Source organism: Pelophylax lessonae (genome assembly GCF_965119305.1).
Source record: "Pelophylax lessonae genome assembly, chromosome: 6".
NCBI classification, from domain to species: Eukaryota; Metazoa; Chordata; class Amphibia; order Anura; family Ranidae; genus Pelophylax; species Pelophylax lessonae.
Genome location: NC_138773.1, coordinates 177,665,227 through 177,737,315, shown reverse-complemented (window position 1 = coordinate 177,737,315; position 72,089 = coordinate 177,665,227). Strand labels below are relative to the sequence as shown.

The 72,089-nt window shown below is 43.4% G+C and overlaps 1 protein-coding gene across 1 annotated transcript; it reads left to right on the top strand.

The window, feature by feature from the left end:
- Window positions 1–56,262: 56,262 nt before the first annotated feature.
- ACTB (actin beta) lies at window positions 56,263–60,225 on the top strand. The gene is made up of 5 exons (XM_082261889.1): window positions 56,263–56,422; window positions 58,188–58,427; window positions 58,800–59,238; window positions 59,316–59,497; window positions 59,661–60,225. Exons 1-5 carry the CDS (start codon window positions 56,300–56,302, stop codon window positions 59,802–59,804), a joined length of 1,128 nt encoding a protein of 375 aa, XP_082118015.1. The 5' UTR covers window positions 56,263–56,299; the 3' UTR covers window positions 59,805–60,225.
- Window positions 60,226–72,089: the final 11,864 nt, after the last annotated feature.

Genomic DNA, 72,089 nt, shown 5'->3' with positions numbered 1-72,089 from the left:
AGTGTGTGGACAGGCATAGAAGAAGAAGGCTGTAGGGGGCTAAAAATGATACGATGTATATATGTGTTAATCAATTGGTAAAAAATATATATGTGTTAATCAATTGGTAAAAAATATATAGGTAAATATAATAATGTCTGGTTAAAAAAAGGGGAAAAGGGGTTGTGTATGGCAAACTCATATCGTTCATGAACACAAAATCTATATATATTCTTTTACAAGTCCCATAAGCTGAATTCATATATAGGTTTTGAAGTGGGCAGCAGCCAGGTGTGGTGTTAATCCTTACATATATACCCATCCTAAGCGCGGAATTACATCCACCCTTTCTCTGTATATTTATTATGTTGTATCTCCTAGCTCCACGGAATCGACTGAAGAAGCTGCGATTCTCTGGTTACGCTTCCACCACAATTGAACCCTGCATACTTTAAAAACTGTTAAGTCTGACCTTTTTATGGTACGAATCCTATATATCTAATATGTTATGTCTGTTATGCATAAGGGTTCCCTTGATTTAGGAGCATACTGTTATATGACCATTTATGTATGTTTGTACAATGGTTTTTATGAATTTATTTGAATTTTTTTGTACAATAAACTTGTTTTTAAACATATTAATTTAGGTGTCAATTCCTCTTGAGATGAGTCGAATAGATGTCTTTAAAGTCCCATTGTTTTGTAAGGGGATAAAGAGTCCATCTCTTTCTCCCCTTCCAGTTTTTTTAGTATATACACTTTTTTGGGATGTGGCATCACTCTATTGAGATCGTGTCTCAAATACTTCTACTATCGGCTGATTTATGCCTTTCCTCCACTAAAACTCCTGCCAAGGCTTCTTTGCAGGATAGAGGTGGAAGGGATTCTAGTTATTCTGGTGGACCCAGACTGGCCTCGTCGGTCTTGGTACGCAGACCTAGTAAGGGTGGTCATCGATACTCCATTTATATTTCCTCTCAGGGAGGATCTGCTGTCTCAAGGGCCGATCTTCCATCCTGCTTTACAGTCGCTGGCTTTAACGGCTTGGCTGTTGAAAGCCAGGTGTTGAGAGATAGGGGTCTTTCTGACTCTGTGATTCCTACACTATTGATGGCCAGGAAGTTGACCCCCAGGAATATATATCATCGTACGTGGAAATCGTACATTTCATGGTGTGAATCACTGAAGGTGCACCCTCTCTTGTTTTCAGTAGCTAGGGTTTTGGCCTTTCTGCAAAAAGGGGTTGAACAGCGGTTGGCTTTGGGCACTATCAAAGGCCAAGTGTTGGCTTTGGCTATATATTTCCAACACCCTTTAGCTACGCATGCCTTGATTCGCACTTTCATTCTGGGAGTGCGCCATATGGCTCCCCCGAGATGTTCCCCACCACCTCCATGCGATCTGAATTTGGTATTGTCTGTTTTTCAAGATCCTCCTTTTGAGAACATTCAGGCGTTTTCTCTGCTTTCATTGTCTCAGAAGGTTGCCTTTTTGGTGGCTATCACTTCTGCCCGCAGAGTGTCTGAGTTGGCGGCGTTGTCCTGCCGCTCACCTTATTAGGTGGTCCACAGAGATAAGGTGGTACTCCAACCTAATCAGTCTTTTCTTCCTAAGTTGGTTTCTGATTTCATTTGAATGAAGACATTGTGCTGCCTTCACTTTGTCCCAAGCCCAAGCATCCCAAGGAAATTGCCTTGCATTCTTTGGATGTGGTTCAGGCGATCAGGGTTTACCTGGGGGCTACTGAGTCTTTCAGAAAATAAGATGCTCTTTTTGTCCTTACCGAGGGACCTCGTAAAGGATTGGCTGCGTCTGCTGTGACCATATCCAGATGGATCAGGCTTATTCAATGAAGGGTCAGGTTCCTCCTTTTCCTGTGAAGGCGCATTCTACTAGGGTGCTCTTGGGCTTTTCGCCATCAGGCGTCAGTGATGCAAGTTTGCAAGGTGGCAACTTGGTTGTCTGTGCATATGTTTACAAAATTGTACAAGGTAGATGTGTTGGCATCCTCGGAGGCCTCTTTTGGATGCCTTTTTTTTTTTTGTTTGATCTCTAGCTTTTCTAGGTGAGCTGCAGTTGTTCCTAGTTGGGCTCCATGTTACCTGGTTGGCTAATTTTAGCCTTTGGGGAATTATGTTCTTCTTTGCGTTGTTTTTCCCACCCCTCATGCATATACTGCTTTGGGACGTTCCAATTGATCCAGTGTTGTATCTGTCCCCCGCTGGCTCTGTACTGAAAACTGAGCGATCCAAGACCACTGATTGTTTGGTTCTCAGCATTCTGTAAGCAGACAACTGGGGACTGTCAAGCTCCGGCTCTCTGCACTGCCCCTCCAGCGCTCACAAGATCCCTGGGCTGTGGAGGGGGCAGGAGAGGCTGGTGGAAAATGGGTCGCTGAGAGCCTGAGCTAGCTGTTGGCCATATGGTTGGAATCTTTTCAGAGCCTGGACCGGCTCTGTGACATCACCCTTCAGACACTTCAAGACGAACTGCCCTCCTGTGATCGATAGGCGAAGTATAGCCAAAATAGCTTTGGCTATACTTCTCCTTTAAAACCTTAACCAATTTGTAAGAGAAACTTGGCAGCTTCCCATTCAACCTGTGGAATTACAATCCACTCCAATACTTTTTATGTCATGGCTTGAATTTGAGACACTGCGATAAGTTTAAATCCCACTCAAACATGCACTTTACCTTTAAAATGTTGTTAGAGAGGTATGCAAGCACTCTCCCCATCAAATTATAACAAAAAGGGTGAAACAGTAGTTATTTCACAAAAAAGATAATATTATAAAACTGATCCATGTCTCCTCCCCAGGCCAGTTCTATAGTTCAGTAGTCTTGATACATGCTTTCTAAAAGGGAATATTAAACTTCTCAAAGACTAGCACATTTGGGCCTCATGCCCCAACTTTGAGTTCAGAGAGGAGTTTTCCAGCGTAATTTACACCCATACATGTGTAAACACATGTAAACGCACATAATGCACCTAAACGTGTCCTTATGTGCGTACATTTATTGTAGTTGCTAGAATAAATGAATCTACTAGCCAATATAATCGGTTTACATTCCTACGCATCTAAGCACAATACACTTGTAAATGTGCATACTTACAGGCATTTGTTCTGCCAACATCTACCAGCATATTTAGGGCATTTTTTCATACGTCTGTGTGCATGAGGCCTTATACCATTTATGCAGATTAATGTGCTGAAGAGGAAGTGGCCAAGTTTTAGGGGAAGGGTGGAGGGTTAATTACAAATATAACTACAGAAAAGCTAGCCTTCACTAATCTTTCTTTTTTATTGTGATGCCGTAGGTAAATGTAAGCAACCATACCAGGGCCATACCTTTTGAAAGCATCAAAAGCCTTATCCAAATTAACTGGCGTAAAACTGAGCTTCTGTCACTCACAGCCTGGTTTACTATTCAGGAAACTAGAAAGCTAACATATGTGCTGAAAGATAAATATGGTAAGTAATATGTTATTTGGGCTGTGTGGAAAGATTTCAAAACGAAAACACTGTACAAGCATATTTTAACGTTAGATATCTCAGAGTAAGTGCCGGTTCACATTTGTGCGATTCGGGAACGCTGCGAATATGCAGCGTGATCCCGCATCGCATCCACACCTCTGTCAGTTCACACTGCCATATGCGATACGCAGGGGGTGTCAATTAAAAGTCAAAGGCACCCCCAGTTGCGATCGCATATCGCAGTGCGATCTGCAAGTTCGCACAGAATCGGATCGCACTAGTGTGAACCACTATGCGATCCGATTCTGCTGCGGATAAAAAAAAGCCTCATGTCCGAGTTTAGTGCGGATGCGATGCGAATTCAGCCATACAAAGTGTATGGCTGAAATTTGCACCGCACATGAGATCGCATGTAATTTAGTAGCAGTACGCTCCGAATTACATGCGATCTCCTCGATCGCACTAATGTGAACCGGGGAGATACTGTTGCACTCTCACAAAAATTAGGACAAGCACACAAAGAGACATACAGTCAGGTCCATAAATATTAGGACATTGACACAATTCTAATCTCTTTTACTCTATACACCACCACAATGGATTTGAAATGAAACAAACAAGCTGTACTTTAACTGCAGACTTTCAGCTTTAATTTGAGGGTATTTACATCCAAATTAGGTGAAAGGTGTAGGAATTACAACAGTTTGTATATTTGCCTCCCACTTTTTAAGGGACCAAAAGTAATGGGACAATTGGCTTCTCAGCTGTTCCATGGCCAGGTTCCCAATCACCTGATTGCAGTGATAGCCTCTGATACATTGTATTTATTTCTCCTGCTAGAGGAAAAAAATCTAAACAAAAACAAATGTGTGTAAAAATAAAATAGGTAGATCAAGGTTTAATCTAGGTCAGTGTAAGGGTAAGGGTCAGGATCGGGGTCAAAGGTCAGGGTCAGTGTATTTTAGGTAGGTTACCGTTAATCAATTTCAGTGTCTGTTAGTGACACTGTCAGTATGTTTAAGGTAGGATGAAAAAAATGCAAAATGCGCACCATTTTTTCTTTGGGTACAAACAGCATATAACATACACATGCGTCAAAGAAGGAAAGGGGGTGATCCCTGTAGCCACACATCCATATGCTCCTATGATCAGTGTGAGAGTGGCAACTTCAGCCTGGCCACGTCCCCCACGCATTTTGCTCCACTCCCCAGAGCTTAGTCAGGGGATGAGGATCCCATGTGTGTGGGGGAGTATTTAAGCATCATCGGCAGTCACTCAGGTGTGCAGCGGGCTGACAAGGGTGTGTGAAGGGTATAAATGTTGCCTTCATGTGTAAGGGACAACCTATGTGATTAAAATGAGTGGTGAAAGAGTGAAAGGTGGAGATAGTGAAAAATTTATGAACAAAGAATAAATAAAAAGTGTATTTCTATAAAAGGAACATTTTTTTAAAATAAAATCATATGGAAATAGAATTCAAAATAAGAAAGGTGAATGTCTAAAGGTGAAGTTGTCAGACCATCTAAGATCAAAAATGATATATGAAAATTAATTGTGTAATGTGATTAATTTAAATGTATCAAGAATGCTGATGTACCAGTATTAAACAACGTTTAACATTGTCAAAGAGCCAAAAGGCGAATACTCCCTCCTAAAACCCATTAGGAAAAAAAACCTGGGTGCGTGGTCTGGACACTAGAGACTCCTGTCCCCTGAGCTCCTGGCCATGTTCTATCTGCTCCAAATTTGACAGTATGCTCTCAACAAAGAAGCGTAAGGCGAAGACCACACAGAACAAGACCCATATGACCAGATCGAGACGCTTTTTTCCAGGCTTCCCCCGACCCCAAGATGGCGGAACCACGCAGCTCATTGCATGAGGCCTTGAACTCACGGGATCCTCCCGTCTCACCCGTTACCTTCTTAACACCTGAAGCTTATGCGGACACTCCAGCAGCTTTCCGTACTGAGGTACAGAGCCTCTCTCCACACCCTCTGACCCTCTGGGCAGACGCCGAGCTACGGTCGCTTCTCCAGGCCCTTCCGACTAAGGCAGACATAGAGGCGCTCTTTGGCTGTTTGGAGGAAACACATTGTCAGGAGATACAAGAGGTAAGAAAGTACGTACAATCCCTTTCTTCCCAGCTGACATCAGAGGAATCCTCATTACTAACCCTAGAAAAGAGGAGATCAACCCTGGAACATTTACAGAACTCTCATGTTGACACTCAAGTGGCTCTCCAGCTACATATGGAGGATCTGGAGGACCAGAGCCAGTGTAACAACCTGCAGCTCTGGGGGCTGCTGGAGGATACTGGTGCAGAGAATTTGCCAGAAACAGCAGTAGCAATTTTTCAAAAAATCATGGATGAATCCCTCCCTACACGACTGGAGTTTGACCGCATTCATAGGGCCCTGGGTCCCCGTTCCTCCGATCCGAATAGACCGAGGGATATCATATGCTGGTTACACCATTATGCCCATAAAGAAACTGATCTACGTAAGGCGTGGGAAGCTGGGGAAGTCAATTTTGCGAGTGCCCATCAAGATTCTTTCTGATCTTTCTAGAGTGCCATTACAGCAATGGGCTGTCCTTTGCCCCCTCCTGGACCTTGCTTGCCAGCTGGGCCTTACCTACTTATGGGGTTTACCCCTCTCTGCCACCTACCATGGGGACCAACAGTCATTCATCCTACACACACCAAAGGATCTTCCAGCGCTCTTTGCCTTCATGGAGACTGAACCCATTCAGGTCCCAAATTGATTGATGCTCCTCCAGAGGCCGGCTGGCCGGTCAAGTTTGTTAACATCATGGAGAAATACCCCGCCAAGACCACAGTACACTAGACGGAGATCTTGGATGTCATGACCAGAGGGTTCATGTGAGGCCGGAATGATACATGCAGTCGCTGTTCTCGATAGTTACATTGCCTGCGGGTGATTGCTCGGCTTAGATGTACCCATCTACTACCCATGACTGATATTCTTTCTTTTTTTGCCTCAATATTTTCCCATTAAGGAACCTTGGAGCTTACAAGTTCTCACAAATGGTTATGCTTATAAGAAATCAAGGTCTTAGTGCCTTAATGTTTTGTATACTGCATTTATAATACCATTAGATGCAGCTAGACTTTCCTGACATCTTGGTGTATCATATGCCGACTATTATATTTCTATACAACCTTGAAGGTATAGCTGACATGTTGAAGTGACATAATCACATAATTGCTCTTTGGTTCCGTGGCTTCCCCCTCCGCCCTCTGAATTCTGGGGGGGGGGGGGACGGGGACGGTATTCACCGTCACTGGAAGTTAAAAACAGATAATTAATGGTTTGAATTGCTTTGGATGGGACAGTCATGTTTGTCAGGAGTGTCTCCATATAGAAATGAAGATTTATTCCCATTGCCATGAAATCTGTAATTCCTAAATGATGTCTGTATTACATATCCCTCAATGTCCCTATTGTTTGTGGATTGGGAGGGAATGTGGAGTGTGCCTGTCTCATTGATGAATGTTAATGGCCTCGCATTGTTCTGTCTGTCTGCCTTAAGAGAAACTTATTATGGGATGTATATATGTATGTGGATTGGATGCTGGGGGAGGGGGGATTGTCCCACATTGTATACTTTTGTGTACAGTGTATGGAAGTGTAAAACCCTGTTTCTATTGGATTGTGAATGTCCCGTCCAGTCCTCAACAAGGTCCACCTGGGCGGTAACCTTGTGGGGAAGACTGTATATAAGTCTGTTTCTTGTTCAATAAAGATGTTCTAGAGTTAGTTCACCCTCAATCTTGAGTCCTGTCTCTTATTGGGGGAATATGCTACAAGGGATTGCTATGGTCTTCCATACTCCCTTGGATAAACACTAAGCTCTTGTAAGAGCTTGTGTAGAGCTTGTTCCTGCTGCCCTCTCTGGGGAAAGAGAGGTTCACCCATGGGAACCTGGAGCCTTGTCGTAGGTCCAGGGTGGGTAGGAGATGGCGAGACCCTAACCAAGCTGCGGCGGTTCGTGGGGTCTGAAGTGGTTATGATGTCTGGTGGAGTGCTTAGAGCCCTCGGGAAGCACAAGGAGCATCCGTTAGCGGAGGTGCCCGGTCAGGGTGCGGTTGATCCGTTACAGGGGGGCGGCGGAGTATTATGCAGTGGCTGTTTTCTTTCACTTTTCAATGGTATGGTTTATTTGCTGTCAGCTTCTCCCTATTGGGGACTCCCCCCTTGTTCCTATACTGGTGGAGGGGGGGCTCGCCACAGTGACAGGTGAACTTATGTGGCTTTTTGCCTATATACAGCATTATATTGTTAGATGTTTTTTTGTTTCTTCCCCCAGTTTGCTTCTCTACCTTAATGTTTTTAATCTTGGCTGGGTGGTTGGGGTGGGGTGGGCTGGGATGGCTACTTCTGGGCTTTTTCTAATCACTCCCCCACATCGGACAACACACACTAGGATTCCACTCTAGTCAAAGTTTGTCTTTTGCAAAGTCGATTTGCTACACTAAAGTGATTGGCTAAATTCATGTTTTTATTGTTTCCGATATCTGAAAAATGATCTGTCATTCTGCCACTGAATCGTCTGGAGGTTCTTCTTATATATTAGATGCTGCATATGGTACAAGTGGCCATATATATAACATATTTTGTGGGACAGTTTATCAGTTGTTTAATGGTTAAAAGACAAACCATTGGAGCAAGAGTTTAGGATATTAGGATCTCCTAGATGCTTGCAAGTAGAGCATCTATTAGCACCACATCTAAACAATCCTGTGGTATTTAACCATGTACGTGTAGTTTGATTGGAAGTGTACATACTGGGGGAAACCATGTTACCTAAGATGTGTGCTTTTCTCACAACGTATCGGACCCCTTGCCCCAAGATAGTCTTGTAGCTGTCATCACTGTATAAAGCAGGGAGATGTCTGGAAATTATGTTTTTTTATCTTGAAATTGTGAACTGTAATTGGTTGAAAACACAAGTGAATCACATGGTCTGATTTACTGTAGGTATTGGCTGGTTAAAAGATTAGTCCTATCTAGACCCCTGACTTGGGAACTGACTTTTTAAACTTGTGATTTGCAATGGCCACGTTTACAGAGTCTTTGTTCCAGTAGAGAAGATTCTTTGTCATAATCCATTAGGTGAGAGCAATGTTGTCTTATTCAAATAAATTGACCCCGAAGTATCACTTTGATAGTGTGGGAGGAGTGGCAACTTGATGCATGTAAAAGGGCATTTTTAAAGGTAGTTTTCCTGTATGCCTGTACGATGACTACTTTATGCCAGATAAAGTAAGATCAAGGAAGTTTGTCTCAGTTAGGTGTTCTTCTTTAGTGAACTTTAGATTTAATTAGTTCATGTTTAGATGATCCAGAAACTCAGTGACTGACAACTCCTGTTTGGGGATGAAAATCAAGTCATCAATGTATCGCAAATATGAGATAATGTGGCCTCTAGGGAGGTTATGTACATTGTAAATATGCTGTTGTTTCCACCAACCCATGTATAAATTAGCATAGGTGGGTGGGAATCTAGCTCCCATGGAGGCCCCCCGTCTCTGTATGTACCATAATTGTGATGTAGGCGATAGGAAACTGCCTCCAAGATAAAACATTTAAGTTCTGGGGAATATTCCGTATGCAAATCCTTATGGTGTTTGAGTGACTGTAGCCTAAATCTTGAGGTATACTATGATATATAGAGATCTTATATCGCACACAATCCACTTATTGCCTTTACTCCATGGGAGGCACTCTAGAACTTGTATGGTATGTTTTGTATTTTGCAGGTGGGATGTATTCTAGCAAACAAAGTTTGCAATTGAATGTCTTCTAGATTTCACAATGGTTCTCCTAGAGGGCCAATGCTAGTCAGAATAGATCTGCTCTGAATAGGGACATCATTTGTATGTGTTTTAGGTAAGAGATGGAATATTGGTGTCACTGGGTGAAGAGGAATTAGATTACTAGCTTGTGAGTTGTTCAAAATTCCAATGGAAACTGCTTCATCTACTATGCATTTTAGGTGTTGTTTGTATTGCTGAGTGGGGTCTGAAGGTATACAAGTATAGTGTTTATGTCTGAGAGTTGTAACTGCTTCACTGAGATAGCCCTGGGAGTCAAGTATCAACACTGCCCCTCTCTTATTAGAATGTTTTATGACGATGCTAGAGTCATCTTGTAGACTCTTCAGAAGTTCTTTCCTTTTTTTTTTTATAAGATTTTGACAGTGTTTAGGGGTATTGTTAATATACTTGGCAAGGGCCACGAGGTCATATTCCACCGACTTTTGGAAAGTATCTAGTTGTTTACCCCTAGTATGTATGGGGTAAAAGTCTGATTTTTAGTAAGAGGGAGTGGTGAGATGATCTGGTTGTTTAATTTTATCATCAATTTGAATTCCTGAGTATCCAAAGATATCCAATGTGCTCATATCGTGAATAAGACAAAAGTTTTGAAAGTCAAAATCAGTGGAGGGTAGTGAGCAGCTATGGGAAGAGGGTGTTACAGAAGAAGAGGAATCTGGGTCTGTATAAGGAAAATGTTTCTTGAGGTAAGTCGGCGAGCAAAGTTGTTAACATCTATTAAAGGTGGAAAATCAATCGATATTGGTGGTTGGTGCAAAATTGAGACCCCGGGATAGGACATCCAATGTTTATTTAGATAATATTCGCCTAGAAAGGTTCAGACTATTAGAACTGTCAGAACATCTGGTGAAATCAGGGGCTGTGTTTCTTACGTCTTGTTATTTATGTCTTTTGTTTAAATTGATGTGTCCCCCCTTTTCCTTGGGGGTCTCTGACTATTTTATTAGGCAGGGATCACTATCGTCAGAGAAGGTATCTTTAAGTTTTCTTTTTCTTTCTTGGAGGCTAGTCGTTATAGTTGAGGGAGCAGAATTTTCTGCCTCGGTGCTTTGGGTGAGCTGGTGACAGCTGATGGTGTCCTTAGGATGGTATGTCTTAACCCTCCTCGTCTATTTCTTTTAAAGTGTTGATTGTGAGTTTTTTCCATCTGTACACCATCCCTTCCTCATAATCAGTCGTGTCCCTTAGGAATTTTGATCTTTTAGTCTGTGTTATTTCATTTTCTAATGTATCCAGGGTATTGATAAGTCGCTCTTCTTTTGATTCACAACTCAACTCAAGTCCCAGGTCTAAAACAGTTCTTATTACGAGAAATATGTACATATATAAAATACCACAAGATAAAGGAAATGGTAATGAGTGTTGAGAAATAGTAAAAGGGATAGGAGCTAAAGATGTTTCTATTTAAAAGATATACTGTGTGTAGCACCCTCATAGATAGGTGGTAGGTACAGTAAAAGCATTTTTTCTCCATCTGCTTATCAGGGGAGCCTGATCAGTAGTTTTGCCTGTTACATGTGTCCATGTGTGATTCACTTGGTCTGAAGGAGTGTCCCCACTGTATCCAATAGGGGAGCCTGTTGGACAGTGGAGGAAACACAGCCAGTGACACACAGGCTTTTGTTGCTGTCCCAGTGGGAGGGCAAAACAGTGGTGCATCCTGGGATAGGTAATAAAAGCCAGGAGCACATGTGGCAGGGCATCTTTGGGTGGGAAGCCAGGTCCCAGGAGGAGGGTGATGGCTGTCTCTCCTCCTGTCAGTGTGGAAAGTGGTCACAGGCAGTCGGCCTAGTGGACCAGGAGTGTGGTGCTGAGCCAGGAAGTCCGGTGGTGTAATGTTCTGGTACCTTTGGGTACCCTAATTACTCTTTCATAAGTGTATGCGCCCCACCATTCTCTTTTGGTAAGGTGCGCATACACCTTTAAGGCTGATGCTGTCATCACTGAGCGCCGGACTGGATGGCTATTTAGATCGCCGGCTCTCACTCACATGTGTTCGTTCAAACTGCTTTGTGCCTTGATGCTAACCTGTCTTGAAGCTCTCATGCTTGCAAGCATACCTCGCTGTCGGAACCACGCTGCGCTGATCCCTGTATCCCGCTACCGGATCATCCGCTCTTGCCGAACCTCTCCTCTGCTACATTGCTATTAGTGATAAGTACCCCGCAGGGGAAACCTCTATAACCTTCATACTGAAGCTTACACTATCTAGCTCTGCATACTAAGGACTATTACTACATCTGCATTATCTAAGATTGCTAGCTCTTGAACCTACTACCACCTGTTCTTGCACTGGGTTGATCTCTCTTGTATGTCCACCTGCTACTCTGTCATCTGCTACCATACATGATTGCTAAACCTATCTGCATCCCATCTGCTACTATCTTACTTTCAAGAACATTTCCTTTCAAGTGTCTGTCATCTACCATCTCTACCCAACCTGTCTCTTCAGCCTATCATCACTGTGTTACTATATACATAAGTCACTCTAGGAAACATCTTATTGAGTGTGTGTATTTACTTGCTGAATTGAGATCCTCCACACATGATGAGTCATTGGGAGTTGGGATTGGTGTCTCAGCGTTTCTCTACATGACTACTGAAGTGGAATATTTCTGCAGCTGAAAATCCACACCATACATAAAACGCAGGAGCGTTACAGATTGAACGAACCTCCAAATGGATTCAGCAGAAATAACCACTCAGATGACACAATTAAAACAGCAAGTAACTGCGTTAATATACGCACTTGCTGAATTAAAAGAAGACAATCAGGCTCTGTCGCAGCAGGTAATTAGACTGACACAACTTACCACTGCTCAGTCCCCTGAACCCAAAATAAATCCTCCTTTGGTATTTACAGGCGATCGCAAAAAATTTCGCGAATTTAAAAACGCATGTGAGTTACTTTTCTTGCTAAAACCCCGTACCTACCTTACTGATCACATTAAGGTTTGTACTATTATTTCTTACCTAACAGGCGATCCTCGGGCCTGGGCAGACTCTCTTTTTGAGAAAAGCGACCAGCTTCTCAACTCCTATGCCTTGTTCCTAGCAGAACTCACTAGCCTATATGATGATCCCAATAGGCAGAGTACTGCCGATTTTCAATTAAGATCCTTGAAACAAGGTAGGAGACCTGTAGAAGACTTTGTCGCAGAATTCAAGAGATGGACCCTTGATTCAGAATGGAATGATGCATCTCTGAAAACCCAATTTAGGCTTGGCCTATCAGAGGCCGTTAAAGACGAGCTCGCCCGAGCGGATCTGCCAAAAACCCTGGATGCATTGATACAACTCAGTATCACCATAGATAGAAGACTACGAGAAAGAAAGGCTGAGAAAATGGGAATGCCATTATCCAGTTCTTCTCGGATTTCGGCCGTTGACCCCGTTCCTATGGAGGTAGAAACCATACGCCCACCTCTATCAACTATGGAAAGAGCCAAAAGACGATCTGGTAATCTCTGCTTGTACTGTGCATCCCCGGATCACAAGATAAACGTCTGTCCCCTAGTCTACAAAAAGAAGGGTGAGTGTTCACATGTCCTCCTAGGGGGATTGACAACTTCAATCACTAACCCTTACCTTTCTGTTTGCTTAACATTACAGTGGGACCAGAACAGGATTACTACTAAGGCCATGATTGACACAGGATCTTGTGGAAATTATATTGACATACGTTTTGCTGCTTTAAATAAAGTTCCTATTATTTCTAAACTTAAACCTGTCTCAGTGAGTCTTATTAACGGTGTTCCTTTATCCTCTGGTCCGATCACTGATCAGACACAGGCACTCCTAGTCACTACTAACGGGTCTCATATGGAGACCACTACCTTCGATCTAATACCTTCACCCCACTTTCCCATTGTGTTGGGACTTCCCTGGTTGCACACACATCAACCAACCATAGATTGGAAGGAACGGACCCTGGCCTTCCTCTCTTGCTATTGCGAAGGTACGTGTAACCTCCCGTCTTTCGGGAAGATCCTGTCTGTGGTGACAGATGAGATTGCACCACTATGTTATCAGGATCTCTCTGAGGTTTTTCTTGAGAAAAATGCTCAAGCACTACCTCCCCATCGAGACTATGATTGTAGCATTGATCTACTCCCAAATAGCAAATTGCCGTTCGGTCATGTTTATCCTCTTTCACAGGATGAACTTTCCCATCTCAAAGACTATTTGGATGAGAATTTGAAGAAAGGTTTTATTAGACCTTCCACTTCTTCCACAGCAGCAGGACTCTTTTTTGTCCGCAATAAGGACTCAAGTCTCAGGCCTATCATCGACTATAGGCAATTGAATGCTATTACAATAAAAGATCGCTATCCTCTACCGCTTATCCCTGTGCTCATTGAGCAGGTGCGTGGAGCTACCTATTTTTCAAAATTGGACCTGAAAGGAGCATACAATCTCATTAGAATCCGTGATGGACACGAGTGGAAGACTGCATTCAGAACCAGATACGGATTGTTCGAATATCTTGTAATGCCATTCGGGCTATGCAACGCACCTGCAGTTTTTCAACGATTTATAAACGATATTTTCAGAGACTTACTAGATGTCTGTGTTGTGGTATATCTGGACGATATACTTATATATTCACGATCCCTGTCTGAACACATAAGACATGTAAGACTAGTATTATCGAGATTGCTTGCACACAACCTTTATGTGAAACTGAAAAAATGCTTGTTTCATAAAGAAGAGGTACTGTTTCTAGGCTACATCATATCCAAAACAGGAATCGAGATGGACATGAGTAAGATATCCTGTATTCAGGATTGGCCTACACCAACCACACGCAAGGCGCTACAGCGATTCCTTGGATTTTCGAATTTCTACAGGAAGTTCATCAGAAACTTCTCTGCCATTGTGAGACCCCTCACACAGCTCACTAGCATTAAAAAACCATTCAAATGGTCAGATGAAGCAAATAAAGCTTTTCACCTGTTAAAGACAAGGTTTACTTCTGCTCCCATATTACGCCATCCAGACCCATCCCTCCAATACATTCTGGAAGTAGATGCGTCAAACATGGCAGTAGGAGCAATACTCTCCCAACGACCAACTCACACTTCACCACTTCATCCAGTCGCCTTTTTTTCTAAATCCCTAAGCAGTCCAGAGATAAATTACCCCGTGGGTGAAAAGGAACTGCTTGCTATAAAATTGGCTCTGGAGAATTGGCGACATCTACTCGAAGGCACCCAATTACCAATACTTATATACACGGACCATAAAAATCTCCAATATCTTCAGACTAACAAAACTCTCTCTCACCGACAGGTACGATGGTCACTATTCTTTCTAAGGTATAACTTCCTAGTGACCTACACACCTGCAGATAAGAACAAAAAGGCGGATGCACTATCACGACTAACTGAAGAGAACTACTTCGAAATCCCTTCCGTTCCTATAATACCTCACAAACGCATTATTGGAGTTGTCCGTTCCTTGAAGGAAGAGGTTTTGCATGGTATAAGTTTGGATTCACCCCCACCACAACTAAATACTGATGCAGAAGGCTTCCTCTACTACAACGACAAACTTTACATACCACCTACCATACGCACCAAGATCTTGGAATTATCGCATGATGTGCCTATGGCAGGACATATGGGTATGACAAAGACTCTTAATCTGATTACCAGGCAATTCTGGTGGCCTGACATGAAAACATCTATACAAAAATTCGTCTCTTCATGTAATGTCTGTGCCAGGTCCAAAATTGACACTACGAGACCATCCGGTCTACTATGCAGTCTACCAATACCCCAAACTCCATGGGAAGTTGTGTCCTTGGACTTTATAGTGGAATTGCCTCCTTCCAAAGGATTTAATACCATCTTAGTGTCAGTGGACCATCTGACAAAAATGGCACACTTCATTGCTATTCGCAGACTACCTTCGTCCAAACAAACGGCAGAACTCCTGATGAAACATGTTTTTAAGTTACATGGTATCCCAAAAACTCTTCTGTCTGACCGTGGATCACAATTTATTTCCAAGTTCTGGCAAGAACTATGTCACATACTAAGGATCGAGCGGAAGCTCACTTCTCCTTACCATCCGCAGACCAACGGACAGACTGAAAGAGTCAACCAATGCATCGAGCAATATTTACGTTGTTACACTTCTTACCAACAGGATGATTGGGTGGATCTTCTCCCTCTGGCAGAATTTGCCTACAACAACGCAACCCACAGTACGACCAAGCAGAGTCCGTTCTACTTGAACTATGGGTTTCATCCCTCTATTCTTCCACCACGCATCCTTCCTTCAAATAACCCAGTAGCCTCAGACTATCTTACCCAAATAAAGGACTCTCTGGGTTTGCTTAATACTACCATTGCACACGCTCATAGTCAACAAAAGAAGTACTATGATCTTCGCAGAAGACCTTCTCCTCAGTACACTATCGGGGACCTCGTTTGGCTCTCAACAAAGAATTTAAGACTGAAAATCCCTAGCAAAAAGCTTGGACCTCTGTTCTTGGGACCTTTCCCAATCAAGAAACTTATTGGAAAAGCTGCAGTACAGCTTACATTGCCAATAGACATCAAAATACATCCCATTTTCCATGTGTCGCTACTGAAGCCCCATGTTCTTGACCAAGGAATAAGGCCTACTATCCCACCTCCTCCTCCTGTACAAGTTGAAGGTGGAGAAGAATATGAGATAAAAGAGATTCTGGATTCTCGTATCCACAGAGGAAGACTTCAGTACTTGGTTCGATGGAAGAACTATGGGCCCCAAGACGACACCTGGCTAAACACCTCTGACATACATGCCTCTAGATTAATCCGCAATTTTCATGCGAAGTACCCAGACAAACCAGCTCCAGAGGCCTTCAGGAGCCGGCCTTAAGGGGGGGGGGGACTGTAATGTTCTGGTACCTTTGGGTACCCTAATTACTCTTTCATAAGTGTATGCGCCCCACCATTCTCTTTTGGTAAGGTGCGCATACACCTTTAAGGCTGATGCTGTCATCACTGAGCGCCGGACTGGATGGCTATTTAGATCGCCGGCTCTCACTCACATGTGTTCGTTCAAACTGCTTTGTGCCTTGATGCTAACCTGTCTTGAAGCTCTCATGCTTGCAAGCATACTTCGCTGTCGGAACCACGCTGCGCTGATCCCTGTATCCCGCTACCGGATCATCCGCTCTTGCCGAACCTCTCCTCTGCTACATTGCTATTAGTGATAAGTACCCCGCAGGGGAAACCTCTATAACCTTCATACTGAAGCTTACACTATCTAGCTCTGCATACTAAGGACTATTACTACATCTGCATTATCTAAGATTGCTAGCTCTTGAACCTACTACCACCTGTTCTTGCACTGGGTTGATCTCTCTTGTATGTCCACCTGCTACTCTGTCATCTGCTACCATACATGATTGCTAAACCTATCTGCATCCCATCTGCTACTATCTTACTTTCAAGAACATTTCCTTTCAAGTGTCTGTCATCTACCATCTCTACCCAACCTGTCTCTTCAGCCTATCATCACTGTGTTACTATATACATAAGTCACTCTAGGAAACATCTTATTGAGTGTGTGTATTTACTTGCTGAATTGAGATCCTCCACACATGATGAGTCATTGGGAGTTGGGATTGGTGTCTCAGCGTTTCTCTACATGACTACTGAAGTGGAATATTTCTGCAGCTGAAAATCCACACCATACATAAAACGCAGGAGCGTTACAGGTGGATGCTTACCAGTGGAGATCAAGGAAGAGTGATCCAGGAAAAAACAGTGTCTGTGAGTAACGGGAAGCTTGCCAGGGGTCTGCCCAGGAAGGGGACTGCTCCAGAGTCAGTGGACAGGGGCTAGCAAACACAGCAAGTGAGAAAGGGGGTGCCAAGTTGAGACCCTGAAGAGTAACTTTAATAGGAGTATATTCAGCTATCTTTACTTCTTTGGCAAAGGTGAAGCAGTGGCCTTGCCGCATACACTGCAGCTAGTTGTCCTCTATATTTTGCATAGTTCAAAATTGGAGTATTCCACTTATCCCTTCTCCCATCCAGGTTCTAAAATAAAACACAAAAACCAAATCCCCTGGACTGTTCATTGTCTGAGCCAAGCCTTAAAGTGATAAGTTTTACAGACTGTTGCTATGGGTAACCAAGGGGAATCCACACTCAGCAGCTCCCTAGGAGGCAGTGTTACATGTATAATATAGATAGATCTCAATTAGCTCCACTAATCCTCCAGGAAAGTTGAGATTGTCAATAAGAAAGTTCCCAATTTTTTGTCAATGTGTGTGAGTATTTGTTGCTGTGTATAATAAGCTGTGAGAAAAATCTAGTGAAAATAAAAATAAAAAGTGAAAAAAATTAAAAATGACAATGAGTGTTTAATATTAAAGTTAGAACTTGGAAGCAGGTATTCCATGTAAATATCTCAGATTCTGGATATAACGTGATTCAAAAGGACTGTTTTAGCTAAACCTGAGTGCAGCCTTTCTAGTAAATTTTTGAGAATGCTAATGTAAATGACCACTAAGTCGCATTCATTAAAATGCGGCTTCTCCTCTCAGTTTGTAAAGACGATGTTATGAATGGCCAATAAGTATTACATAAAGATAGAAAAAAAAAGCATATGTAGCACCCTACAGGTAAGTACTAGGTAAATGCATAGTGGGCCTTGCCTGCCTAACAGCAGGGCAGTGTTTCTTTTTGCTAGGTAGGTTGTAATGGTTTCCAAGTGTGTCTCCTGAGAGGGGAGTCTCCCCACTGGCTTTATTAGTGGTTTCTGATAGGGCAGTGGAGGAAACCCAATTAGGGGACTGGGGACACATCCAGGCCAACTACCTCAGAAGGCAGAATATGCTGCAAAGGATTCTGGGAGTGGGTATAGGTTTGGGGGAAGTGCGTGACACAGTGTCTTTGGTGGGAGCAGAGTCCCAGGAGGGAGAGAACGGATGTCTCTCCTCCTGTCTGAGGAAGTGGATGTTTTGGGGTGTCGTCTGAGAATCCAGAGAGAGAGCTGAGTTGAACTGAGGGGATCTGGTGTGCCGAGAACCAGCGGAGAGCGAGAGGGGTCCAGTCCCAGGAAAGCCTACACAGGTTGTGAGTACTGAGGATTGCCCCTGGGGGTCTGTTTGAAGAGTTAGAGGAGACCACTCCGGAGGAGGTTCTGGGATCCAGTGTCAGCTAGCTGTAAAGGGGGTACCTAGGTTGAGGACCCTGAAGTAGTAAAGGGGGTACATAGCCAATGGACCCTGAAGAGCTTAAAGTGTAAAGGGGGCGTCTGCGGTTTGGGTCCTGAATTGTACAGAGTACCAATTGAGAGTTGCAGCTATACAGAAATTCACAGCAAGCTACCTCCAGTCAGTGCCAGGTTGGAGAGAGTGATCAGACACTTTGCATTGCAGCAGTGTCAGTAGTTCTATGCTTCACAGTCCTGAGTCTTTTGGACCTAGAGTCGAGGATTCAGCACTTCTTTCAAGTTACAGTGTGTTCCAAACGTCAGTGAGCGCTGGCTAGCTTCGGCTGGCGTCAAGGCAGCGCTAACAGACATTTTTCCGGATAAAATCCCAAATTGTATCTAGTTAAGCCTAAAGGAGTATCCCACTCATTCCCTTCTCCCATTCCCTTTATCTACAATAAAACTACAAAACAAAGATGCTGGAGTTGTCAATGTCTCAGTTCTCACACCCAGGGTCGCAGCTCACATGGACTGGAGAGGTAACCGGTAACAATGGCAGACCCAGAGCCCTTACTATATATTTGAGTAGGATAGAGCTGGCAAGATGTGAAGGAAATTGTTTAATCGTGCTGTGGATGGGGTAGGGACTTCATCAGCGATTAATTCCCACAAACATACACATGTGTGGTATTGCTGTGATTGTCAGGGGCAGGATAATTTATTTTGGGTTGTTCTTGGGTTGTAGGTTATGGCAATAGCAAGAAATATACAGCTAAATTCTAAAAAAAAAAATTACATTTTTAGACTATTTTGTGCCAGTTTTACTTTGATAATAAAAAAAATCAGGAGATATCCATTACTATATATGATGAAAAAAAAGCCCAATTTGTCCTGAAAAAAAAACAAGGTATAATCCACCTGGATACACGAATTAGTTGATGATATGTACAGGTTTACTAACATATGTCAAAGTTGCAAAACTGTGTTCAGGCTTTTGTTTTGCCCTCATTATGAAGCGTTTAAGGGGCCTTAACAACCACCAAAAACATGTAAAAATTGCACGTATGTCTAAAATCGCACCAAAATTGCTCCACAAACGCACAGTGCTGTGCTGCATAGTGGTGACTAGGAACCATAGAGAATAATGTGATTTCCATTGTCATTAGATTCTGTGTTCAAGCTGCATCTGAAATCACACTAGTGTGAACCTTGCCTGCAATTTCAGATGCAACTTCGGTTGCACAGAATTGCATTACAATGGAAATCACACTATTTTCCACAGTGCCTATTCACATTCAATTCATTATCCATGGTAACGATGGTAAATGGCTCAATTGTGTAGTTTTACAGCCCCCTACCTCCCCAACATTATGTGTGAACAAGCCCTTGGTTACATCTGTGCTGCTGTGTGCAATGCAGGCCAGTCATTTCAATGGGCTTTTCCACTTCAGAAACTCAGGGAAAGAAGTCCCTGACCCTTTTGTCTAAATCACACCATACCGAAACTGCACTGTGTTTGCTAATGCGTGTGGGTACCTTTAAGAATTAATAATACCCCAGCATGCTAAATAGCAGCATGTTTGTCTCCATGTCAAGAACCCATGCAACTTTGCGCACATACCCCCACACACTGTAATGTGAACCAAGCCTTAGACTGGGGTACCTCAAGACTGAAAATACTTTTCAAGGGCGCCCTAAATGGACAAAGGTTGAGTGACACTGGTCTATACTTTATGTCAAATAATATTTATTCTCTTCTTATAACATTTTTTTTTAACCTTGCACCAATTCTAATAATTAATTAGCAGTGCATCTATTGCTGTGTTACACTTGTGCATGACCCCTTTTTTTATGGTTTTGAGCTTGGCCCAGGCACCAAAATAGACCAGAATATCCCCCGTTTTAAGTATCTGCAATTGGCACCAGAAATATTAAAAATAATAAAAAAAATGTTCTTCCCTATGAATCTGCTATTGATGGTTGTCAATAAGAGAATCCATCCTGTAAAGGGATGAGTGTGGTTAGAATGGATCCTGACTGCTCTCACCAAATCCAAAAAGTAAAGAAAGAGCTCTTTCAGGTGTGAAATTTATTGGAAAAAGGAGGTCATTAATGTGGCAAGAAAACACTACTTTGGGAGAAAAAGTGAGTCAAAGGACCATCTAGTCCTTGCAAAGCATCCGGGAGGGTGAATTGCAGGAGAGGGTTGCCGTTTTGCACATTTTCCTCACCAAGTTGATGGGGGTGGATCAGGGAAAGTACCTCAGGGTACCTCAAGGGAGGACGCAGAAAGGCCATCAGGACCAGACTGAGAGCCTGCTGAGCTGTAGGAGGATTAGGGGGTTGAGTAATTGACTCCATGTAAAATGGATGTATCAAGGAGTGGAATATCAACAGCCATTGGAAAAGAATGAACAGAGTAGAGATTTGTCTCTTGATGGTGTTCAGTACCAGTTTGAAGTCGAATACCTCATGCAAAAAGCATAGGGACCCCAGTGATAGAGAAGAACCACGGCAGCGCACAATTGAAACAAGAATGATGAAAAATTTGGTGAGTTGGGAGTTTGTTTGTGAAGCAGGTAAACTGGTATTAGGGTATCTACTTATCTTTGCGTTTATATTTTTTAAATGATCTTTTACATTTTTTTCTCTCTCAAATGTTACACAGTGCATTTGCACAGTGAAAGTTCTGAAGTAACATATGAACCTTTGGGTGGAACCACAGCAGCTGATGGAGAGCAAGTATTCTACACACTCAAATGTGTAGCATAAAGACAGCGGCTTGGGAGTGAAGAAGTCTCCACATATGGGTCCCAGAAAGGTACATACAGTATATTACTCCTTTTTTTACAGGTGGTCTATTGAGTAAAAGAAACCCTGTGGTGACAATGTAATTTTAAATACAGCTCTATACATTGCTCCCATCCTACCCAATCTCTACTCGCTACCATACGGTACCTACTGTTTTCATTCAAAAGTCAGACTAGACAAACATGGCTTGAATTTCAAATGATTCCTGCTGAATTGATAGAAATACTAGCTCTGAGTAGCTCTGTTGGCACCATCTGGTTAGACAAACTTCAAATGAAAAATTGTTGGCCCAGTAGTGACTGCATCCAATAAGATACAGTCACTGTTTGGGTATTAAGACAGCTGGCAAGGGTAGATTTCTCCATTCACACTAAATAGAATTGAGTGTTAAAACGCTAGCTTTAGGCTAACTATAAAAAACATAGATTTTTTTTATTGTTACCTGCTGAATCGGCCAAACTATGGTCTTTGACTGGCCTTTCTACCACCACCCAGCCCAACAAATATTATTCTGAAGATTAGAAGGGCCAGGCAGAAAATTGTGGGTCGAACAGGAACTGCAACCAATTAGCCTTATTGTAAAGAAACAGCGTGAATGGGGAAACTGAGTGACGTTTCTTGTTCAGCCCCTTTAGGCAAACCATACACACACAGGTTTCTTTTGTTCAGCCTGCAGGTGGCATGCTAAACAGCATGGATGAAGAAATCTATTACTGGCTGTTGTAATCTGACAGCTAGCACTAATGTAGCCATATTAGGTCATTGATGTCAAAAGTATCCCTGTATGTGCAGGCGTGGGGTGGAGAGTGCCTTGGTCACACAGTTGATTGAACGGGAGTGACACCTTCCTTCATGATCATAATGTTCAAACAATGAATTGGAAACAACTCGCCATCATAAAAGCCCTGTATAAAAATGTATTGTTTTTTCCAGGATGTAGGCTGTTCCACCTGCTCCTCTGCCCTCTAATGCATTTCACTCTATTAGGAGCTTAATCATAGAGTTAAGGATAGCAGGGTAAAAGGACACTGTTATTACAACCTGATGCCATACATTTGTGCATTGTAACAGGTAACTATTCTGCAGGCTCCAAGCTTTTACAGTTCAGGCTCCACAGATACTTACAAACACACCTACATTTGAGAAGGAGGTGATATGTAACATTATATTAAATCATTCAATTATATCAATCTTTCATCATCTACCAAAACTACATTAGGATATCACTTAAACCTAGAACACGCAATGAGAATATTGGATGAATGGTCGTCTGTTTTTTTTTTTTTTTTGCATGCTAGTCGTATGTCATAAACAAATAAGTTACAAAAATTCTCGTAAGACAGAATACAACTACAGAACTTATGTAATGTGTTCTATTGTAGTGTAATGTATTCTTTGGTTTTGGAGAATGCGTGGTCTTGTTTACACAATTTTTTTTTACGATGCTAATTACACGAAAATCGTTTGTTCTGTTATCTTACAAGAACAATTTCCGTGCTTGTCCCTTCTGATATTTTCCCATGAACTGTCGTGATCGGCTCTCAAAAGCTGTGTACTAACAAATAGATTATCGGACGATCGCTCCAAATGCGTTTTTTTGTCCGATATTCTCATTGTGTGTACTAGGCTTTATACTAAAGGGAGACCTAATATGGTGAGTATAGGATGCTTGTGTGAAGGGTTGGGTGATTAAATTATTTGTTACAACCGTTAGTACAAAGACTTCCTTCCTACCTCGGGCATACAAAACATTCAATGCAGAAATTGGAAGGAATGAGGTGACAAGGAAATGGGAAATTGACAATTTGTGATGTATCCTGCTTTATACTGTACTCTCTGATCACTCAAGCTTGGTATAAAATCATTTCAATATCATCTGGGTCAGTATTTGAAGAAAGTGATCAATGAGGGCATGCGTTTCCAGTTGACATATAGCTTTCAGTTTCATGAAGTGTTCTATCTCAAGAAAAGTGTCACCTTGATAGGCATAAAATATATGGCAACCTTTTTATAGGCTGGTGGAAGAAGTGTCATATCTCTGGGGATGAGAATCCATTAATCCATTCTTTATCTAAAAATATTACAGGTATATAACTGACATGATTTTTGTTGTGAATGTGGATCTTGATGTTCAGGATCTTGTGAAGTATTTGAACATACATTATATTACTTAAATTTGAACTTTACATGTGAAGAACACTTAAATACCATTAACTATCTGGACCTCATAATACAAGCAGATCTAAAGGAGGGTATCTCTTACAAAACATATATAAATCCCATAACCAGAAACACCTTGTTAACCACTTGCCGACCGCCGCACGACTATTTACTGCGGCGGTCAGCCCCTCACAGGCAGAGCGACGTAGTACTACGTCGCTAGCCTGTGAGGGTCTAGGGAGCGAGCGCGCGCCCCCGGAGGCGCGCTCCCGCGTGGTCACGGACCCCCCCGCGCGTGTGACCGGCGGACCCGATGTCCGCCGGTCACTCCGCGATCGTCGGTGCAGAGGGAGAAAGGCAGGCGGCTAATGTAAACAAGCCGCCTGTCATTCTCCCCTGTGTATGAATGGTGATCATACGGTTCTACTATGTAGGACCTTTGATCACTGTTCATACACCTCAAGCCACAGCCAATCACAGTTAGAATCACGCCCCTAGGGACACACATAACCCCTCCCTCTCAAAAAAAGTTAACCCCTTCACCGCCAGTGTAATTTTACAGTAACAGTGCATATGTATAGCACTGATTACTGTAGAAATGTCACTGGTAACCCCAAAAGTGTCAAAAATGTCAGTCAAGGGTCCGATCTGTCCGCCGCAATGTCGCAGTACCGCAAAAAAAATCGCAGATCGCCGCCATTACGCGTTTAAAAAAAAACAACAAAAATGACAAAAATCTTTCCCTTTGTTAGTAAACACGATAACTTTTGTGCAAACCAATCAAAATACCCTTTTTGCGATTTTTTTTACCAAACATATGTAGCATAAAACAAATTGGCTGAAAATGTTAAAAAATTTTTGATCTTTACATTTTTTTTGGGGGAATTTCATATAAAAAATGTGAAAAATATAGTTATTTTTGCAAAATTGACGCTCTTTTTTTGCTTATAGCGCATGATCAAAAAATCGCACAGGTGATCAAATACCACCAAAAGAAAGCTCTGTTTGTGGGAAAAAAAGGATGTCAAATTCGTTTGGGTACTGCGTCGCACGACCGCGCAATTGCCCGTTAAAGTCACACAGTGCCGAATCGCAAAATAGGCCCTGGTCAGGAAGGGGGTAAAACCTTCCGGGGCTTAAGTGGTTTTAAATGTGCATAGTTGTCACTCCCCGCATACTATTAGAGTAATTCCTAGGAGACAATATATTAGCTCAAGGAGGAATATATGGTTTTAAAGATTTTCTAAACTGAATCTGCTGACCTTAATATTAAGTTTTAAAAAAGGGGTTATAGCAAAAAAAACTATTACATCAACATATCATGTTGGGAATAAAAGCAGGAAAGACATTATTAAAGATAAGATAAGAAAGATAAGAGAGATGGGAACAAGAACCAACAAGAGCATTTAAAGAGGAATTCCAGGTATGACATTTTTTACATAGTTACACTTGTCCAGCTTGGAGCAATGTAACTATGCATATACCATACATTTGGGATCCCTCTAGAAGCTGGAAATCACTGTAGTAGACATGGCTACTCCAGGATCTCCATTAGCTTCCAGGTGCCCTGCTGCATTCTGAACACAGGAAGTTGGCCGCCTGGAACAAGCACCATTCAAAGAATGCTTTGCATTTTATCAATCAATACTAAACATTCTCTAATTGGACGAGGTGGATTGTGCTCTATGTGAGTGCATCAGGATAAAAGTGCAGCAGACCAAAGTACATAGTTTGAAGAGCAGTAGTTTGTAAACAGCAGGAGGTTGGAGAAAGCCAACTATCTTTGGTTAGTATCTATGTTGGATTTTAAAGTGATATTAAAGGTATTTTTCTATTTTTTTTTTTTTAAAGAACAAACATCTTATACTTACCTGCTCTGTGAGCCCTGATTCTCTTCTTGGATCCCCTGCCAGCGCTCCTGGCCCCTCTCTTCTCCAAGTGCCCCCATAGCAAATGGCTTGCTTTGGGGGCACTTGTACGTTCTCGCTCCCGAGCCCCGCTCTGTGTGTCCATAAGAAACTAACGTGGCTTAGCCCTGCCCCCCACTCCCTCCTCAATTGCTGAGATGGCAGAGACCTGGGCGATTCAGCACTGGATTATGATCAGGCTTGGGTATTAGGGGGGCTGTGGGGGGAGTTGCATACTGAAGGTTTTTTTACCTTCACGCATAGAATGCAAGAAGATATAACACCTTCAGCCTTTAGAACTACTTTAATGTAAAATTAAAGTCTCATTTTTTTTGTTTAAAATCAACAAACATGTTATACTTACCTGCTCTGTGCAGTGGTTTTGCACAGAGCAGCCTGGATTCTCCTCTTCTCGGGTCTCTCACTGGCACTCCTGGCCTCTCCCTCCTGTCGAGTGCCCCCACAGCAAGCAGCTTGCTATGGGGCACCCAAGCTAATCCGCAGCCCTGTGTGTCCATTCAGACACAGAGCCATGGTTCGGCCCCACCCCCCTGTCTCCTGATTGGATAATTAACAGCAGGTCAGGAGGGAGAGTCCCAGACATCTGAGTCATTCGTGCAACATCGCTGGATAGATATGGGCTGTTGCACACAGAAGGTTTTTCTTTTTTATCTTAATGCAAAGAATGTATTAAAATAAAAAATAAAAAAACTTCTGACTTTACAACCACTTTAAGTAAACATTTTTTTAAATGTCTGGTTTAGTTCAGTGCAATACTTGCTTGGCATTTGTCTTTTGTGGTACTTTTTGGAAGCTGGGTTGCTGTCCCATCTGTATGCAGATTTCTAATCTAAATAGTAACATTGCTTGTCTAAATTTCTTGGTATGTGCCCTCGCAGTCTGAGATCAGGAGGCTTTGTAAGCAAATTTGTTCTGTTGAGCTGCCTTGCAAAAAGCCATCTCTTCCTCAAAGAATGCTCTGGGGAAGAGCAGTATGGACAATAGGGATGGGCTCCCCATATTGCACTGTGCTGTTGCAGTGCATTGATTGCTAATGATTGGCCAAAGCATGCACCTGACAACTATGCTTTGGCCAATCACAGCACAATGTCCTGTCAGAGCCATGATTGGCCAAAGGCAGGGTGCCTTTAGCCAATCATGGCTTAGGGCTAAGTCCGTGCCCCACACTATATAAGGCTGCCGCTTATACAGTGTGACAATAGAGATTAGGCAGGTACTGTAGTTAGTGGATAGTGTGTTGAGCTAGTTTAGTGCAGTCAGTGTAGTGTAAAGGCATACTCCACTTTTCAAATGTATAGATATGTTGTAGTCCTGGGTCCCCTCTCGGTGCTCCCCAAGTTTTTGTCCCTGTCACTTATAGTTTGAGAGCAGTGCCATGCCAAGCTTTCCAATATTTTCCATAGATGCCAGTATTAAAGAAAGGGAATGGTGCTATGTCAAGCTGACCAATACTTCCCATAGACGCCAATGTTAAAGACCGGGAGCAGTGCAGTGTCAAGCAGACCAATATATAGATGCCAATGAGCACTGAAAGCTGAAAATTGGTCTAGGCAAGAAAGTGCCCTGTATTTAAGTGGTTAAGGGGTACCCTATGAGAGAATAAAAAAAAAAACACATGCCCCCCCCCCAAATCTATACCAGACCAGGCAATGATTTAGTCATTGCCACCGCGGTGGGCAGGACTAGGGGGCAGTAGGTGAAGGTGCTTGTCCAGTGGGGCTATGTCGCGGCCGACCTAGCGTGGAGCTGTGGTCGGGTCGTACTCGCTGGCCAGACTGGGAACACCGTAAGGATCTAGGATATCCAGTGCGTCGCCCACACCAGAAGTTGATTGTAGTTCTCACTGGAACAGACTTAATTGTAGTTCAGAAAAATAATAAAAGAAAAAAATTGTGTTTAAAAAGGAAAAAAGGCCAGGACCAGAGATACCAGCAAGGATCTAAGTCCTTAATCCTGACTAGGCAGAAAAAACTGAAGTCCTATAGCAGGAAGTGGGAGTATACCCCCAAGGACTGCCCTATAAGCGTAGTTAATTTTTTCCCACCTAGTGTCCTACTCCTGTAGGGGGCAGCATAATCCAAGGGTCAAGAAGATATGGAGCTGTGTACATCAATGAACAAAAAAGAAATACTGATTTTAACTTGTAAGCAACAAGTATCAAAAAAAGGCTTAGTCCTTATGTGGTTAATTACGTATTGGTAATTTTAGAGATCTTATCTGGGGAAAAAAAGTACTTAAAAAAAAAAAGTACTTAAACTCAAGCTACCCCAAAGAGAAGCCAAGCAGTATGGAAAAGGGATGAGCTTCGAGTTCGAGTCGAACATAAGTACGACTCGAAAATTGGCTGTTCGCTCGTTTGTTGTATGACGAACAAATGTGCTTCTTCGCTGGAAATTCGAGGGCCCACATCCATAATGCACTGTGTGCGTGCGGCGCGTGCAGTGCATTATGTGATTGGCCAAAGCATGCACCCGGACCTCCATGCTTTGGCCAGTCAAATCATCTCTGCCATGATTGGAAAAAGGCAGGCTTCCATTAGCCAATCATGGCTCAGGGGCTAAGTACACGCCCCACACTATAAAAAGGCTGCTCGCACAGCAGCCTTGTGTAGTGTGACTTTGTGGGCGAGATAGCAAGTAGTTGAGGCAGGGAGAGGATCATGTTTGAGGCAGGGAGAGGACAGTCATTTGCAGTTTATCAGACAGTGCAGTGTAGTCTAATTGGAGACATTGCTAGCAATGAGTTAGGCAGGGAGAGGATCATGTTTTTCAGGCAGGGAGATGATCGTGTTTGAGGCAGGGAGAGGAGAGTCATTTGCAGTTTATCAGACAGTGCAGTGCAGTCTAATTAGAGACATTGCTAGCAGTGAGTTAGGCAGGGAGAGAGATTTGTGCTTTTTACAAGTTAAGAGATCAGATAGTGAAGTATATTCAGTTGTGCAGCATATACCATAGACTATATACCAGCCGTCACTAAATGGCGGCCCGCGGTCCAGGAGCGGCCCGCACGATGCTTCCGCCCGGACCCGTCAGGCCGCCACTGTAAGTAGTCATTGGTTTGCTGGGACCGCGGGTGTCCCAGCAACCAGTGACATTCCGTGTGTGCGCCCCGCCCCCTGCTTCTTTCTTCGGCTCCCTCCCAGCCAGCTGCGAGTTGGGGTGTGACGTCACGTGCGTGCCCCGCCCCCCTGCTCCTAACTGCGGCTCCTGACTCTTACACTCAGCCTAGCCGCGAACTGGGGCGGGACATCACATGCACGCCCTGCCCCCCTGATGTTCGCTGCTCCTGGCTCCCGCATTTTTCGCTCCCAAAGGTATGTGGGGCACAGTTTTATAAAATGCAGACTGATGGGCATATTTTGTTAAGGGGCACACATTTGTGTCCATTAGAGTGCCCCATAAAATATGCCTATTAGAGTGCCCCCTAACATAAAATGTGCCCATCAGCTTGCACCTTATTTTATGTTAAGGGTCACGCTGATGGGCACATTTTATGTTAAGGGGCACTCTAATGGGCATATTTTATGTTAAGGGTCACGCTGATGGGCATTTTTTATGTTAAGGGGAACTCTAATGGGCATATTTAATGTTAAGAGCAACGCTGATAGACACGTTTTGTTTTGCCCATCAGCGTGCCCCTTAACATAAAATGAGCCCATCAAAGTGCCCCCTAACATAAAATGTGCCCATGAAAGTGCCCCCTAACATAAAATGTGCCCATCAGAGTGCCCCCTAACATAAAATGTGCCCATCAGCGTTCCCCTTATTTTATGTTAAGGGTCACGCTGATGGGCAAATTTTATGCCAAGGGTCACGCCGATGGGCACATTTTATGCTAGGGGGCACGCTGATGGGCAAATTTTATGCTAAGGGTCACGCCGATGGGCATATTTTATGCTAGGGGGCACGCTGATGGGCAAATTTTATGCTAAGGGTCACGCTGATGGGCAAATTTTATGCTAGGGGGCACTCTGATGGGCAAATTTTATGTTAAGAGCAACACTGATGGACACGTTTTGTTTTGCCCATCAGTGTGCCCCCTAACAAAATGTGCCCATCAGAGTGCCCCCTAACATAAAATGTGCCCATCAGCGTGCCCCCTAACATAAAATGTGCCCATCAGCTTGCCCCCTAACATAAAATGTGTCCATCAGAGTGCCCCCTAACATAAAATGTGCCCATCAGCGTGCCCCCTAACATAAAATGTGCCCATCAGCTTGCCCCCTAACATAAAATGTGTCCATCAGAGTGCCCCCTAACATAAAATGTGCCCATCAGCGTGCCCCTTATTTTATGTTAGGGGTCACGCTGATGGACACATTTTATGTTATGGGGCACTCAAATGGGCACATTTTATGTTAAGAGCAACGCTGATGGACACGTTTTTGTTTTGCCCATCTTTCTGAGTCATAGCACAGACTTCAGATTCAGACCTCGGCCCAAAGAAATTTTTAGCAACCGGACCTCCTTGAATTTTAATTCATTACCCCTGCTATATACCATATATTGATCTCTATCTATATATAGGACAATTGATTAGATATCGGGCTATTCAGTATCTATCGGTCAGTTCAGTCTAGTAGTAATATCTTTTTTATTTTATAGAAAAAAATAATAATACCCTTTAGTATCACTTTAACAAATCATTGGTGAGTCTTTTGGCAGCAACTTAGATAGAATGTAGGTCAACATTAATGAGAGAAAAGAAAAAAAAAGAAAAAAAGGAATGCATTCTACCTACAAGTATACTACTTGCAGATAAGTGGACGTTTTCAGGTGGGAAAGTTTATAGGGAAATCTCAGGAAGAACTAGACAGAAAAAAGCCCCAATGTGATAGGCACAGTGGCACACAGTACACAGACTGGAGGTACAGCAGAGGTGGGGATGTGCCACTTCTATGCACTCACTCACCCCTCACTTACATTAAGCATGACAGGCTGGTCGCTCACATTCTGAGAACTCCTAGCACCCCTCCTCCTCCCCTCGCAGCTCATTCCCTGAAGCAGACTGTGTCATCCAAGGGATGTGATGATAGCTGCAGAGATGTCTGTGTCAGCGCCAAGCAGCACTACCAGGGCCGGACTGGCCTATCGGGATACCGGGAAATTTCCCGGTGGGCCGCCGGCCCTAGGGCCGCTTTTAGATTGTGGCCGCTTTAAGACGCGGCCGCTATTGGGATCGCGCCGCGGCTGCTGCAGCCCTGGTGAAGTCTTTCCTACGTCAGCCGCTATGAGCGGCATGACGTCAGATCTGGCGGGAGCGGCTGCGCGGCGCCGGCCGGCGGTGGATCATGTGACTGTCAGCAAGACGGACGGTCACGGTGACGGCGCCAAGAGTGAGAGAGTCCCTCACTCCCACTACACAGACGCCAGCCCAGCTGCATGATCGCACCTGGGGAATCGAGTCCGACTCTGACCAAGTTAGTAATAAAAATCAGCAGTGCAATTATTGATTCCGACCTCCACCACCCACCACTGCCCCCTGCTGATCTCACCACCCCCACAGATCTTATCCCTGATAGGATGGGGGGGAAGCAGTGGCGGTGGGGAGGATGGCACCCCCCATCACCACTGCCACTAATCTCCCCTCACCACTGCCACCGATTCCCACCCCCCTCACCACCACCACCACTGCCACCGATTCCCACCCCCCTCACCACCACCACCACTGCCACCGATTCCCACCCCCCTCATCACCACCACCACTGCTACCGATTCCCACCCCCCTCACCACCGCCACCAATCCCACCCCCCTCACCACCACCACTGCCACCCACTGCCTCCGATCCCACCCCCCCTCATCACCACCACTGCCACCGATCCTACCCCCCCTCACCACCACCACCGATCCCACCCCCCTCACCACCACAGCTGCCACCCCCCTCACCACCACCGCTGCCACCGATCCCACCCCCCTTATCAACACCACCGCTGCCACTGACCCCCACCCCCCTCATCACCATCGCTGCCACCGACCCCACCCCCCTCATCACCACCGCTGCCACCGATCCCACCCCCCCTCATCACCACCACCGCTGCCACCGATCCCACCCCCCCCTCATCACCATTACCGCTGCCACCGATCCCACCCCCCTCATCACCACCACCGCTGCCACCGATCCCACCCCCCTCATCACCACCCCTGCTGCCACCAATCCCAACCCCCTCACCACCACCCCTGATGCCACTGATCCCACCCCCCTCACCATCACCGCTGCCACCGATCCCACCCCCTCACCACCACCACCGATCCCACCACCCCTGCTGCCACTTATAAACACCACCGCTTCCACTGATTCCACCCCCCTCACCACCACCCCTGCCTCCACTCATCCCACCCCCCTCATCATGTCTGCAACCTCTGACAGGTCCTGTACCATGTCCGCACAGCCTCTGACACCTCCTGTACCATGACCGCAAAGCCTCTGACATGTCCTGTACCATGTCCGCACAGCCTCTGACACGTCCTGTACCATGTCCACACAGCCCCTGACATGTCCTGTACCATGTCCACACAGCCCCTGACATGTCCTGTACCATGTCCGCACAGCCTCTGACACGTCCTGTACCATGTCCGCACAGCCTCTGACATCTCCTGTACCATGTCAGCACAGCCTCTGACATCTCCTGTACCATGTCAGCACAGCCCCTGACATCTCCTGTACCATGTCAGCACAGCCCCTGACATGTCCTGTACCATGTCCACACAGCCCCTGACATCTCCTGTACCATGTCTGCACAGCCTCTGACATCTCCTGTATCATGTCCGCACAGCCTCAGACATCTCCTGTACCATGTCCGCACAGCCTCAGACGTCTCCTGTACCATGTCTGCACAGCCCCTGACATCTCCTGTACCATGTCTGCTCAGCCCCTGACATGTCCTGTACCATGTCCACACAGCCCCTGACATGTCCTGTACCATGTCCACACAGCCCCTGACATGTCCTGTACCATGTCCACACAGCCCCTGACATCTCCTGTACCATGTCCGCACAGCTTCTGATATCTCCTGTACCATGTCCGCAAAGCCTCTGACATCTCCTGTACCATGTCCACACAGCCCCTGACATGTCCTGTACCATGTCCACACAGCCCCTGACATGTCCTGTACCATGTCCACACAGCCCCTGACATGTCCTGTGCCATGTCCGTACAGCCCCTGACATGTCCTATACCATGTCCGCACAGCCCCTGACATGTCCTGTACCATGTCCGCGCAGCCCCTGACATGTCCTGTACCATGTCCGCGCAGCCCCTGACATGTCCTGTACCATGTCCACACAGCCCCTGACATGTCCTGTACCATGTCCGCACAGCCCCTGACATGTCCTGTACCATGTCCGCACAGCCCCTGACATGTCCTGTACCATGTCCGCGCAGCCCCTGACATGTCCTGTACCATGTCCGCGCAACCTCTGACACGTCCTGTACCATGTCCGCACAGCCTCTGACACGTCCTGTACCATGTCCGCACAGCCTCTGACACGTCCTGTACCATGTCCGCACAGCCTCTGACACCTCCTGTACCATGTCCGCACAGCCTCTGACACGTCCTGTACCATGTCCGCACAGCCTCTGACACCTCCTGTACCATGTCCGCACAGCTTCTGATATCTCCTGTACCATGTCCGCACAGCTTCTGACATGTCCTGTACCATGTCCACACAGCCCTGACATGTCCTGTACCATGTCCACACAGCCCCTGACATGTCCTGTACCATGTCCACACAGCCCCTGACATGTCCTGTACCATGTCCACACAGCCCCTGACATCTCCTGTATCATGTCCGCACAGCTTCTGATATCTCCTGTACCATGTCCGCACAGCCTCTGACATCTCCTGTACCATGTCCACACAGCCCCTGACATGTCCTGTACCATGTCCACACAGCCCCTGACATGTCCTGTACCATGTTCACACAGCCCCTGACATGTCCTGTACCATGTCCGCACAGCCCCTGACATGTCCTGTACCATGTCCGCACAGCCTCTGACATCTCCTGTACCATGTCCGCACAGCCACTGACATCTCCTGTAACATATCCGCACAGCCCCTGACATGTCCTGTACCATGTCCGCACAGCCCCTGACATGTCCTATACCATGTCCGCGCAGCCCCTGACATGTCCTGTACCATGTCCGCACAGCCCCTGACATGTCCTGTACCATGTCCGCGCAGCCCCTGACATGTCCTGTACTATGTCCACACAGCCCCTGACATGTCCTGTACCATGTCCGCACAGCCCCTGACATGTCCTGTACCATGTACCCTATATTGATCTCTATCTATATATAGGACAATTGATTAGATATCAGGCCATTCATTATCTGTCGGTCAGTTCAGTATACCCTATATTGATCTCTATCTATATATATAGGATTATTGATTAGATATCAGGCCATTCATTAACTGTCGGTCAGTTCAGTATACCCTATATTGATCTCTATCTATATATAGGACAATTGATTAGATATCAGGCCATTCATTATCTATCAGTCAGTTCAGTGTACCCTATATTGATCTCTATCTATATATGTAGGACAATTTATTAGATATCAGGCCATTCATTATCTGTCGGTCAGTTCAGTATACCCTATATTGATCTCTATCTATATATAGGACAATTGATTAGATATCAGGCCATTCATTATCTGTCGGTCAGTTCAGTATACCCTATATTGATCCCTATCTATATATAGGACAATTGATTAGACATCAGGCCATTCATTATCTATCAGTAAGTTCACTGTACCTTATATTGATCTCTATCTATATATATATATATATAGGACAATTGATTACATATCAGGCCATTCATTTTCTATCGGTCAGTTCACTGTACCCTATATTTATCTCTATCTACATATAGGACAATTGATTAGATATCGGGCTATTCAGTATCTATCGGTCAGTTCAGTCTACCCTGTATTGATCTCCATCTATATATAGGACAATTGATTAGGTAGGCAGGCCAGAAAAGTCTGTGGCCATTTCCGACGTTCATACAATGCCAGTGTTCTCTTATCTGACATTTAACGGGAATTCAACCTGCCCACCAACCGCCTCATTTGTGACATGCCTACCAGGTGGAACTCAATTTTTCTGCACCTGTATGACAAGTACATGCGATTTGAAATGTATATGTATATTTGTATATGGTATTTTTTCCTTTAGAAATGTCAGTATTGCTGCAGCAGGCTACATACAGTACATCGTAGAGATGCGCTACATTACAGGCACATTAAGGGGACCCCCCAGGCACAATATTTGAAGGAATTTTTCATTTTTATAGTTTCACTTTAAGCCTCATTAAAATCAGTTAATCACTGCTTCTTTAAAAACTATCTTTTTTTTAAAAAAAAATTTGCATTGCTACATGTTCTCCAGGTCAGGACCCGGACCCCCATCATACACTTTGTTTCGGGCAATAACTTGCATTTAAGCCTTAAAAATTAGGCCGTTTGATTTTTGACGTTCGAGTCCCATAGACTTCAATGGTGTTCGAACTAACTTTTCCCCTGTTCGCCGTGTTATGGTGCGAACCGAACAGGGGGGTTTTCGGCTCATCACTAGTATGGGATTCTTGGCTTTATTTCCTTGCCATGCAATTGCAACACCTAAATGGCTGGGGCTGTTGTTCTTTTACCAAAACTTCTTAAATTATTGATTAGATGGCTCCTTACAGGGTCTTATCTTCTCTATGCCCTTGAATCCTCTGCATACTCTAATTAGTCCCTCTACAGTTTGCAACTATTTACTTGACATATTTGGGCCTTTGCCAAAGGTAACTCAATATTATTGGCTATATATGGTTTACTCCTATATGGTCTAATGATTTGTTCCTAAGCGTAGGAAGTTACAGGGATTCCGTAATTGGGTCAAGGCAGGCCTTTTGATAATTTCACATTTGTGTTAACCAAACCTTTTAATGACTTCTGCAACTGTCCTCTACATAACAGAGCATCAATATCCTCAAATTTTACATGCCTTCTTGGCCCATAATGGCCCCCTTAATGTTACCTGTTACACCAGTGTTTCCTATTCCTGATGTGTTCTATTTGTATTACTTTTTTTGTGTGAAATCCCTGGTGTTCCTGCCAGTCCCTCTGCTTTTCTATTAAAAACTGAGCACACTATACAGAAGAGCTCACCGTTGTCAGTTATCTAGCTATGCTGGGAACACAGCCTGCTCTCCTCCAATGGTCAGATTGGTCTTGACAACAGAGGGAACAGGGGAAATGTGATCACTTATAAAAAATGAAAAAAAAAAAAAAGATATTTATGATGGTTTTTTTTATATCTATATACAAATGTTTGCTTTTTATTTCAATTTTAAACAGAGTGGGTTGTTTTACAAGGTGATCATTTACAATCAATTTAACTTCTCGATTGTAGATAGCATGTTATTTAATAGAGATTTTAAAGCACAGGATTCAAAGGGACCTTTTCTGAGATTTATCCACACCTTTTTCATAAGTTTTTGTTGAGACATCCAGAAATGGGATCAAGAGCTAGGTCCTGTTTCTGAGGATGCTTAGGAGGGGTTTTACAGACAGTTTCCCTCTCCCCCTGTATCAGCTTATGCAATTATTTAATATACATAGGGCATATCTTACTCCATTAAAGTATTCAGACCCCTTCATTTCTTTCAATTTTTTTATGTTAGCACCTGATACTACAGTTTTTTTTTTTTTTTTTTGAGATTTCGTGTATTTCTATTCAAACCTACATATTATACATTTACGGGTAATTCTTTGGCTTTAAGCTCCTAAAGAGTGGACAAGGATCCACGAAATGCGTAGAGCTACTTAGATGCATATAGATGCAACATTTAGTGATGACCATGTACTTTTCTATTGAATTCAATACTATTATAACAATGTCTTTACTATATGTATTTTTTTGTGTCAGCCTTTCTTGTATACATGTCTGCATCATATTTGTAACTGATGTCAACATTTGTATTAATTACTGTATGTATAATAAATTATTACTTTCAGATTCTATTTTTGTATATCTTAGTTCGTGACCCGCCTCATTTAAAGTCCCACGACCTCTGTTTTCTGTTTGTATTAACCAATAGGGATGGAGGCACGTCACTGTGTTTGCTTTGGATCATATTCCTCTATCTGATAGTACAGTTGTTTAAATTCATTTTTTTTCTCATTAATCTGCACTCAGTACCCCATAATGACAAAGAGAAAACTGAATTTTAGAAATGTATACAATTTCAACCAGCCTCCTGCTTCAGAGGTTGTGGCCAGACAGGCCCGACTCTGCACGTATAGTGGTCTTGCCCCAAAGTTCGTTGGTTTTGGATGAGAGTATATTTCTTTATATTTTCATTCACAATGGTCAATATTACAAAAGATGCAAGCATCGCCCTGCTAAACAAATCAGTCGAAAATGTCCCGAGACACTTTAGCAAAACCGCTATTGCGACTGCACGGAAAAGTCCAGTTATAGATATAGCTTTAATGAAATGTAAACTCACATGGATCACGTTAAATGAAAAAATTGTGAGTGTCTTGCAAAATAAACAATCCCTCCTGGAAAAATATGGTGCCCCTTGCTTGCCTGTTTGCAGGTTCCAGATATACAGAATTGACTCCAAGGATTGTTGGCGAAAGATGGACCTTCTCGCTTTCTCTTTTCCTTTTTATACTCTTATTTTTCCACTCTCAAATTTTTCTCTCCTACTCCTTCCTTTCCTCTCCAATCCTGTTTCCGTTCCCTCCCTTCCTCCTTTTCTTTTCCTCACCTATGTTACTTACCCTATTTGCTGTGGAAATTTGTGACCCCAAAAAATGAATAAGATGATGTCTGACAATGGAAAGAGCTTCCGATATTTGAAAACACAAGTTAAATGCTCTAGCATTTTGCAGACCAGTTCATAGAGGTGATGTATTATTGATGCTTTAGACCTCATGGATCTCATGTATATCTTAGGCAGATCAGATCTGATAAGATGTCTCTCATAATGGCTTTCTTCTATTTATTATGGTGTTACTGGTCTAAATTATGTAGCTATCCATCATATGTGTATATATGACATTGGCATACATATTCAGACCCTTTGCAATTTAGCTCAGTTGCCTCCCATTTCTCTTAAAACGTTGCTGAGATGTTTCTATGCCTTGATTGGAGTCCACCTGTGGTAAATTACATAAATTAAATCGACACGATTTGGAAAGACACACATCTCACTATGAGCCCCCGTTCACATCGGCGCAATTTGACATGCGATCTGACAGGTCAAATCCCATGTTATATCACAGCCTATTGCTGGCAATGGGAGCGTCCCAATCGGTGACACCCAACTTTGCAGCGCTGCACTACTTTTGGCGATTTCAGGGGTAATTTCAATGAACATCTGTGCATGAACCCATAGAAGTCGCCCCGAAGTCAGACTAATATGCAGCTTTGAAATTGTGCGTGTTCAGATTAGTTCAATGTGAACGAGGGCTCTAAGGCCTTACAGCTGACAATGTACACTGAATCAGAGCAAAAGCCATGGCATCAAAGGAACTGCCTGCAGATAGAGTTTAAAGACAAGATTATTGCAAGGCACAGATCTGGGGAAGGCTCCAAAAAAATGTCTGGGGCACTGAAAGTTTCCAGGAGCACAGTGGCCTTAATAATTCTCAAATGGAAGAAGTTTGGCACAACCAGGACTCTTCCAAGAGATGGTCGCCCAGCCAAACTGAGCAATCGGGGGAGAAGGGTCTTGGTAAGAGAGATGACCAACAACCCTATGGCCCCTATGACTGACATCCTATGTGGATATGGGACAAAGTTCCAGAAGGATAATGATCACTTCATCTCTCCACGGATCTGGGCTTTATGGCAGAGTGGCTAGATGGAAGCCTCTCCTCAGTGCAAAACACATAAAAGCCCATTTTCAGGTTTGCAAAAAAAGTACCTGAGTGACTCTCAGACTGTGAGGAACAAGATTTCTGGTCTGATGAAACCAAGATTTAACTGTTTGGCCTCATTTCTAAATGTTATGTCTGGAGGAAACCAGGCACCACTCATCACCTGCTCAATACCATCCCAACTGTGAAGCATGGTGGTGGCAGCATCATGATGTGGGGGTGTTTTTCAGCAGCAGGGACTGGGAGATTGGTCAGGGTTAAGGGGAAACTGAAAGGAGCAAAGTGCAGAGATATCCCCATATTGAAATCCTGTTTCACAGCACTCAGGACCTTAGACTTGACAACATGCCAAAGATCCTAAGCACATAGCTAAGACAACACAGTACATGGGATATTTCAGTTTTTACTTTTTAATAAATGCACAGACATTTTGACAATTCTGTTTTCACTTTGTACTAGGTTAATAGGGTAATGAGTGTGGATTATTAAAAAAAAAAAAATGAATTCAAACAACTGTAGTATCAGGCTGCAACATAACAAAATTGAAAAAAGTGAAGGTAGTCTGAATACATTATGAATGCACTGTAGGTCTACGTTAAGATTCTTGCTGCAGTAAATGTGATCAACTACATGCAGACTTGCTACATTTGCTGTGGCATTGTCCTAAATCTAAAATATATTGGACTGAGGTTATCCATATCCTTAAAGTGATTGTAAAGTCTGTTTTTTTTTTAAACTAACAAACATGTTATACTTACCTCCTCTGTGCAGTGTTTTTGCACAGAGCAGCCAGATCCTCCTCTTCTCAGGTCCCTCTTCTGTACTCCTGGTCCCTACCTCCTGTTGAGTGCCCCCACAGCAAGCAGCTTGCTCTGGGGGCACCCCAGCCGAATCAAAGCTCCCTGTGTCAATTCAGACAGAGCCACAACCCAAGCCCCGCCCCCTCTCTCTCCTGATTAGCTGCTTGACTTTGATTGACAGCAGCGGTACCCAATCGCACCGTGATGCTGTCTAAGCCAATGAAGAGGGGAGTCCCGGGCAGCTCAGAAACTCCTGCAACATCGCTGTATAGAGGCTCAGGTAAGTATTGGGGGGCTGAGGGGGGCCGCTGCGCACAGAAGGCTTTTTTATCTTAATGCATAGAAAGTATTAGGATAAAAAAAAAAACCTTCTGCCTTTACAATCACTAACTATGTAACAGGATCCTCACTTAGTTTAGACCCTTTGACATGTATTTTCGGACACTTTAATTCATCTTCTTTAGATGAATATAAATCTTTGACAGTTTCCAGATCACTGCTACCTGCAGAATGCTCATTGTTAGATGGACTTTGACTTCCTCCCCTATGATAGCAGAATAGCTACAGGAACTTAAATATGACCGTATATGGAAATGTTGGTTAAATTTTACATACATACCAGATATGTTATAATTTGTAGCACTTGTAGCATCTGTATTGAAAGTCTAGTCTCATATCTCTGTTATAAGGGATTGGGTTGGGTACACTGTTAGAGATATATCTTATAACAAAGTATTTTATTTTCTTGACTGTAGCAAACCTATATTAACCAGTTCTGGACCGGAAGGATTTGCCCCCTAATGACCAGGCCATTTTTTTGCGATTCGGCATTGTGTTATGCTGGCCATACACTAGCCTAAAAATCGTTCGAAAATCTGTCATTTGGTCCGTTCGTTCGTTTTTCATCCAGTTATTGGGCACAAATAGAAAATTGGTTTTAACTTTTCAGAGCCGGAAAATCGAAGGAACAGTTTGAAAAATTCTGCCGAATGAACGATAAATTGAAAGGTTAATGTGTTTCTCGCCCGAACTGTTTGTACTAGGCATCTGTGATAAACTGAATGAAAAACGGATTCATTTATGTCCATTGAATGATTTATCATTTGAAATTCGGTCATTACATGATGGCACGATCGTCTGCTCTCACGGACGTTTTTTCGTTTTCTGAAAATGAGTTTGAACAATTTTTTGGCCAGTGTATGGCCAGCTTTACTTTAATGGAAAAATGCGCACAATCCCACAAATAGAGCTTTCTTTTAGTGGTATTTTAGTGGTATTTGATCACCTCTGCGATTTTTTTTTTTTTGCGCTATAAACAAAAAAAGAGCGACAATTCTGAAAAAAAAAAAAAACAATATTTTTCACATTCTGCTATATAACATTCCCAAAAAAAACATAAAAATCAACATTTTTCATCTTTTTAGGCCAATTTGTATTCTGCTACGTATTTTTGATAAAGAAAATTTGCAATAAGCGTATTATGATATGTTTGCGCAAAAGTTATCACGTCTATAAACTAGGGGAAAGATTTATGTCATTTTTATTTATTTTTTTTTTTTACTAGTATTGGCAGCGATCTGCGATTTGTAGCGGGACTGCGACATTGGCGGCGGACAGATCAGACCCCTAACTGACATTTTTGACACTTTTGGGGGGACCAATGACATTACATATGCCAATGACATAAAAATATGCACTGTTACTGTAATAATGACATTGACAGGGAAGGGTTTAACCTAGGGGTGATCAAAGGGTTAGGTGTGAGCCTAGGGGAGCGTTTACTAACTGTATGGGGGATGGGCTTGTGAAATGACCACAGAGACCTGTGATCCTATATAGAAGGATCACAGGCGCTCTGTGATCATTTCAGAGAGAAGAACGGTCAGCTGTGTTTACAACACAGAACCGCAGTGGGCGGTCGGCAAGTGGTTAAATGCAATTTGTCTAGTTTTGTTTTGTTTAAGTTATGTTATGTTTAAATGTGTATGACATGTTTATAAAAATGATTTTGATAAATAAAATCTGATTTAAAGAAAAACTTTAATGCAGAAGAGACATATAGCATGTCTCTTCTGCATTAAAAATCCTGCCTGGTCACCCATTTTTACTGAAGACTGAAATCTTTTAGTACATCAAGGGGGTGAAAAGGGTTCAGGAAGTCAGTATTTTCAATATGAAATCAAGATTAAGAACATGACCCCAAACTAACAGGAGGAAAGTTCAAAAATAATATTAGAAAGTATTATTTTACTGAAAGAGTAGTTGACGCTTGACATAGTCTTCCAGCAGAAGTAGTGAGTCATTCAACAGTAAGTGGATTCAAGCATTGTTAATAAATCTAAAAAAAGTTAACAAGTCAAAATAGAAAAAAAAACAACAAAAATGGACCACTTGATTTTCCTGCTATCACTCTTCTGTGTTTCTTTGTGACATCACTGCCCTGCATTTCCACCTTGTCAAAGTATGTTTGCATTAATTGAGATAATTCTGTGAATGATACCCCTGCAGAATAGCCAAACTCCTCTGTTCAAAATGCAACAGAGCAGCTATTCAGCACGGAACCTGGAAGCAGGTGAAGATGACTGGAGCAGCCATGTCTACTGATTTTTAGCTTTGTGGGGGATCCTGTAGGTATGGTATAAGCCAGTGGCCGCTGGTGTATATGGGGGGCAGGGGTGCCGCACCCCCATCCATGAGTCCGGCCCCCCCTAATCTACATGTGGGGCGCCGGACGCATGGAGTTCAATGGGGCTTTTTTTTTTAACCTTGTGATTAGAGCCAGAGGCTCTCACAGGCTAAAAAAAATGGGTGGGCTCTGGGCGCAGAGCAGTGCGCCCAGAGCCCACCCAGTTGTGTGACAATAGCAAATGAAAATTCGCAATTGTCACACGGATCCTCCTCCTAGCCAATCAGGAACCGGGTTTTGAGACCTGTTTCCGGATTGGCCGAAAAGGAGAAGCCATGCCAGTGGGCATGGAGGAGGAGGGGGAAGAAGCCGAAGCCGCCGCCTGCTGCTGTATCCAGGCAGGGCGAGTGAGGGGGGTCCTGTCCTGTCTCTCCTGTCCTGTCTCCCCTGTCATGTCTCCTATCTCTCCTGTCTCTTCTGTCTCGCTGTGATCCAGGGGGGGGGGGGGGTACGGTGTGCGGCGGCCTGGTGTGGTCAGGGGGGTTTTTGGTGCGGTCCGACTGCCTCATCCCCCCCCCCCCCCCCGGAACATGGAGCACCATCCGGTATAGGCATAGTTACATTACTATACCAAAAGATGGCACACCCAAAATGATTCTTTAATATTTTCAACCAGATACAGTGCCTTGCGAAAGTATTCAGCCCCCTTGAACTTTGCGACCTTTTGCCACATTTCAGGCTTCAAACATAAAGATATATAACTGTAGTTTTTTGTGAAGAATCAACAAAAGTGGTACACAATCATGAAGTGGAATGAAATTTATTGGATATTTCAAACTTTGTTAACAAATAAAAAACAGAAAAATTGGGCGTGCAAAATTATTCAGCCCCTTTACTTTCAGTGCAGCAAACTCTCTCCAGAAGTTCAGTGAGGATCTCTGAGTAATCCAATGTTGACCTAAATGACTAATGATGATAAATAGAATCCACCTGTGTATAATCAAGTCTCCGTATAAATGCACCTGCACTGTGATAGTCTCAAAGGTCCGTTTAAAGCGCAGAGAGCATCATGAAGAACAAGGCAGGTCCGAGATACTGTTGTAGAGAAGTTTAAAGCCGGATTTGGATACAAAGCCGAAGCTTTAAACATCCCAAGGAGCACTGTGCAAGCGATAATATTGAAATGGAAGGAGTAAAGGAGTATCAGACCACTGCAAATCTACGAAGACCTGGCCGTCCCTCTAAACTTTCAGCTCATACAAGGAGAAGACTGATCAGAGATACAGCCAAGAGGCCCATGATCACTCTGGATGAACTGCAGAGATCTACAGCTGAGGTGGGAGACTCTGTCCATAGGACAACAATCAGTCGTATACTGCACAAATCTGGCTTTTATGGAAGAGTGGCAAGAAGAAAGCCATTTCTTAAAGATATCCATAAGCCCCCGTTTACACTGGGGCGACCTGTGAGGCGACCTGGTCGCCTCACAGGTCGCCGCAGGTCGCCTCCCATAGGGAAGCTGCGGACCCGTTCTGATAGGAGCGACACAAGTCGCTCCGACTCAGAAAAAGGGTCCGGAGCTTCTTTGGGGCGACCAGGAGGCGACCGCCATAGACTTCAATGTTCAAAGTAGCGTCGCCCCAGTGTGAACGGGGGCTAAAAAGTGTTGTTTAATGTTTACCACAAGCCACCTGGGAGACAAACCAAACATGTGGAAGAAGGTGCTCTGGTCAGATGAAACCAAAATCAAACTTTTTGGCAACAATGCAAAATGTTATGTTTGGCGTAAAAGCAACACAGCTCATCACCCTGAACACACTATCCCCACTGTCAAACATGGTGGTGGCAGCATTATGGTTTGGGCCTTCTTTTCTTCAGTAGGGACAGGGAAGATGGTTAAAATTGATTGGAAGATGGATGGAGCCAAATACAGGACCATTCTGGAAGAAAACCTGATGGAGTCTGCAAAAGACCTGAGACTGGGACAGAGATTTGTCTTCCAACAAGACAATGATCCAAAACATAAAGCAAAATCTACAATGGAATGGTTCACAAATAAACATACCCAGGTTAGAATGGCCAAGTCAAAGTCCAGATCTGAATCCAATCGAAAATCTGCGGAAAGAACTGAAAACTGCTGTTCACAAACGCTCTCCATCCAACCTCACTGAGCTCGAGCTGTTTTGCAAGGAGGAATGGGCAAATATTTCAGTCTCTCGATGTGCAAAACTGATAGAGACATACCCCAAGCGACTTACAGCTGTAATCGCAGCAAAAGGTGGCGCTACAAAGTATTAACTTAAGGGGGCTGAATAATTTTGCACGCCCAATTTTTCAGTTTTTTATTTGTTAAAAAAGTTTGAAATATCTAATAAATTTCATTCCACTTCATGATTGTGTCCCACTTGATGTTGATTCTTCACAAAAAATTACAGTTTTATATCTTTATGTTTGAAGCCTGAAATGTGGCGAAAGGTCAAAAAGTTCAAGGGGCTGAATACTTTCGCAATGCACTGTATAGGTTAGAGTCTTAGAGGGTGGAAATTATTATTAATCAATAAATAATAACCACTATAAACAAATATTGAAAGAAGGAGTTATGTTTGTGTCCCACTGATCACCAATTTATTCAATTGACCTAAATAAATGAATAAATAAAAAGGGGAATTGGTTGGCCACCCAAGGGTTGTACAGATGTGAAGGACCAAGGTGCTTGGACATTTCTTTGAAATTATATCCACATCCACAGATAATAAATATAAAATAAATAGTTGATAAAGTGTAACTGTCAAAATGTGGCATACTTTGTCAACTGTCAGAGTTGTAGAAAACAATATGCAGGATGCATGACAAGGAGGCTCAGTGAACATCTATGGGATATTAGATAAGGGGACAAATTTGGCCAAATATTTTAGTGCAATAATATGCAGAAGTCTTGGGCAGGTGTGAAAATGCTGTAAACTAGGAATGCTTTCAGAAATAGAAGTGTTAATAGTTCATTTGTATCAATTAACAAAATGGAAAGTTAGGCCCCTTTTACTTGGGCTGTCTGTCTGACTAGGTCCACTTGTCAGTTTTTCAGGCGGACCTGATCAGACCCTCTAGTCTCTTCTATGGAGAGGCAGATGTCAGCACTGATTGTCGAGCGACAAAATGCAATAAAAACATGGCAAAAATCGCAAACGTGCCTGGCTCTGCACCAAATTTTGGTACATGAGCTTCTTTGTTGTGTTTTGGAGAGGAGGGAAGCCCATTCAAATGAATGGTGCCGCTCCAAAAACATACACAAAAAAGCTATAAAAAAACGCGGAGATTAACACACTGGTGGACAGAATTTGGGAACCTCCGCCAACTCTACCTCCTGGCATCCACCCCCACTAAGTTAATACACCTTGGCCCGGTACAGTGTGCCAAATGTGAAGGGGGGGGGGGGGGCAGGGGCAGAGGAAGAGGGGAACTTCTGCTTTCATTTACAGCATTTTTTCACCTGTGAGCAGAACACAATACAGTGGCTCTGAGGAAGAGGCGTAGGCCTCGAAACGCGTCAGCCGTCATCCTAATAGGACAATGGACTTTCGTAAGGACTACTTTTGACACTCAAGTTTCTGAGTCCGATATGATTGATTTCATCTGCGTTTGTGAGTAGCCATTTTTTATGTTACAACAATAAAACCATTATTGAGGATAATGCGCTAGGTCAGTGCGCCCTTTTTGTGTTTTTTGTTTACACCTGCCAAAAACGTTTTTGTACTGTACAGTACTGTACATAATAAAGATACAGGTTCCTTAAGGATACAGATTACTGAACCTATAGCCAGACCAATAAGAGAAGGAGACAAGTTCTTCAGATTATGCTATAGGAAAATATTTTGGATAACAAACATACTTACCTGCTCTGCCGCCCCAAGCCCACTTTACCTGAGTCCCCCGCGGGCGCTTCTGGCACTCCCCCCTCCTTACCAAGTGCTATGTTGCTTGCTATGGAGGCACTCGTGCGTACTCACTCCCGAGCCTTGCTCTGTGTGCCCTTAAGACACACATAGTGGGGCTCAGCCCCACCCCTGTTCCTTTGCCACTGGTCCTGATTGACAGAAGTGGAAGCAAATGGCTCGTGCTGCTGTATTTGAGCTAATAAGGAGCGCAAGAGATGAGGGAGTCTCGGTTCTGATGTACATCGCTGGATCAAGATTAGGCTCAGGTATGTATTTAGGGGGAGCTGCGGGGGGAAGCTGCAGCATAGAATGCAGTAAGGTAAAAAAAAATTCTTCTGCCTTTACAACCACTTTATACTTTTTATATAAACTATATATATCCAAAAGAACGTTTATTAAATAGGTCATCCAGAGCAAACAGTTACAGTAGAGGATGTAAAGCCAAAAACACACAAAAAGAAAGAATATACAATAATATATGCGTATACACCAGCATACAGACGTGGAAGTGCTGATCCATGGACAGCATGGTACAACATATCAGCAGACTGAAGTTACAAGAACATGACAATTGGGCATCCTATAAAAAAGTAATTTTCTTTTCTCTGTACCAGCAGATAAGGGAAAACACATTTCAATAGTGAGTAAGCTAGAGGAGTCTATCCATGACAAGGTCCATAAGGGTAGGCCCATCTAACCAGCAGTGCCACAGCTTTTAAAAATTCATGGGACATCCACGATGTTGAAAAAAAGTTTCTCTAACAACAGCATATAGCCCATGCGGTCAACCCATTCCCAGTACTTTATAACCACTTTAAACACTTACTTACCAGACAGACTTAAAGTAATTGTAAACCCTCACCTTGTAAAACAACACATTCCGTTTAAAATAGAAATCAAAGGCAAAACATTTGTGTATTGATAAAAAAAAATAAAAAAATAAAAAAACACTATATAGTTTTTTCCCTTTTTGTATAAGTGATCACATTCCCCTCTGTTCTCAGCTGCATAAGAGAGCTGAAGGAGGAGAAACTGCAGTACACTGATCTTCCTGGGGAACCGCGATGGGATGGTCAGGAATTGCTATGGCTAATGAGATACCTACTTGGAAAGATGCTGGGCTGTCTCACAATAGGTTATAGACCCCCCTCCTAAACTGACCAACTCTTCAATTATCTCTGATACCAATACTTTCTATTAAATATAATAAATAAAGGTCGTTGAAGTATGACCTATAAATCTACCTCGCTTTCTTTCTATACATATTCTACCATTGGTAGATTTTTGGGAGGCTTGGTTTATTCATGAGACACTATCTGGTCTAAAGACTAACCTATTTAGGTGACATTGGCTGACTTACCCTGAACCTAATTTCATGCAAATCCCAGTAATCAGCTAAGGTTTTTTCTTCTTGTTCTGATGATTCCACCATGAATCCTGTTGGGGTATGATTTTGAAGAGCTCCTGAAAAAGCGTATATCGCGAAACATGTCGAGCTTGGATTTTTATTCCCAATGACTGTATAACCATTATCCCATGGCCTAACTCTGGGGATTTCGTGCTATGCCTCCTCGGGGTTGGACATATGCGGTCTGGTTTTAAAGTGTTGGTATGTTTTGTCTTATGTCGTAGCTAGTCCATTAGGAAATGTGTTTTTGTAGAATCTGTATATATTGTATATTGTAACTTTCAATATTTTTAACAGGTCTAATAAATAAAATTATGTAATTATTTTATCAGTGCCTATAAAGTCCATGTTGTTCTAGTCTGTATATATTTCAAATTGTTGGGATGTGGCACGGATTTATCATACTATGTACACTCATGGTACCACCCCACGGTAGTGTACATTTCCAATTGTTTTTTTAATAGGAAAGCAGACAGACTGCCAGGAACATCAGGGATTTCCCACAAAGGAAGCAATACAAAGAGAACAGGATACTTTTTCATACAAGTACATGGTGCAGCAGACACATTAAAATACGAATGTTGGGTTTACAAACTCTTTAACTTGGAATGGTATGTTTTCCATTATTATGGATAATTGCCCATCCTCTGGTCTCTGAAAGTTCTGGGTCTGTCTCTGGGAAAGTTATATTAAGATCACCGCATAAATATAAAGTTATGATAAAATAGTCAGAAAAATACCATTAGGAATATTAACCGGTTGCCGACCGCCGCACGACGATATACGTCGGCAGTCAGCCCCGGCCAGGCAAAGTGACGTATATATACGTCACTAGCCTGTCACTTGCTTGGGAGCCAATAGCGGGCGAGCGCGCGCCCGCGGAGGCGCGCTCCCGCCCCGGCTCGTTCCCCAGCATGTCCCGATGTCCGCCGGTCACTCGCCGATCGTCGGTGCAGAGGGAGAAAGTCAGGCGGCTGACGTAAACAAGCCGCCTGTCATTCTCCCCTGTGTAGAAACAGTGATCATACGGTTCTACTATGTAGGACCGTTTATCACTGTTCCTATAGCTCAAGCCACAGCCAATCACAGTAAGAATCACGCCCCTAGGGACACACACACCACCCCTCCCTCTCAAATAAAGTTAACCCCTTCACTACCAGTGTCATTTTGCAGTAACAGTGCATATGTATAGCACTGATTACTGCAGTAATGTCACTGGTAACCCCAAAAGTGTCAAAAATGTCAGTCAAGGGTCCGATCTGTCTGCCGCAATGTCGCAGTACCGCAAAACAAAAATCGCAGATCGCCGCCATTACGCGTTAAAAAAAAAAACACCAAAAATGACAGAAATCTTTCCCTTAGTTAGTAAACGCAATAACTTTTGCGCAAACCAATCAAAATACGCTTTTTGCTATTTTTTTTACCAAACATATGTAGCAGAAAACAAATTGGCCAAAAATGTTAAAAAATTTTGATTTTTACATTTTTTTGGGGGGAATTTCATATAAAAAAATGTGAAAAATATTGTTGTTTTTGCAAAATTTACGCTCTTCTTTTGTTTATAGCTCAAAAAGTAAAAATTGCACAGGTGATCAAATACCACCAAAAGAAAGCTCTGTTTGTGGGAAAAAAAGGACGTCAAATTCGTTTAGGTACAGCGTCGCACGACTGCGCAATTGTCCGTTACAGTCACGCAGTAAAAAAATCGCAAAAAAAACCCTGGTCAGGAAGGGGGTAAAATCTTCCGGGGCTTAAGTGGTTAAAGATGATGTAGAATACTGCACTTTATTAAATGGTTTGCTGTGTGTTAGATTTTGTTTACTTATATGGTTAGCAATATGCTCCTGTACATGTATGGGATTGAATAAGGAAATGTAACCTTTGTCCCAGTGTGGACTTTACTAACATGTGATCACTTCCGTATGTTGCAGTTGTTAAACTGTAACAAGTATTTGTTTATTATGTATCTGTACAGGCTTCACTGCGAAAGCTAGGAACCTACAGTCCAGTTGTCTTCTACAATGCATAGGTGTAAGGCCCCATTCACACTTTGTGTAGCAGGAATGTGCGTTTGTGCACTTTTTGTGTGCAATTTGAGCATGTTTCTGCCTGTTGCAGAGGCAGGGAAGCCTATTTCTTTGAATGGGCCGCCCTATACGCTCCAACAAAACCCCTGCACCTGTTTGGTTTGAGAAATAATGGTACCTGCAGCTAAAGTTTATATTATTCACCACAGCATCTCTCTACCATTTGTAGCACCGTATATGCTACCTGTCCTAAAAGTCATACTGAAACTTAAAACATACAGTATATCCACATGGTGTGTTTCTACCCACTTATGCAAGACTTTTGGCAGGAGGTGGTAGAAGATATTTGTGTGGTAAGAGGAGTGCTAATTCCTGTGGATACTCCAATACTACTGTTAGTGGTGTGACACAGTTGATACAACGTATCATAAAATGTTATTTCTCTTTTACTGAGTCCCCGTTCACACTGGGGCGACCTGTCAGGCCACCTGGTCGCCGTAGGTCGCTTTCCATAGAGAAGCTGCGGACCCGTTCTAATAGGAGCGACACAAGTCGCTCCGACTTAAAAAAAGGGTCCGGAGCTTCTTTGGGGCGACCCGGAGCGACCTGCATAGACTTCAATGTTATGAAGTCCGTGCCGGCCGCTCCGAGGTCGCGGTGCGAGCAGCGCGCCGCGACCTATGAGGTCGCCCCGGCAAGTAGCGTCGCTCCAGTGTGAACGGGGCCTTACTCTTTTATAGTGATCCAAACTGTTGCCCTGGGGCCAGATGCGGCCATTTACTTTCTTTAATCTGGCCCTTGAGGCAATATTTCTGCTACTGAACCCAACAATGAGGTATAATTTTTGCCACTGACACCAACAATGGGTCACTATTCCTTCCACTGACACCAACAATGGGGCACTATTCCTGCGCTGACACCAACGATGAGGCATAATTCCTGCCACTGACACCATCAATGGGTCACTAGTCCTTCCACTGACACCAACAATGGGTCACTAGTCCTTCCACTGACACCAACAATGGGTCACTAGTCCTTCCACTGACACCAACAATGGGTCACTAGTCCTTCCACTGACCCCATCAATGGGTCACTAGTCCTTCCACTGACACCAACAATGGGTCACTAGTCCTTCCACTGACACCAACAATGGGTCACTAGTCCTTCCACTGACTCCAACAATGAGGCATAATTCCTTCCACTGACACCAACAATGGGGCACTATTCTTGCACTGACACCAACAATGGGTCACTAGTCCTTCCACTGACACCAACAATGGGGCACTATTCCTCTTACTGACACCAACAATGGGGCACTATTCCTCCACTGACACCAACAATGGGGCACTAGTCCTTCCACTGACACCAACAATGGGTCACTAGTCCTTCCACTGACACCAACAATGGGGCACTATTCCTCCACTATTCTTGCACTGACACCAACAATGGGGCACTATTCCTCCACTGACACCAACAATGAGGCATAATTCCTTCCACTGACACCAACAATGGGGCACTATTCCTGCACTGACACCAACAATGGGGCACTATTCCTGCACTGACACCAACAATGGGGCACTATTTTTGCACTGACACCAACAATGGGGGACTATTCCTCCTACTTACACCAACTATTTCTCCCCTAATACCAAAAGATTGGGCATTGTTTACTCCCACTGAGCACAGTCCAGCCCCTCTAAAATTAGAAGGATAGTAAACTGGCCCTTTTATTTAGAAAGTTTGGAGACCCCTGCTCTTTTACATTCTATGCTAGGAAGACTATTCTTTCCAATAGGAAGCTATCTGACTCCCTTACTGTACAACACTGGAGATCCATGATTAATGCAGTATTACTATTTTATAAATGTACTTACTTGGGTGGTAACTGTCCAAAACATATTACGTAAATCTGGGAAACATGGGTAGAGATGAGAGATTTGATGTTGTAAATATAGGCAATTTGAGGTAATAATGGCACTGCCCTGTAGACAGAACAATGTGTTCATCATAAGTGTGTGCAGCCTATTGCATTAGGGTGTGCACCCCAAAGCTCAAACCTTCTCCACTTTTGTGACAGAGAAAGGGACAGAGGACAGAGATTCCCCAGTCCCTTTCTCTGCAGCCTCAGCTGCACTGGACAGTAAATAAATGGGCAGTGTTCTGTGCTGAGAGGCTTCCTGTTCATTCACAAACCGAAGCATAGTAAACACAGTTATGAATGAACACAGTGAGTGATTGGTACCATTTACTCATTGTGTTTATTTAGATAAGGAAGGGGCTGGTAAATATCATATTTACTGGCCCATTCCCTGCTCTTCATCCTGAAACGATCTGCGGCAGCATTCTGCAGGAGGGGAATGAAGAGAAGCCAGCAACGCTGCAGGAGGAACATAGGAAGTGTGGGGGGGGGGGGGTGATCAGCAAGGGCAATCTGTGGGTCAGCACAGGGTGATTGAGGTGTGCCCAGGCGCATCTGGCACACTGTGTGGGCACGTCTATGGTATTCATATTTTCTGGGTCTCAAGAGGGAAACTAAGATTTTGTGATCTCTCCCCTTTCGTAATCTTTCTCCACCCCCCTGCCCCATGACCCCCTATTCTTTTTTTCCTACCCTTCCTTTCCCTCTCCCTCTTTGATCACTATCTAGTCTTTCTGGGGATTTCATGGATCATTTCTTATATCCATACATTGCACCCCTTCTCCACCTTTTTTCCTTCTCCCTTTTTTCTGCTGGATGGAAGACTCTACTGGCCCTATTATATAGTAAGTTTGTTGACCCAGAAGTTAGCCTGTAAAACTGTATGTATCCCCTGCCTGTATAATGTACTATTGTACACTGTAATATACCATCAATTATTATTCCCTGTTCTATGAGACTCTGTGCCACTATTGTTTGTTGCGCTTTTTGTACAAACTCAATAAATTTTACCTGTTAAAAACAAAAAAAGAACGAATGGCACTCAAACGCGTATTCTGCATTATGCTGCGATTCTGCCCGTGATTTCAAATAGGGCCTAAGACAGTGATGGCGAAACCTGGTACCCAAGATGTTTTGAAACTACATTTCCCATGATGCTCACCTACACTGCGAAGTGCATGAGCATCATGGGAAAAGTAGTTCCAAAACATCTGGGGTACCAAGATTCGTCATCACTGGCCTAAGGCATCAGATTGTAATAAAAGTGCAATCCTTAGGCCTCATTCAGACGATCACCCATACTGAGGGGTAGAAGTGCCTGTAGTGGAACAGTTTACATTAGCTTCTTTCAGGCCTCACTCACAATTTGGCGGTTCAGAATCATGGGCGTAATTGGGGCGATTCCAAATTGCATGTCAGCTGCTGCAAAACACGTAACTGGGTGCCATTGATTTTAAATGGCACCCAAAACATGGGGTGATTATCGCATGACAGAATCATGCTGTAACATGCACCTTTAATCACTTGCTTACTGGGCACTTATACCCCCTTCCTGCCCAGGCAAATTTTCAGCTTTCAGCACTCTCACACTTTAAATGACAATGGCGCGGTCATACAACACTGTACCCATATGAACTTTTTATCATTTTTTTCACACAAACAGCCCCATCTTAAGAGCATTAAAGGGCCCGGGCAATGCAGTGCACTGGGGCCCTGTCTACACAATCACCCACGAGAATAAAAATGCAATATATCGATAAGGCTATATATTTTTTGTACAGCAGTGCCAGGCTAATGACAGCTTCCAAGTTCGGCGGCTGGGTCCGGTGAACACACACATGGACGGGAGTCAGACTCGACTGCCCTGTGTGTGCCTGTTCCCATGGAGGCAGACAGGCATTTCTACAGTTGTGGGCTCCCCCTCTACGGCCCAAGTGGCCTGACAGCAGCGCAGGGCCGACAGTCGCTTGCCACCTGCTAAATTTGGCGGTGGAATGCACACGAAAATTGAGACTAATGCCTCGTACACACGCAAAGATTATCGGCCGACCGATCGTCCGACTTTTGTCCAGAGTGGTGTTTTATTGGTTGAAATGTGCCTAGACTGCACACGAATTTTCTCGGCCAACAAAAATCTACTTCAGAAGTGATGTCATGTGCTGGTTTACTTTCCGTGTGTTTTTTCTTCTCTGAGCATGCCCTGTCTTGCTCATCAGATTTTTGTCTGCCGAAATCTGTACTGACTGACGGAAAATCGTCCGTTGTGTTGACGGCCAACAAAAATTTTATAGCCTGCACACCAGATTTTTTTCGGCCGAAAAGTCGGAGTCAGTTGTCGGAAGCATCATACTAACAAGCCAAAAATCGGCCGATCGGACGTTGGCCGAAAATTCACGGCCAATTATCGACGCGTGTGTACGGGGCTTTATGCTTGGCTGGGTTGCTGAGCAGGTGGGCCCCCCCGGGCAACTGCCCAGCGTGCCCATTCAGTAAGATGGTCCTGCACACAAATAGAGTTTTCTTTTGGTAATATTTAATCACCTCAGGGGTTTTTATTTTTTGGTAAACAAACAAAAAAATCCCCAAAATTTGGAGAAAAAAATCAAAAATGTTTTTTATATTTTGTTAAAAAATTTGCAAACAGGTAATTTTTCTCATGCACTGATGGGCGCTGATGATGCGACACTGGTGGGCACTGATCAGGAGGCACTGATGAGGCTTCCCTGATTGGTGGCACTGATGGGTACTGATGAGGCGGCACTAATCAGGAGGCACTGATGAGGCTTCACTGATTGGTGGCACTGATCAGGACTGATATGCACTGGTAGGCAGTACTGATAGCCAGCACTGATAAGTGACACTGATAATGAGGCACTGATGGGCACTAATAGGTGGCACTGATTAGCAGAACTGGAGGGCAATGATTGGCAGCACTGGTGGGCACTAAGGGGACTGATGTCTCTCTAACAGAAGCCAGATAACGGCTTTCTTCTTTTCTTAACGCTGACAGCGTGAAGGAAAAAAAAAACGCATTACTTGCTTCTGCTTTCTTCCGTGATCAGCTGTCATTGGCTGACAGCTGATCACGTGGTAAAAGGCCCGCTCTGATGGGCCCTTTACCCCCGATCTGTGATCAGCCGAGTCCCAAGGATGGAAGCGCAAGAACAGAGGACATCCATGTACACCATCCCAGCATTTTAAGCCCGTCTTTCAGCTATAGCGCAGGCGCCAAGCAGTTTAAAATTGCGTGGAGCTTGTTGTCTAAAAAAAAAAAAAAAAAAAAAGGAGCATCTTTTGGGCGACAAACACGTATAGGGTTAGCCCACTTAAGTGAATAGGCTGCCCTTTGTGTTGCAGGTGAAATCGCATGGAAATCACCAGCACAAAGTCGCAAGCGGGAATTTGCTAAGCAAAATGTAGTTGGGGCCTTGGGGTTCAGTCTGAAGCCAAGTTTGCACCAGTCTGACCGCATCCTTTGACTAGAGGATTAAAAGGGCTGCCCCCATGTAGATAATTGCAAATTTTATATATATATATATATATATATAGGTTTTTTACATTAAAATGTCTCTTTTATGTGTACAGCTAAAAATTCCTTTTGTTTAAAAAAAAATAAAACGACTTCCCCTTAAATTAGTGGGCACAGTGTATGAGAAGAAAGGAGAAGGAAGCTCTTGGACCTGGTGTTACAATACATGCCAATACCGGTATACAACCGTTCATTTTCCTTACAAGGATAAAAAAGAAGTGCAGCCGCCCTTCTATCACCAATGTACATGTGTACATACCATTGTCTCCCCTCAGAGACATCTCACTGGGTACACTCCCATAGACAAAAACCTTCTACAGCGGCTCTTATTGGGTGTGGCTGCAACGGACTTTAAAATGCCGCACCTTACTATGTGATACTGCAACACACGGCCTTTTACCGCACTATTACTAATTCCTCTCTCGCTGATCTTCATTGACATCATAGCATTCTGGTGAAGATTTGCTGCTTTTTTTTTTTCTTTCTCCTCACATGATATCCTTCCGCCACCCGCAATCCTCCTAGCCAATCCGAGAGCCGGTTCCTGGAACTTTCCTTATATGGCCTGGCCGGCTGGGAGCGCGCAGCATAAAACCGGTGCCGAGCCCTCTTTAGTTCACTGACCGATTGTATCGCTTTGAGGTTGTTGTTCAAGAAGCTCGTAGCACAAGGTAAGGGCGGCCATGCCATTTTCAACTTATTTTCTATTGTTTAATTGGGTCTCATGCTAACAGAGGGCGCAGTGCATGGTTTAATGGCGGTTTTCAAGAGCATTTTTGGCTTTTTTTTTTTCCTCTCCCTTCCCCCTCTTTCCATCTGCCTAGGTGTAGCAGGAGGCACATTCCTCTTTGTATAACCCGGACCTAATCGGTTCCCAATGCTTGATATCTAGGTATTGCATATACTCCAATAAGATGGGGGCATTTTTGGAGCTCTTGACTGTCTACTGCCCCTTCAAATATGCTTAGCTAGTAAGCACTAGGCAATGGGGAAGAAAAAGAGGGGGGGGGGGGATTATATATATATATATATATATATATATATATATATATATATATATATATATTCTCTATGTAAGATTAGTTAATGGGAGCAATGTGACTGTATCTAAAGTTAATGTGAGCTTAATATTACTATTAGTTAATGGGAGCTTTATATATCCCCTCTATGTAAGATTAGTTAATGGGAGCAATGCAATCTAATCAATGTCCCTGTATCTGCAGTTAATGGGAGCTTTATATATCCCCTCTATGTAAGCTTGGTTAATGGGAGCAATGCAATCTAATAATCAATGTGACTGTATCTGCTCAAGATCTTATAGTGAGGCTTGCTAAAGGATGTCATCTAGCAGTGCTGACCTTAAAGAACCAAAACCAAAAAATTGGCTTAACATTCTAAGTTATGATTTAGCCATAAAGTAGTAATCTTTTCAGGCAGTCAGGCTCTTAATTTGCAAAGTATTGAGTTTTAATGGCTGCCATGTAGCTGTAAGGCTCTATGGTTCCCCTTTTTTCTCTTTCCTGCAAACTGCAGCTAGACAATGTTGTAATTTTTTTTGTGTAGACAGTGTTGCAGAGCTTGGCTTGTCCATCTTGTGGTTCTTAGTGGGTTAAGATGTTCTATGGTCCCACCCCCCCTGCCCGTTATTCTGCTCTGTTGCCTTATTTGGTAATTCTTCGGTCCAGGACTTCCCTTTGTTTTATCGAGAACTGGTGCAAACCCATACGCCCTCTGCAGGCAGTTTTGTTGGTGCGCAGCACATTGTGTTGGCTGCTGACTTAACTTTCATTCCCTTTTCAGATCACAATGGAAGACGATATTGCTGCCCTGGTTGTCGACAATGGCTCTGGAATGTGCAAAGCTGGCTTTGCAGGAGACGATGCTCCTCGTGCTGTGTTCCCATCTATTGTGGGTCGTCCCAGGCATCAGGTGTGTATATATTTTTTATATTTTGTCAGATGAGCTTGATCAGTAAATGTTCCTGTAGGTTATGCAATGATTCTGTAGCAATGGATTTGTTAATGTATCTCTTGCAAATACAATGTCTTAGAACAAACCTGGTTTTAAAATTAAAGGCATCTTTGGGCATTACTTCCACCCAAAAGCAGCTTTACAACCTTGCTTGCACTAAAAGATCTACTTTAATGGACCTACCACCCATGAACAGTGCTTGACCCGATATGGCTGACTAAATCCTATTTATTCACCAGTTTCCTTTTTTTTTTTTTTTTTTTTTTTTTTTTTTTTGCATTATTACCTTTACAAAGGTCAAATATTAAGATTGGCTTTTAGGAAGAGGGTTGGTGGGCAGTTCAGTGTTTAGGCGTGGTCGGGTTGGTAATGTACTGCTGTAATGATCAAAGGCTGTTTGATTGCTTATGTAATTCTGCATTAATGTACTATGAATTCCAAACCTCATTTTTAAAATTCTGAGGGGAAACCATGTTCTTTGTGCCCCTGGCCATCTTAGTCATACACAGAACAAAAGGCAACTCCTATTCATTGTCAAGATGTCATGGCACTCCTCCCACGTGGAAGCTGCTATTACTGCCTTGGCCCAGTTCAAACACTGGATTGTAAAAGCGTGTCTTTTTACAAAATCAATAGTATTTTTATTTAAAGCATCTAACTCATAATGGTGCATGGCTTAATTGGAAAGCTGCTTCTAGTTTCAAAGTGAATTAAGTGGGATAGAAATGCAGGAGCTCATATTACTTGATTACAGAATTGCTTCTAAAAGTAATGCGTATACATGCCAGATGTCACTGGATGCCATCTGTATTTTTCAGGTCAGTGTCTTACAAGTATTAAAGGGTGAAAAGAGTACAGTTTGCATATTCAGAATGCCAGCATTGGTGGCTTTTGAGGGGCTTCTTTTAAATATAAATCCCCATTTATTTTTTCCCGAGATTCAAGGTAGACTTGGATGGCAATTAGACTACATTGTCTATTGAAAGTAATCCCTGTACAACCTAGCTTAAATGGCTAGATTATGTATGTGAATACATACTTAAACATCTACAGAACTGCCAAATGTGTGAAGTACTAGCAAGGTCAAGGTTCTTTTCTTTTTATAAAAAGAACTGTATGCCATCGGGTCATGTCTTGGGTTTGCTGTTGGGTAAATACAAAGGCTGCATCCAAGTAACAATGTGAACCCCCATCTTGGGTGGGGGGTATAGATTCCAGTGCTGACAGAGCCGTTGCCTGTTTCTGTTTAGCATCAATGCTGATCTGTTGGCTTAGCGCTGTTGCAGATGGGTATAGTGCTGGAATTGGATTGGGCTCAGGTTATTGTTTAAGGTTAAACTCTTAAAGCAGTCAACCCCCCCCCCCCCCACCCCTCATTGTGGGGAGTCCCATAAGGTTTACTTTTTATGCTTTTATTTTTACCACTTTAGGGTGTTCATTTAAAAATGGGTGTTTTTAGTGTATGGTGTGGGTTTTTTTCTTTCTCAATGTTTCTAATAGTGGTTGCTACATTACGTTCCTAAAAATGTTATGGAGGTTACAGTGCAACAAAAGGCCTGGGCACTATTTCAGTGAGCAGGAGGTCATCCTGATTACTGACATGTCCGCCCCGGATGTACAAAATAGGCATGTGCCATGTTCATAGCCATATCGGGTGACACAGGAGCAAACCTTTTTTCTAGCTTTACAGTCTTGTTAAACCATGTATTGCATTTTCTTTCAGGGTGTCATGGTTGGAATGGGGCAGAAAGACAGCTATGTAGGTGATGAAGCTCAAAGCAAGAGAGGTATCCTGACTCTGAAATATCCAATTGAACATGGAATTGTCACAAACTGGGACGATATGGAGAAAATCTGGCACCACACCTTTTACAATGAGTTGAGAGTTGCCCCAGAGGAGCACCCAGTGCTTCTGACTGAAGCTCCACTTAACCCCAAAGCAAACCGAGAAAAGATGACACAGGTACTACTATTGATTTGGATTTGACTTGTTTAGTTGACTGCCTAATATATGATGTTTAACAAGTTTATTTGCTGTCCATACAGGGTTCTCTTGCCCAAGTCTACTTTGGAATATCTACAGGTTCTATTTGTAATGCCCTTTCTGCTTGTGCCACTAACAGTTGTGCAGTTTGACTATTTTGACCCTTAACTCCTGTTGTGTTAACAGATCACTGCCTGCCTTTTTATAATGCTCACATTTGGCTTTGACTTAATGTGAATAAAGTGAGATTTGAAGTGTTCAAACACCACTTTCAATCTTGCAAGTACACCTGCATGGTTTGCATTTTTAATGGGTGAACCTCTGATTAACCTCCACTATGTCTTCTTTCAGATCATGTTTGAGACCTTCAACACTCCAGCAATGTATGTTGCTATTCAGGCTGTACTTTCTCTGTATGCCTCTGGACGTACCACTGGTATTGTGATGGACTCTGGAGATGGTGTCACTCATACTGTGCCAATTTATGAGGGCTATGCACTGCCTCATGCCATCCTGCGTCTGGACCTGGCTGGACGTGACCTGACAGACTACCTCATGAAAATTCTGACCGAGAGGGGTTACAGCTTTACTACCACTGCTGAGAGAGAAATTGTTCGTGACATTAAGGAAAAGCTGTGTTATGTAGCTCTGGATTTTGAGCAAGAAATGGCTACAGCTGCCTCTTCATCTTCTTTGGAAAAGAGCTATGAGTTGCCTGATGGGCAGGTCATCACCATTGGTAATGAGAGGTTCAGGTGTCCAGAAGCCCTGTTCCAACCATCTTTTCTTGGTAAGCATTGTAAAAGGTTGCTTGTGTGATAGGGGTATCTTCACTTATATTTTTCTAACCTTAAATTTTTGTTTTAGGTATGGAGTCATGCGGTATCCATGAAACTACCTACAATTCCATAATGAAATGTGATGTTGATATCCGTAAGGATCTGTATGCCAATACTGTCCTTTCTGGTGGAACCACAATGTATCCAGGAATTGCTGATAGGATGCAAAAAGAAATTACTGCTCTAGCCCCAAGCACCATGAAAATAAAGGTATGTACCTCTCACTAAGATGAAGACGGTGTAGGTTTGGGAGGGGTTAGCAAAGCACATGGGCTGGGTCAGTCATCTGTGGGTTCTAGTGGTATGTGTATTTTAGGAGCTGAACGTGGTTATTGTATTGGAAGGCTTTTAATATTTTGTATGTGTTTTGCAGATTATTGCACCACCAGAACGTAAATACTCTGTATGGATTGGAGGCTCCATCCTAGCATCTCTTTCCACCTTCCAGCAGATGTGGATCAGCAAGCAGGAGTATGATGAATCTGGGCCATCAATTGTCCACCGCAAATGCTTTTAAGGACTTGCCCTTATGTTCATTGTATTTGCGCAGAAAGATCACTGGCATGGCTTTCCCCATTGGCGCTTGGCTCAGGATTTAATAACTGGAATGGAGAGATGGGGACAAACACCAACCCACAGTGCACCTGAGGACTAACAGTATTTTTTTTTTTTTTTTTCTCTCCAAGTGTATAGTGCATTGTTGAAAAAAATGTGTCCTCAATGCTGCTCAGTTGGAGCTCTTACAAATGGTTGTGTTGCTTATTTGTGCAGCTATATACCCGAACTTTTATTTTTTTTGTATCTTCTGCCTTGACCAACCACTCTACTCTTTATCTCATGGGCCCTATCCCTAACATTTTGAAAAGTTTACATTGTTGATCTTTGAGAGATGCAAGAGGTCAGTGAACAACTTAATAAAAAAGAAAACATTCAATGTCTCTCTGACTTTTTGTGTGAGTAAGGGTATTCTGATAAAATTGGGGGGGGGGGGGGGGGGGGGGTTAAAAATTGGATGAGCTCTAATAGAATGTGGCATCTAATCAAGCTAGATGTTCTAGCTTAAGACCAGTATTAATACAATCTTTATAAATTTCTGAATCTGAAAGCTAAGCATTGACTTTATAGTACAATTCCCCCAAAACACTATTGTAGTTTTCCAGTTATAATTTTAGCATTTAGCAGGTACAAGCCATTTTCCTTCTGTCAACAAACAGGCAATCCTTATGTAAACTAAAAGCCCATGTCTTCCCTAGTGAGTGTAAAGCTGGCAACACATGCAATTTTCTTGTCCAGTTTTCCTTTTTTGACTTATGGGTTTTGCTATAACTAAACTTCCAGTTCGTATGCAATGAGGCAGAGTAATTTAAAATGTGGTGTCAGTATAGCCAGCCTTTGTCTGGTCTACACTAAAGCAAGCAACCATCTAAGGACTTGGTGCACATAGTATTTGTGTTTGCTTAGATATGATTGTTTATGCTGGTCTTTAAAAATCGACTCCACCTTCTCTGAATCTGGCAAGCGGTTCTCTTGCCATAGCCTCTAATTTAAAGTGAATAGTTCACACCATGTGGGTAATAAAGAACTGCCAGCTGTAGATGGCACTGCCATCACCTGCAGACCCCTTTTGGGGGGGGGGGGATTTAGTTTTGGCTAGTGAGATGGTGGTGCTAAATGCAATGTTGCAGCAGGTTTTTTTTTGTGAAACAGCAAGCTTTAACAATTTGTAGTACTTTAAGCAAACTTTGCAGCTTTTAGTAGCATCAGCTTTTTAACAGAACCTAATGAATGCCTGCCACATTAAGGCTTGACAAACTTTCAACAAGCTTTAAAAAGTTCTGAGGCCTGCTAGCAGCTTGTTAATGTGGCAATCAACACTCATTAGGATCTGTGTTCAATATTTTGTGTAGCTAAAATGGTATTTTAACCCTTCAATGAAGTAGCTGAATACTCTACAAATGCTCTTGTCAAAGCTTGCTGTTCACACTGCTTATACTGAAGCCTGTGAACAGGCCTTGGGGATTTTTCTGAGTAGATGGTGGTTGGGTAAATATGTAGGGATATTGTGGTGTCATTTCAGATGCAGCAAAAGAGGACCTGCAGAGCACATTGGGTAACAGAAGTCCAATTGCAAATGATCTGCTGAATCAGTTTAACTCCACTAGAGTTACAAATTCATATTGAGGGAAAACTAAACAGTACTGAACATTACACTGGAAGTTTGGTATGGGTTAAAAGTTTTTTATTTTCCCCAGGCAAATTTTTTAAAGGGCCCTGTACATAATCTACAACAATGTACTTGCAAATTTTAAGATGGCTCCAGCACTTTCAGGTTTTTGAATGCTTCACTCCCTCAAAGCATGCTGTGTTCAACTTTGTTGGCTGCTATGTTGCTATAGCACACTGTACTGATGGAAAAACCCGTAGCTCTGCAACAGAAGATTGGCAATACCTGCCAAACTGCTTATTACTAAGCTGCTTTTGCAAGCTTGTGGTTTCAGTTCTTCAAACAAGTGGAGTTCTCTAAAGCTTAAACTTGAGCAGCAGTAATTTTTGAATGGCACAGCTACTTTCCCCCCCATGTGCAGCTCATGACATTTTATGAATTCAGGGGAAGTCTTTTCACAGAAATCTAGATGTAGATGTTCTCTTCAGTGCCAGAAGAAGATGGTATCTGCAGGGAACCCATTGTGTTCCTGCAGGTTTAGGCGTGTCCTGCAAATCTACCATCTCATGAGCACTCTGATCATGCAGTAGGCTCTCATGGGAGAGCAATGACGAGAGGTGAACTCCTCTGCCATAGTGCCTATACTGGCACTATAGGTATGTTACAGCACTGGCACATCAAAATCTTCTGTACACTAACAGCTAATCAGTGGAGCCATGAAGACAGGAGCGTCAGTTTTACCTGCACTACACCCCCCCCCCCCCATTAATGACTTGCTTTTATCATTGGGTGGTTTCAGTGCAGTATGGAAAGCCTACTTTACCCTTTCAATGTTGCCAGTTTGTGGAGGCTCCAGTGAAACTTGGCACCCCAGATGTTTTGGAACTACATTTCCCATGATGCTCATGCACTCTACAGTGTAGCTGAGCATATGTAGTTCCAAAAACATCTGGAGTGCCAAGGTCTGCCATCAATGACCTAGGCAAGAAGGTGAACATTCATGCGTTACAGATAGTCCACCAGAGGAATGGGGTAGGGACAGGCAAGAGAACAACCTGCTTAATTCTCTGGCAGGGTTCTCGTTCAAGCTGTGCAAACATAGTGCTGCCTGCTCAGAACTACTAGTGGGCAGTGATGACTCTGGCCATTTAGTTTAGATAACTTGCTGGGGTGACTAGTTGCTATAACAGGAAGTGCCTTGCTGCTGGCCCTATATATATATATATATATATATATATATATATATATATATATATATATATAGCAAGCAATGGATAGAAAGTATACGAATACACTTGTATGCCTGGAGTTCGGTTTTTAATTTTAAGACCTCCAATTTCACAATGCTGAAGGCGGGTTTGCTAACCAAGGATTTGAAAGGGAAAAATGCAATTTAAAATGGAGTGTTTCAAACTTATGTCCCTTTTCCCATGGACAATAAAAGGGGTTTAGATTTTCATAATTTGAAAGTTCCCAAAAAACACAGCAAAGCTGTGATATCATGTTGGCAAAAAATTCAAAATGATCAATTGGTTAAAGAGGAAAATCCCCCCCCCCCCCCCCCACACACAAAGTTCCTAAATTTAGGATATCAAGTGTGTCCCGCCAATCTTATTTTTTTTTTTTTGGAGAGCGGAAAGATTGGCGCTCTTCTTGCGTGTCTATCCTGAGCTATAGAAATTTCACCTTGCCTATTAACTTTGACATGGTTAACTGAGGATGTGAGAATCTTAAACATGCTGTTTTTTTTTTTTTTTGTAAGTATTGAAAGGCTAGAACCTGTTTTTTAATGCGGTTTGTGCTCTTGTTGCAGAGTTTCCTTTACTTCCTGTTTATTGAAACGGCTGTCATGACTGAAATAAGTGGAAATTTCTTTATTGGGCACCATATAACATTAGGGCCACATGCACACAATGTTTTTATTTTTGTCCCTCACTGGGTGTTTGCTCCTGGCAGCCCATTTTTGACACATTTTGTTCATGTTTAAAATCAGTATTTTTGCTAGAAACTATTTAGAACCCCTCAAACATATTATTATTATTATTATATATATATCTTTTTTTTTTTTAGCAAAGGCTCTGGAGAATAAAATGGCGGTCATTGCAACTTTTTTTGCCACGCGGTATTTCAAACGCCATTTTTGGGAAATCAAATTTCACTGAATTTAAAAAAAAAAACCCCGTAAAATTAGACTTTTTTTTTTTGTATATTGTGAAAGATGTCCCACTGAGTAAATGGATACCCAACAGGTTACGGTTTAAAATTTCACACACCCGCGGAATGGCGACAAAGTACGGTCAATAAAAAAAATCTCTATAGGCGACGCTTCAAAAATTAATGGATACCAGGATAGAGTGTAGCTTTTTTAATTATTGCTCTTGTGATCGCGGCGATACCTCACGTGTGGTTTGAACAGCGACTTAATTTGCGGCCACGACTTCCGTATACATTTTCTTTCGTGTGTGAGCTCACGGGGGCGGCTAAAAATTTTATTTATTTTTTTTAATTTTAACACATTTAAAAAAAAAAAAAAAATCTGATCACTTATTGCTATTACAAGCATATTGCTGTTACAAGCAATGTAAACATCCCTTGTGACAGGTACTCTTTATGGACGGATTGGATGTCTAAAAGACCCTAGACCCCTCCACTACACTTCCATGTATTAAAAATGTCTAACGGCATTATTGAATACTGTCACTTTTGAAATCCGGCGCCTTTAGCAGCCGAGTAACACGGATGTGACGTCATGGACGCTGCCTCCGGGTTACGTCATCGAGATCCGATTGAAGCCGCATCCGGCTTTGATCGGGACTCCATCCAGCCGGTTGCCGCTTCGGCTGGTTGCTCGGGTCTCCTGGGGGGACGGGAGACCTGGGCAGAGCCCAGGGGGGGGGGGGGGGGGTGTCCCCTCCTGCTCGCTGGTGTAATGATCGAGTGCCTCCCGAGCAGCATCGGTCTTTACAACCAGCTCTAAAATACTGGTGTAATGCCTCTAGCTAGCGGCATCACCCCGGTACAACCACTTAAAGTCAGCTGACGTAGGTCTACGTGGCTGGTTGGTAAGTGGTTAAAAAAAACCAAAGCCACATTTAGGTGCGGCAAGTGTTTGGATATTCATTCTATTGGCCAGAATATTTTATTTTGGCCATTTGAATGAATGAACATGTCGGCAGTAAATTCATCTAGTGTGTTCAGTGTTTTTCGGTTCAAAAGCTCCTCCCTTGTAAGTGAATTTCTTTTTTTTTTTTTGCGTCTAAATGCCTCTTCTCATGTCTGAAAATGCCTGTGTGCACATAGAGGCTTGTTCAGAAGCTGAAAAAAGTAGCTTTTTTTTTTTTTTTTTTTTTTTAAATCCTGTGTGCATGAGGCCTAAAAGCAGCCATGTTCTAACCCACTCAATCCAAAATGGAAAAAAAAGTCCCTTTGAAGTGGTTGTAAACCTCAGACATGAAATCTAAACAAAGCATACCCTTCTATACTGTGTACTTGTTTCAAATACGAGCACTAAGCATAATTTCTGGCTGCTGCTTTGCACCTCTGCTATTAAAGAGGAAGTAAACCCTCCTCAGCAAGTTGTACCTATGGGTAAGCCTATGATAAGGCTTACCTATAGGTACTGTAAATATCTCCTAAACATGTACCATTTAGGAGATATTTACCTTAAATGCAGCCAGTGACATCCCTGGCAAATGCTCTCTGAAGGAACGGCCGCTGGTACCGTTCCTTCAAAGCCCCGGGCCGTGACCGTTGGCTCCTGCGCGCATTCGCAGCAGTGTTGTAATCGCGGCTCCAGCCAATCAGATGGCCGGATGCCGCAAACCCGGAAGGGTGACAGAACATGTCACCTATGAGAGAGGTGAGCGCTCGGCACTTCGGGGCTTCGTTTTACAGTAAGTATTTCATAATGAGCTAGTAATGCGATGCATACTAGCTCATTATGTGTTTGTCTTTCAGGTGTTTTTAAAAAAAATAAATAAAAATCGGAGGTTTACAACCTCTTTAACATGAATCACTTCTGACAATTTTTCCTGACACCAAGAGAAAAATGGTGACTGGGAGGGAACTCCAGCAGACTTACAGCCTCAGCTCTGTTCCTGTAAGCTGTATGAAGAGGGTGTGTCTGTTTCCTCCAAGCAGCTCTCAGAGCTTTCCTCACTCCGCTCTGCAGAGAGTAACTTTAGCTCCCCACCCCTTTTCCTGAACTCTCAGACAAGCTTATAAATTCAGCACTTTGAACAGATGTAGAGAAGACTGCAGATAGATACAACTTATGTAGGAGGATTTGTTTCATCTCTGTGTATCACCCGAGCACAGTCTTTGCTGAGTATATGTAAGGTTTTACAACCACTTAAATATTTAAAAAAAATGTTGACCTCTAAGTGAAAATTTTATATGGGGTAAAGACATTTAAGGGACTGGACTACATACTAGAATATGTGGTAAATATAATATAAATTATGGCCAATAAAGAGGTCCATAGTCTGTTTTCAGTTTGCAGAAACGTACAGTAAACAAAATTCTAAACGCAACACTTTTGTTTACCCCCCCCCCCCCCATTTCTCTATCGTTCATTGACACACGCAGCTCCATATTCTTCTTAACCATTGGGTTATGCTGTCCCCTACAGGAGTAGGACACTAGGCAGGAAAAATCTTTACCAGGCCTATGGTGCATTCCCTGGGGGATATACACCCACTCTGTTATAGGCATTACATTTTTTTCTGCCTAGTCAGGAGTAAGGACCTAGGTCCCTGCTGGGATTTTGGTCTTTGCATGTTTTTTTTTTTTTTTTTTTTATGTAAAAAGGGAACTTTTTGTCTAAATAATTTTTTTAGCTAGTTATGTTCCTGAGAGAACTACAATCAACAGTCGGACTGGATATTCTTGATCCTTATGGTCTCCCAGTCTGGCCAGCGAGCGTGTGCAGGTTGCAGCTCCGCGCTAGGCCTTGCCACGACACCCCCTTGTATGTGGGGTCCCTAGGGATCATCGACCATCCAAGGCTCCCCCCCGCAGGCCATCCTCCCCACTATTTCATAGGGGGCCGCTACCTTAGTCGGGTACAGTGCCGGGGCTGTAGCAGATGATGGGGGGAGGGGGGCGCGCCGCTGATCGCGTGATCTGCTGGGGGGGTGTAATCCTGGTAGGGCTCCCTGCTAGGGTCCCCCCTATGCCTAATTGATCACTGGACCCCTCAGAGGGGTCGTGCTGTGGATGTTGCTATTTTCTTGAAGATCAGCTGTACAAGGCTCAGCAGCCGTTTTTTAGTAGTTTTCCATTGAAATGCATTGGGCGGACATTTTGTTGTGGTCTCCCCAATGAAATGCATTGGGTGGCCATTTTCTCTGAGTCCGAGAATGCTGTACAGCAGTGAGTGGCAAGGCTTTACCTCTGGTACTGACCCAGGTACTTCCTCTTCCTGTCAGGATCGTTTTCTGTACACTTCAGACCGGCTCTGCTCTCCCTAATATCGGGCGGTGGTGAGTCTATTTGGGTCCCTGGAGGTCGTTCCCTTACTCTGCTATATAGCAGCTTAGTGTGCTGGGACTTGTAGGTACCGCTGGTGCAGTGGTATGGGGCTGTTTTTTTGCAGTATTCTTAGTGACACTGCACTGTCTCCGGGTTAACATGTTGTCCCAGGAGCAAGTATCACCTACTGATCCCCTCTGTGGTGTTGCAGAGACCTCCGGGTCGCAACCCTTGTCTGCCTTAGTGTCAAAAGTTATGGTCCTAAAAAAGAGGACTAGTAAAAAGCGCCCACTGCCCTCACTTGGGTCATCTGTATCCTCAAATTCTGAGATTGATATGGCCGCCACAGATGCGAGTTACCCTGAGGGATCTGCGTCATCGCACTCTGATTTGGATGGCGAGGATGATATATCCTCATCTGCAGCCGCACAGGAATAAGCGCCGCCGGAGGCTCTTCTAGTGTCAGTGTGGGAAACTCTAAAAATGGCAGATATTTCTACAGCGTCAGGGACGCAGGTGTCTTTTGGCACCTGCAAAATCCCAAGTCGGTCAAGGTATTCCCTTGTCTGGAACACGTTAGTGGGGCCGAAGCGTTTCACGAGACGATATCCTTTTGCGGAATCAAAAAATGGACCGTTCCACTGAAGGTGGACCACCCAGTCTCCAGACTGAACAAATCCACTGTGACTCTGGTGGAGGAGCCTCTGGTCTTTAAAGACCCTGTTGAAAGGAGGATTAGGCTCTGTCCTGCCACTTACATGTGATAGTGGGCTCAATACTTAGACTGATCTTCACGAACGCTCTTGTGTCCCAGACCATTACGGAATGGGCAGAGCTCTTGAAGAGTGATTTGGAAGAGAGACAGCTATGAGACGTGATGCGTCTTTAGATGCAGCCCCCCTTGCGGCTAGAGTATCCACGGTAGTGGTAACCATGAGACGCATGGTGTGGCCAAAAAAGCTGGTCTGCGGACCAGGCTTACAAAAAAGGCTCTGTCAGACCTGCCCTTTACAGAGGATCGCTTACATGGTTCTTCTTTGGATGAACTTATCAAGGGTCTTGATGGGAAGATAGTTACATAGTGAAGTTGAAAAAAGACATCAGTCCATCCAGTTCAACCTATGATGTGTGTGTGTGTTTGCTGTTAACCGCATATTGCATACCCCTGTATGTTGTGGTCTTTAAGGTGCCCATCTAATAGTTTTTTGAAACTATCAATGCTCCCTGCTGATACGACTGTTTGCGGAAGAGAATTCCACATCCTTACTGCTCTTATAGTGAAGAACCCCCCTGTGCATTTTAAGGTTAAACCGCCTTTCCTCTAGTTTTAGTGAGTGGCCACGTGTCTTATTGTATTTCCTTTCTCTGAATAGGTTTTTCCATATGCTAGGGTTGCCAGTACAATATTTGTAGATTGATATCATATCCCCCCCTCAATCGTCTCTTCCCCAGAGAGAATAAGTTTAGTGCTTGCAGTCTTTCCTCATAGCTGATGTCCTCCATTCCCCTAATTATTTTTGTTGCCCTTCTCTGGACTTTCTCCAGTTCCAGCACATCCTTCCTGAGGACTGGTGCCCAGAACTGGACAGCATACTCCAGATGTGGCCGGACCAGAGTCTTGTAGAGAGGGAGAATAATCTCTTTATTTCTGGAGTGAATCCCCTTTTTTATACATCCCAGCATTCTGTTTGCTTTGCTTGCAGCGGCTTGGCATTGCATGCCACTGCCAAACCTGTTGTCTACCAGTACCCCCGGGTCCTTTTCCATCCTAGACTCACCCAGAGGTCCCCCCCCCCCCCGATAAGTAGCTTGGTTTCTGGCACCCAGGTGCATTACTTTACATTTTTCAACATTAAACCTCATCTGCCATGTAGTTGCCCACCCCATAATTTTGTTCAGGTCCGCTTGTAAGGTTTCCACATCCTGCCCAGAAGATATTGGCCTGCTTAGTTTAGTATCATCCGCAAATACTCAGATTTTGCTCGATACCCCCTCCTCTAGATCATTTATGAATAAATTAAACAGGATTGGCCCCAGGACAGAACCCTGGGGGACCCCGCTTTCCACACCCGCCCAATCTGAGTACTCCCCATTAATCACCACCCTTTGCAACCTCCCCTGGAGCCAGTTCTCTATCCAGGTACTCACCTTATAGTCCATAAATACCTTCCTTAGTTTGAACAGTAAGCGTTTGTGGGGAATGGTGTCAAGGGCCTTTGCGAAGTCCAGGTACACCACATCCACAGGCTTGCCTTTATCTAGGTGGCAGCTCACTTCATCATAGAAGGTTAATAGATTGGTTTGCCAAGAAAGATTTTTCATCAATCCATGCTGATTACTACTAATAATACTGTTTTCATTACTAAAGTCTTGTATGTGGTCCCTTAACATCCCCTCCAAAATCTTGCAGACTACTGATGTTAGGCTGACTGGCCTATAGTTACCCGGGATATATCTCGGCCCCTTTTTAAATATTGGTACCACGTTGGCTTTTTTCCAATCAGCTGGCACCATACCCGTCTGTAAACTATCCTTAAAGATCAAGAATAATGGTCTGGCAATCACCTGGCTGAGCTCTTTAGGAACCCTCGGGTGCAAGCCATCCGGTCCCAGTGATTTATTTATACTAAAGCGGAGTTCCACCCATTTTTAATAGGTTGGATTACATAGATGTATGTAATCCCCTTTAAAACGACTTTTACCAATGGAAACTTTTTTTTTATTTGCTAGTAAATACCTTAATTTCTGCTTTATTCCTCCTCCTCCTCACTTCCTGGTCCGATCGGCGATGACGTCATTCAGCGATTCGCAGTGTGTGCTGGGATGTATTCCATGCCAGAAATCTCTCGGTATCATCCAGGAGCTGAGCTGTACTGTGTGTATTCAGGCCGTGACCTGCCCCGCCTCCTCTCAGTGAGTTGTACTGTATGCATTGTATTCAGGCCGTTCTCTGCCCCGCCTCCTCTCAGTGAGAGAGGACTGAAAGCATTATATCCTCACTGAGAGGAGGCGGGGCAGAGCCCTTCCTGAATACAACGCATACAGTACAACTCACTGAGAGAAGGCGGGGCAGGCCACGGCCTGAATACACACAGTACAGCTCAGCTCCTGGGTGATACTGCGAGATTTCTGGAATGGAATACATCCCAGCACACACTGCGAATCGCCGAATGACGTCATCGCCGATCGGACCCGGAAGTGAGGAGAGGAGGAATAAAGCAGAAATTAAGGTATTTACTAGCAAAAAAAAAAAAAAAAGTTTCCATTGGTAAAAGTCGTTTTAAAGGGGATTACATAGATCTAAAGACTCCACTTTAAGTTTCTCTAGTTTAGTTCTAAGTCTATCTTCTGTTAGCCATGGCGGTATTTTCTGAGGTGTGTTGTTTATTTTGGCCTTCCAAGCTGCGTTAGTGTAGCCCCCCCAATTATTTTGTGAAGACTGAAGAGAAGAAATTATTTAACACTTTTTCGCATTTTCCCTGTCCTCTGTGGCCAAAACTCCCTTATCATCTTTTATGGGGCCAATGTGTTCTGGCCTCGCTTTCTTACTGTTTATATATTTAAAGCATTTCTTGGGGTTCTTTTTACTCTCTTCCGCTATATGTCTCTCGTGTGCTATTTTAGCCACCCTGATTTCGTCTTTACATTTCTTATTACACTCTTTGTAATGCTTGAATGCTGCCAATGACCCCTCAGCCTTGTATTTTTTGAAGGCCTTTTCTTTAGTATTAATATGCATTTTTATGTTGGAGTTTAGCCACCCAGGGTTTAGTTTTGCTCTTTTAAATTTATTTCCCTTTGGAATGCACTGGTCAATCCCTTTGTTTAGTATGCTCTTGAAGCACTCCCATTTTTCCTCCGTGCTCTTTGTTCTCAGGGTTCTATCCCATTTGATATTTTCTAGCAGAGAGCGCAGTTTTGGGAAATTGGCTCTTTTGGAATTCAGTGTCCTTATATTGCCCTTGTGTTTGCTATTACTGTAATTAATACTGAAACTAATTGACCTATGGTCACTGTTTCCGAAGTTGTCCCGTATTTCTATATCCGTGATCAGGTCTGTATTATTGGTTATCAGTAGGTCAAGTACCGCATTGTTTCTTGTCGGTGCGTTCACCATCTGACCCATGAAAGTGTCCTGCAAAACATTTAGGAACTGCCGAGCCTTGGCTGAATGTGCGGTTCCTTCTGCCCAGTCTATATCTGGATAATTAAAGTCCCCCATTATAATGATATTTCCCATCCTTGCTGCCAATCCTATTTGTAAAAGGAGGCCCGCCTCCCCCTCCTCCCTCTGGTTGGGGGGCCTATAGTATATAGTATACGCCCAATATTACCTTCCCCACAGTGCCTTCCCTTTGAAGTTCTACCCATAGGGATTCTGCCTCGTCCATAGCTCCATTCTTAATATCATCCCTCATATTTACCTGTACACTGTTCTTAATATACAGACATACCCCTCCCCCTTTTTTACCTTCTCTATCTCTGCGATAAAGGGAATACCCCTGAATGGTCGCCATCCAGTCATGAGAGCTGTCAAACCAAGTCTCTGTTATCCCCACAAAATCTAAGTCGTCCTCAAACATCAGCAGCTCCAGCTCTCCCATCTTGTTGGCCAGGCTTCTGGCAATGGTATACAGCCTCGTAATTTTGATTGGTTACAAATATCCTCATTTGATGTTTTTAGGCTGCCCTTGTGATTTTTTTTCCCCATACCCCCCCCCCCCCCGGGTTTAGAGCTCCGAACACCCTACCTTGCTTTTCACTGGCTAATTCTACATCTGTAACCTCCCCCCCATCACCTAGTTTAAAAGCCTCTCTAACTTTTCGGACATCTTCTCACCCAGTACGGTTGCACCCTCCCCATTTAGGTGCAATCCGTCCCTACCATAGAGCTGGTGGCCCAGTTCTCCAGGAACCCGAAACCCTCCTTACTACACCAGCTCCTCAGCCACTTGTTAACTTCCCTAATCTCCCGCTGCCTGTACTCTTCTTCATCAATCTTCTCAGGGCAAGGCACTTCGTCACGACAGAGTCTCTTTTTCTCAGCATACAAGCGGCCCTTTCGTGCCTCCGGTACGCAGTAGAAGGATCTGAGACTTTTTCAGTTCCTAGAAGACGTGGTTGGGTAAGCAGAGAGCAGACCCCTCCAGTTCTGCAGTTTGGCCC

What these genes read in the sequence shown, in the direction of transcription:
- ACTB (XM_082261889.1), top strand. Translation starts at nt 56,300, where the DNA reads ATGGAAGACGATATTGCTGCCCTGGTTGTCGACAATGGCTCTGGAATG. An exon ending in GTTCCAACCATCTTTTCTTG is followed by an intron (nt 59,239 to 59,315) that starts GTAAGCATTGTA and finishes TTTTTGTTTTAG; the next exon opens with GTATGGAGTCATGCGGTATC. An exon ending in CAAGCACCATGAAAATAAAG is followed by an intron (nt 59,498 to 59,660) that starts GTATGTACCTCT and finishes TGTGTTTTGCAG; the next exon opens with ATTATTGCACCACCAGAACG.